The 72,089-nt window shown below is 37.9% G+C and overlaps 2 protein-coding genes across 2 annotated transcripts; one reads left to right on the forward strand and one right to left on the reverse strand.

Moving 5' to 3' along the window:
• The first annotated feature begins 34,998 nt into the window (after positions 1-34,998).
• LOC145952381 (uncharacterized) lies at positions 34,999-55,593 on the forward strand. Its single transcript, XM_083064733.1, has 8 exons — positions 34,999-35,378; positions 35,460-35,711; positions 35,811-35,935; positions 36,176-36,276; positions 51,077-51,456; positions 51,547-51,789; positions 51,889-51,988; positions 52,355-55,593. The coding sequence occupies exons 1-8, from the start codon at positions 34,999-35,001 to the stop codon at positions 54,059-54,061; spliced, it is 3,288 nt and encodes a 1,095-aa protein (XP_082920859.1). The 3' UTR covers positions 54,062-55,593.
• A 4,974-nt stretch (positions 55,594-60,567) lies between these two features.
• Positions 60,568-68,432, reverse strand: LOC145952382 (uncharacterized). The gene is made up of 7 exons (XM_083064734.1): positions 67,838-68,432; positions 64,945-66,638; positions 64,518-64,650; positions 64,226-64,370; positions 63,731-64,102; positions 62,207-62,290; positions 60,568-60,621 (listed from the first exon to the last, which is right to left on the reverse strand). The coding sequence occupies exons 2-7, from the start codon at positions 66,182-66,184 to the stop codon at positions 60,568-60,570; spliced, it is 2,028 nt and encodes a 675-aa protein (XP_082920860.1). The 5' UTR covers positions 66,185-66,638; positions 67,838-68,432.
• Between the last annotated feature and the right edge of the window lie 3,657 nt (positions 68,433-72,089).

The following is a 72,089-nucleotide window of genomic DNA, read 5'->3' on the forward strand; positions in this document are numbered from 1 at the left end:
TGCTGTTAAACAGGAAAGGTTTATTTCTAATAGACAGGTGGATGGGTTGTTGAAGGATGGAGCTCTAGGGTTTATGATCCTATCCTTTATTAGTGTAGAGAATGAAAAATTGTTGAATAGTATTGAGGTTGTTAGAGAGTTTCCAGAAGTTTTTCCAGATGATATTCCTGGATTACCACCAAAGCGAGAGTTGGAGTTTAGTATTGATCTTATACCAGGGGCGGGAGCAGTATCCATTTCTCCTTATAGAATGGCACCAGCAGAGTTGTCAGAATTGAAAAACTAGATTGAAGAACTTTTGGAGAAGCAGATGATCAGACCTAGTGTCTCTCCGTGGGGAGCACCCGTGTTATTAGTAAAGAAGAAGGATGGTAGTATGAGGTTATGTGTAGATTATAGGCAGTTAAATAAACTGACAATCAAGAATAAGTACCCATTGCCAAGGATCGATAATTTGATGGATCAGTTAAGAGGAGCTTCTGTTTTCTCCAAGATTGATTTGAGGTCTGGGTATCACCAGATACGGGTAAAGGAGGAGGACATACCAAAGACTGCTTTCAGGACTCGGTATGGTCATTATGAGTATATTGTCATGCCTTTTGGAGTGACGAATGCTCCAGCTGTTTTCATGGATTATATGAATAGGATTTTCAGACCTTTTTTGGATAAGTTTGTTGTAGTATTCATTGATGATATTCTAGTTTACTCTAGATCTGTAGAAGAACATAGAGAACATTTGAGGATAGTTTTGCAAGTATTGAAGGAGAAACAATTATTTGCAAAATTATCAAAATGTGAGTTTTGGCTATCTGAAGTTAAGTTCTTGGGCCATGTAATATCTGGACAAGGAATTGCAGTTGATCCTACTAAGGTGGAAGCAGTTTTGAGGTGGGAGCGCCCGAAATCAGTTACTGAAGTTAGAGGTTTTGTGGGATTGGCTGGCTATTATAGAAGATTCATAGAAGGATTTTCTAAAATAGTTATGCCTTTAACACAGCTAACCAGGAAGGATCATCCCTTTGTATGGACGGAGGAGTGTGAAATGAGTTTTCAAGAGTTAAAGGAAAAGTTGACGTCGTCTCCAGTGTTGATTTTGCCAGATCCTAATAAATCTTTTGAGGTTTATTGTGATGCATCTCATCAAGGTTTAGGATGTGTTCTTATGCAAGATAGGCAGGTTGTGGCCTATGCATCTAGGCAGTTAAAGACTCATGAACGGAATTATCCTACGCATGATCTAGAGTTGGCGGCGGTAGTTTTTGCTTTGAAGATTCGGAGGCATTATCTCTATGGGGCAAAGTTTGATGTGTTCAGTGATCATAAGAGTCTGAAATATTTGTTTGATCAGAAAGAGTTAAATATGAGGCAAAGGAGGTGGATTGAATTTTTGAAAGATTATGATTTTCAGTTAATGTACCATCCAGGTAAAGCAAATGTGGTGGCAGATGCTTTGAGTAGAAAATCTCTCCATATGTCTTACATGATGGTTAAAGAGATGGAGTTGGTAGATATGAATCTTAACGTGGTGGTTGCCCCAAATTTCATTAGTTGTGGTATGACTACCATTACTAGTGATTTCTTAGAGATGGTGAAACAAAAACAAGTTCAGGATGCGAGTTTGAACAAGGTTAAGGAGTTGATGTGTTCTGGGAAAGCTGAAGGATTTGAACAAGGTACAGATGGAATTTTGAGGTACAAGAGTAGAATTTGTATTCCACAGGATGAGGAGTTGAAGAAATTGATATTTGAGGAAGCTCATAAAAGCAAATTGAGTGTACATCCAGGTATGACAAAAATGTATCAAGATTTGAAGAAAATGTTTTGGTGGAATGGGATGAAAAGGGAGATAGCTGAGTATGTTGCATCTTGCATTGTGTGTCAAAAAGCTAAAGTGGAACATCAAAAACCAGGAGGTTTGTTACAAATGATGGAGATCCCTGAATGGAAATGGGATAGTATAACCATGGATTTTGTTGTTGGATTACCAAGGTCTGCTAAGAATTGTAATTCTATTTGGGTGATCGTGGATAGATTAACTAAGTGTGCTCATTTTCTTCCGGTGAATATAAAGTGGTCCTTAGAAAGGTTAACTCAATTGTATATTAAGGAGATTGTTAGATTACATGGTGTGCCCTCTAGTATCATCTCTGATAGGGATCCTCGTTTTACATCCCTATTTTGGCAGAGTTTGCATCAGGCGTTAGGAACTAAGTTGAGACTCAGTTCTGCTTATCACCCACAAACTGATGGGCAGTCTGAGAGGACTATTCAATCTTTGGAGGACTTGTTGAGGGCTTGTATTTTGGATCATCTAGGGAGTTGGGAAGAGATGTTGCCTTTGGTTGAGTTCACTTATAATAACAGTTTTCACGCAAGTATAGAAATGGCACCATTTGAGGCTCTGTATGGGAGGAAGTGTCGAACACCTTTGTGTTGGTTTAAAGAAGGAGAAGTGTAACGACCCGCCATGGTCTCTACACTTAGTGGAATCGCACTACTACTAGTGAACTAAGGAAAATATTAAATTGGATAACTCATACATACAGATATAGATAAGAATAAAATAACCAAATTCTTTAAATACAAAATAAAATGTCATATATGTACAGTCATCCCAAAAATAATATTCCCTAGTGTCGGTCAAAAAGACAAAAATCGCTACCCAAAATGGTAACCCTAACACGAGGATCAAACTCCCCGTCTCGCAGCGGTCACCTCGACTCCAAGCTAGCCCTGATCTGCTCCCATACCAAGTATGATCATCGCAGTTCCACCACATGGAAACAGAAGGGTAAGCTAGAATTCACAAATGAATCATAATAATCTATACTACACAATCGTATTCATAGAGTCACACCATACACTCTATCCAATACTACTCATGCATAAAATACAATCCACCAATCATGAAGTCAAACACCACACTTCATCATATTAATAATCATGCAATAAATGCATCTCATGACAGATATCAATGCATATCAATCATCTAATGCGTCGTCACGCATACACCTAGGAGATCTCCATAACAATAGAGCTGTATAAGTGACATTCCATCCTACCGAAACCACCCCAACCGTTTTCACGCCCAAAGCGCCCGCTCGGTCACAGCTAAACAGGATATAATCCTCCCTCGGGTTTACTCGGATGATGTCACTTACACACTTGGAAGTCCAGATCCATCGTCAGGTATAGCACAGCTGGGTACGGGCTTACCATGACCTTGGCATGCATTAACCAAGTCAATTGTGGAGTTCGCCCACCGACTATCCGCAAGGATCCACGCACCTTCCCGAGTACTTGGTTAAGGGAATAACCCTCGACCTCATACCCCGCTCCAACACTAGCTAAGGACTTAGAGGAGACTCACCCAACCCAGTGGCCTATCTGAGCACCACTCTCCCAAATCCAGTGGCCTCCCAGAGCACCACTCTCATATATCAGTGGTCTATCCAAGCACCACTCTCAAGAGACTCTATGTGAGCTCTTCCAGTTCGAAAATATTTTTCCTCTCCTTAAGTCCTAGGCTAGACTCATGCCATAGGCATCACATGCAATCATGCATCATACATCATAATGGTCTGCCCACCATCATGATCAACAATCATACACATGTCATAAGACATCACATGCAATAATGCATCATACATCATAATGGTCTGCCCACCATCATGATCAACAATCATACACATGTCATAAGACATCACATGCAATAATGCATCATACATCATAATGGTCTGCCCACCATTATGATCAACAATCATACTCATATGAACATATACGCATGTCATATCATATTCAAACATTCATACGTATCATCACAAAGCATACATATGAATCACACCTCACCATACATCATATATCATACATACATGATCTAAAACTTTAACTTTAAACATGCATAAGCATCAATTCATTCATAAACTTATTCACGCTCGGCGTAGCCTGAGCTCGCCCAGCCTAATCCCAGCCTGAGAGTCCCAAGACTCATCCACGCCTAGCGCATTCAACTTGCGCCCGGCCTAAATTCCAATAACAGAGTTCACAAACTCTCATCCACACCAACAAATCCAGCCACATGCAAACACAAAATACAATGCATAGACTCCATACAACTTAAATAAACCTAGAATCAACATGCACCCATCTGATGCATCAAATTCACCAGAACCCCCATTTTTCCAAGACTTTGAACAATTAGTGAATTCTCCGATCCAGCCATGGATCCTCAACTTTCATGCATCAATTGAGTTTCTAAACTCACATGCAACTTAAATAACAAACATTCTAGCTTCCCTTACCTGAAGATTGGCTCAGATAGCCAAAGACTGAACAAAAGTATAATTTCCCCTCGAGGCTCAACTCGGAACTTCAGTCCTCCCAAAACAAGCTTTCTAATCTGAATTTCAAGAAAAGTCAGAAGGAGTTAGTGATCTAGAGGAGAAAAGGAGTCAAACAGAGAAATTTGGGAGAGAAAGGAGCTCACTGACCCAGAGGCCTTCTCTCTAAAACTTCTCTCTAAAAACTCCAAAACTCCTGAAGGCCCCCAACCCCCTATTTATAGACTTTCGGATTGGCCCAGAACGGCCCGTACCGAGTTCGGAACGACCCGTTTCGAACTCCCAAATCACGCACAAAATTAACGCCCAGAACGGTCGGTTCTGAAATCAGAACGGCCCGTTCCGGAACTCATCCGGAACGGCCCGTTCTCCCTCCGGAACGGCCCGTTCTCCCTCCAGAACGACCCGTTCTCCCTCCAGAACGGCCCGTTCTCCCTCCAGAACGGCCCGTTCTCCTTCCCAGAATGGCCCGTTCTCAACTACAATATGTAGTTCAATTCAGTAGCTTGGAACGGCCCGTTCCAGTTTGGGAACGGCCCGTTCTGGGCTACTGAATCAGCCTCTTTTTTTTTTTTTTTTTTAACAATGTTACAATACTCCCCAACAAATAGGAATTTTCGTCCCCGAAAATAGGTCTACCTGAAGAGAGGAATGGATACTGTTCCTTGAATTGACTCTCCACCTCCCAGGTAATCTCACCAGTAGCTGCATCCCAAACAATTCTCACCAAGCTGATGGATTTGCCACAAAGCTTCTTCAACTTGTGATCAACCACAGCTACCGGTCTTTTCTTATAGGTCAAGTTCTCTCTAACTTGCACCTCATCCATCTCTACCACTTGACTCAGATCTGGGATTTACTTCCTCAACTATAAAATGTGAAACACATGCTCTCCCTCATCAAATTCTAGAGGTCTCCTCCTCTTATCGGCATAGGACTTTCATCAACTCTGGGTAGCCCTCAACCTTTGTTGAATTTATCTCACCATCTCAGTAGTCTGAAGAACTAACTCTGGACCAACCACTACTGGCTCACCCTCTTGATACCAACATAATGGAGTCCTACACCTCCTGCCATATAAAGCCTCAAAAAGTGTCATGCCAATAATTAAGTGATAACTGTTATTATAAATAAACTTTACCAATGGTAACACCTCTTCCCAGCTACCCAGATGATCCAACACATAAGCTCTCAAGAGATCCTCCATTGACTGAATTGTCCTCTCCGACTGACCATCTATCTGTGGATGATAAGCAGAGCTCAACCTCAACCTCGTCCCCAAAACTTGATGCAGAGTATGCCAACCTGAAAGTAAACCTTGGATCTCTGTTAGAGATAATACTGTAAGACACTCCATGCAACCGTACTATCTCTCTGATATACAACTGTGCAAGCCTCTCCAAGGACCACCTCTTGATAGGAAGAAAGTGATGGGTTCCTTCTCCATGAAATGATGTAGGGATGAAGGAGAGGAAGCCTTGCCCTTGATCTAGGTTCAACAAGGTGGACAAAAGGAGGATATATGGTGAAGGAAAGGAGGTTGGCGTGAAAAGGGAGGTGTTTGGGCGGAAGCTATTTAGGAGATGGTGTTTGGTGATTTAGGTTGGCTCACTCCAAGGTAGGTGGAGGCCACTCTAGGTTTCACTCTCCAAGGGTGGAGAATGAAGGAAGGCTAGCCGAAGCAACCTAGGGACTAAGGATAGGATTTGAGGCAAAGAAATGCTCTCTCAAATTCATATAATCCAAAGTGTTTACAAGTGGTGGGGTGTGGGGTTTTTATAGGAGGAGTTGCATTTAGGGTTGCATTTAGGGTTGCATGGCCGAAAATGCCAAGGCCAAATGCACTCCAAATGCAATGCCAAATTAACCCTAGATGCAACTTGGTGGCCAAGTTTGGAATCTATGGGTTTAGATTGGCTATAACAAGGTGCATGATAAGACCATGCAACCTTTGCCCTCCACTTGGGCCTAAGCCTTTCTAACACCAAAAATAGGTCCAAACTTTGCCAAAAATTGCGTCACCTCCTCTAAAACACCCTAGCCCAAAAAATTGAAAACCCTAATTATCTAAAGCACCCCATAATACAAGGGTAAAATAGGAAATACAAAGAAAATAAATCCTATGACTAAAATACCCCAAAATACAAGGGTAAAATTGGAATAAACCAAATAAATCCTACACTACTCAAAATTAGTCATAGCATTGGACCATGTGATGGGTTTCACATGAAGTACCATGGATGGTCCTCCATCATACCCTCCTTCTTGAGAAGGATTTGACCACAAATCTTCAAGTTCTTCCATTCCATTGATCCTTCAAAAGAAGTGAAACCACAATTAGGGGAGTAAAATATTAAAACTTAACTATGCAATCCTTAAGTACATAATTTGTTGAATGAAGGTGCTTAGGGCAAAAGGGAAGAGCCAAAGAGGCATCACCTTTTAAAATTTATTGACCCATGCAATTCATTCACCAAATCATCTAACTTAGGATTGGGTGCCTTTTATTCAATGATGGCTTTTAAAAAGGTGCTCATCCTCCATTGCCATCTTTCTTTGGCACCAAAGAAAAGAGGATGGCACAAGGGTTAAGGTTCACTTGAACCTAGCCCTTTTTCTTCAAAGGAAAGATTCTTTTTTTCTTTTCTTTTCTTTTTGTTTTTGTTTTTGCTTTTCTCTTCATCATCTTTCTTAGCCTTTAGTTTGAGTTGGTCCTCATTCACTTGAGAGGGTGATAGAGGACACCACACAAACTTCTTACCTAAGTGTTGGAAACTTATTTTATTGGTGAGGCCATCATGGATTATGTGCTTGTCAAATTGCCATGGCCTCCCAAGCAAGACATGACTAACCTCTAATGGCACTATGTCACACAAAACATTTTCTTTATAGTTGCCAATAGAGATTGGTATGCTTGCTTGTTGGTTAACTACAACACCTCTATCCTCATTGATCCATTGCATTTTGTAAGGTTTAGGATGAGGTTTTGTAGTCAAGGCTAACTTATCAACCAATCTAGTACTACAACAATTTGAAGTAGACCCACTATCTACAATGAGAGAACAAGTATTTTCTAGAATTTTGCATTTTGTTTGAAACAAGTTCTCTCTTTGAGATTGTGCAATGTCACTAGGTTGATTGTTAAGAAGCCTTCTAACCAATAGTAAGTCTCCTTCACAAGGTAAAATTTCTTCCTCGGAGTCTATGGCTTCTTCTTCACTAGAGGAAGATGAAGTAGCTTCATCAAGGCTACTATAGTGATCTTGGGCTTTCAAAACCATGGTTTTCTTTGTAGGACATTGAGAAGCAATATGTCCTCTTCCAAGACACTTAAAGCACTTGATTTCACTTGACTTAGACTCTTTGGAAGGTGCTTTAAAAGATGAATTTTCTTTTTCTTTTCCTTTTTCTTTTTCTTCTTTGGGATAAGGTAGGGAAGAGTGGCCCTCCTTCTTAAAACTCTTGGAATAAGAGGGAGTGGAGTCTTTTCGAAAAGGTTTTCTTGTAAGTTGATGCTCCACTCTTGAGCAAAGTTGAACAAGTTCATTCAAATCCCTATAAGGTAGAAGTTCAACTTTGTCTCTTATCTCAAGATTAAGACCACTTTGAAATCTAGAGATTGTGGTCCTCTCTTCCTCCCTAATCCCAGCCCTCATCATTAGTAACTCCATAGATTGCCTATATTCTTCCACACTAGAGGACCCTTGTTTTAATCTTTAAAGCTTATCCATAAGCTCTCGGTCATAGTATGGAGGAATATGCCTCCTTCTTAAGGCACTACGGAGCTCATTCCAATATTGAATTGGAGGCTCATGGTTTATTCTTTTTTCTTTTTCTAAGGAGGTCCACCAATACATAGCATGCCCTTGGAAGCTAAGGGTTGCTAAAGAAACCTTTCTATCCTCACTTATTCCATGGCAAGAGAAAAGTTGCTCCACTTTCATTTCCCAATCTAGATAAGTTTCAACATTATCTTTGCCATGAAATGAGGGAAGATTGATGTTGGGTTCCCTATTGGAAGACTCCCTATTTCTATGATGCCTTGGGGGTCTTTGATAGTAACCATCATTGTGATGGCTACTAATGAAGGTATCACTTAGAGGTTGGGTGTGATGCCCTTCCTCCTCATGATTACTTTCATACATGTGCCCCTTTCCTCTTGAGGGTTGAGGAGAAGTGACTTTTGGTCTTGAACCACTAGCCTCTCCTCCCACAACTAATCTTTCAAGTAATCTTTTTATTTCCTCATTGTTTCTTTCAAATTCTTTTTCTTTTCTTCTTAATTCTTCCTCTCTTTTTATATTTTCCTCTTCTTTTTTTCTTAGGTACTCTTTCAATTCCCTAAGTTCATCCCTAACACTAGACCTAGTGCTACGAGAATTATGACCATGGACACTAGAATGATCACTCATCTTTGATCAAAAAAAAGGTTTTCACAAATTGTTTTCAAAAAGGGATTGAAAAAGGTTTTCACAAAGAGTGAGTGATAAAAGGTTTTCACAAAAAGGTTTTTAAGGTGCAAGATAGGTAGGAAAGGCCTAAGTGCACAAAGTGAACTTTCAAGGGGAGGTGGACTACAATGAATCACTTAATAACCAAGCCCTATCAAGTAAAAATCACTAAGCCTTTTGCTACTTTTCTTACAAAAACGAATTGGCACAATTAAAGGTGAGTGTGTGCACGTTACCCCTAGTAGGCAAAACAAGCCTTCTAAACGTAATTGCACAAAGATAAAGTCCTAAGCAATTAGACTACTAAAAGCTTTAAAACATGCAAAAGGAAAGCACTTAAAACATGTTCTAGTCGAGGTCCTAGGTGAAGGTTTTCAAATCACCTTCAACTACACGAACTAAAACCAAGTTGAAGAGGTTTAATAATGGCCAAATTACAAACCAAAATAAAGAAGCTAAGGCCAAAAACACAAAGAGGCCGAGAGAGAAAAAATAAGCAAAAATCAAGTAAAACAAAGATTCAAGTCTTCAAACTCCTCCAAATGGGTTCCTTCACAATGAACAAACGTGTTAGACCTCTCCAAGTGTTTGTTCACTCCTTTATGTGTGGTGTAAGTCCCTCCAAAGGCTAGGCTTGGATTCGGTTCACCCCTCCACTCAAATCCACCAAAGGTGTGAAAAATGACTAGAGTGGGTTTTGACCTATAATGAAATTAAAACCAACCCAAAGCAAGAGTCCAAGAAATAAAAACTGAAAAGCACAATTAAGAAAGGCTAAACTCAAAGAGAATTTAAGATGACAAAACAAAAGAGGCCAAGAAAGACAAGCAAAAAAATTAAGACTCAATCAAAGAAAGGAAGCACACAAAGAGTAATCCTAGAAAGGCACTAGAATTAGGTTAGTGTTTAGTCCACTTGATTAAGTTCTTTTTGTTTTTCAGTCCAGCCAAAGTAAAGTCCCAAAAATAAGGTCAAATTGTCATAAGTCCAACTCCCAAATGCATAGGTATTTGTCCAAGTCCACAAGTCTAGCAACAAGTCCTTTTTGGTCCAAGAATTTTTTTTGTTCTAGTCTTTTTCTTTCTTTTCACGGCAATTTTTCTTTTATATGTCTTGGGTCCGAAATTTTTTTGTTAAATTAAGCCCAAATGTTGCTTAGGTTTTGCACTTGTGGATGGTCAAAAATTAGGTTAAACTTTAGGAGAGAAAGAGTAGGACAAGTGGCGTGAATTTAGAGGTCCTTAGGGAATATTTTTGAGTGGAATTGGTTTTGTTCTTTTTAGCACAAGTTGTTATACACCAAATTTCATCACACCTCTTAGATTCTTTTAGGGTTTCTTTTGGCATAGAAAGACAACCAAATCAAGTGAGAATGCAAGGGAGAGTGGGCGGTTATGCATGTGCAAGGAAATGTTTACACATGGAAATCACAAAATCACTTAGAACATGCTAGGACTAAATAGCATGCATGAATGACTCCTAGATGGTTCATATATGTCACGCCCACTATGTAATGCAAGATGGCATATTTTGTTGATGTGTTTCATGCAAAGTGTTTGGCACATACATAGAATTTATATGGACAAAATATAGGAAACATACAAAGACAAAACTTTAGGTGGATTCAAAAATCAAAAAGCATGTTCATGGCATTTTCATATGAGACTCAAGAAAAATGAAAAAAACATGGCAACCCTAAAAACATGGAAACCTAAAATTGCAAGGAAGGCTCACAAAGAACAAGGTGTGAACCCCAAAGCTATTCGGCCACACAAAGAAAACAAGAAGAAGGAAAGTGACCGAAAGCAAAAAGACTCAAAGGAGACACAAAAAGATTAGATGTTACCCTTGTAGAACCTTGGCTCTTGATACCACTTGATGGGTTCCTTCTCCATGAAATGATGTAGGGATGAAGGAGAGGAAGCCTTGCCCTTGATCTAGGTTCAACAAGGTGGACAAAAGGAGGATATATGGTGAAGGAAAGGAGGTTGGCGTGAAAAGGGAGGTGTTTGGGCGGAAGCTATTTAGGAGATGGTGTTTGGTGATTTAGGTTGGCTCACTCCAAGGTAGGTGGAGGCCACTCTAGGTTTCACTCTCCAAGGGTGGAGAATGAAGGAAGGCTAGCCGAAGCAACCTAGGGACTAAGGATAGGATTTGAGGCAAAGAAATGCTCTCTCAAATTCATATAATCCAAAGTGTTTACAAGTGGTGGGGTGTGGGGTTTTTATAGGAGGAGTTGCATTTAGGGTTGCATTTAGGGTTGCATGGCCGAAAATGCCAAGGCCAAATGCACTCCAAATGCAATGCCAAATTAACCCTAGATGCAATTTGGTGGCCAAGTTTGGAATCTATGGGTTTAGATTGGCTATAACAAGGTGCATGATAAGACCATGCAACCTTTGCCCTCCACTTGGGCCTAAGCCTTTCTAACACCAAAAATAGGTCCAAACTTTGCCAAAAATTGCGTCACCTCCTCTAAAACACCCTAGCCCAAAAAATTGAAAACCCTAATTATCTAAAGCACCCCATAATACAAGGGTAAAATAGGAAATACAAAGAAAATAAATCCTATGACTAAAATACCCCAAAATACAAGGGTAAAATTGGAATAAACCAAATAAATCCTACACTACTCAAAATTAGTCATAGCATTGGACCATGTGATGGGTTTCACATGAAGTACCATGGATGGTCCTCCATCAGAAAGTGCACACACTTGTCAACCTATCAACAATCACCCAGATAGAGTCACTGTTCCTAGCTATCCTAGGCAACTCAACCACAAAGTCCTTAGTGACACTATCACACTTCCACTTATAATCTCCATCAGCACTAAGCTCAAAGCACTAAGCTCAAAAACAGCTGCCCTCTTAATACCAAGCAATCCCAAAATCCTCAACAATTCTAGATCATGTAATTGCTTAGTTCCCACCTGTCTTAAGAAATCATTAGTTATGGTGATCATACCACAACTAATGTGATCTTGGACAACTTCCACTTCTAGTCTCAAATCTCTAAACTACTCAATCAGCTCCAAGTCCTTAATCAACATAACCGACACATGAATGAATTTCCTACTCAATACATTTGCTACCACACTCGCCTTTCCAGGATATACATCAACTTTGAAATCAAAATCCTTTAGGAATTCCATCCGCCTCCTCTGCCTCATATTCAAACTCCTTTTTATCCTTAAATACATTGAATCTCGCATCATACAGATAGTGCCTCCTGTCGCCACCGGCCCGAAACGGGCTTTCGGCATTCGCGAAGGATGGTTCGACTCTTTTATTTGTTTAAAAATATGGATTGCTAGAATGACTTATTCTCAAACTGAGACCTCGTCAAACGAGCAATTTTATTAAAAGGCTCACCAATCCATGTTAATCCCAAGCGGGACCCTCCATGGATTAGCGGTTTTCGTAAAAAGGAAGGGTTCATGGAGTCGCCACCAATGTTTTACTCAAAACATTGGAAAAAGAGGTTTAAGGCAATCGATTCAAAAATCGACTTCGGCCATTACAACCAGAGTCGGGTAAGGGAGTCGGTTACGCGTGGGGAAGGTGTTAGCACCCCACAGCGCCCCTTTCGGGTTCCCTATAACAGATTATTTAACAATAATAGTGCGAAATTACTAAATTACCCCTATTTATTCTAAGCAATTATAAATTAACTATCTACATGATGACAGTTTAAATATGTACAATCAGAAAGCAGTAAAAGAAGGGATTTTTAGAAAAGAAACCTCTTGAAGCGTGCTTTTTATATATCAAGTAAAACTGGGAAGCTTTTTGGCGTTCCCTCGCTCTACAAGCCTGCTCACTCCTTCCTAAAAAATTTTAACTATGGAAATCCGGAGGATTTCCCTTCGACTAAGTTCGAATCTCCAAGCTAAATGCTCGGAATTCCAGAACTTCGTCGGATCGACTCCCAGAGAGATTTCTAGGGCAGAACACTGCTCAAAAACCCCAGAATACTCAAGGAGGGAGTCAAAACTCAGTGGAAAAGTGTGAAATGACGTCCCATTGACGTCATATTTATAGGGAAGAGGCTCAATACGGTTTCTGGGGGTCAATACGGTCCGTATTGAAGTTTTGAACTACAATACGGCCGTATTGAATTCAATACGGCCGTATTGAAGTTCAAAAACCTCAATACGGCCGTATTGAAGTTCAGTGCAGCCGTATTGAGTTCAATGCAGCCGTATTGAACTTCAATACGGCCGTATTGTGTTCAGTGCGGCCGTATTGTAGTTTAAAATGTTCAATACGGCCGTACTGAACTCTTGGGAGGCCGTATTGGGCTTCATTCCCTCCACTTTCTTATTTTTTGCTACTCTAAGACCTCTAAACCTACAGATAATCATCTTAGGGTCTTCCAGGGTCTTCCAGGAGTCCTTCCGGCTGACTTTCCTTTAGTCTTCGAGAGTCTTCAAGCTTTATTTCCGACCCGGACAATTTTAGGGGTCTACAGCTGCCCCCCTTTACTTAGTCGGACGACCTTTTGGTGTACCGGCTGACAAGTAAAGGAGTTGACCCAATTGTCCGGGTGATGTGCCAACCTTCTGACTTGTAGCGTCTTCCGGTGGAAAATTGTTGAGTAGCCTCTCCAGGTTGTTGCATACCTCGGCGCTTCTGACAACCTCGGTAGCTAAGTTTACCCTCTCCAGGGTCAACTTCACTTGACGCCCGAGCCGGAAGTTGAACACCAACGTGCCTCTGACGACGCTGATGGTTGAGTACTGTCTCTCCAGACCTTGAGTACTGTCTCTCCAGACTTTGAGTATCGTCTCTCCAGACTTTGAGTACCGTCTCTCCAGACTTTGATTGAGTACCGTCTCTCCAGACTTTCTTTGAGTACCGTCTCTCCAGACTTTGTTTGAGTACCGTCTCTCCAGACCTTGTTTGAGTATCGTCTCTCCAGACCTTGTTTGAGTACCGTCTCTCCAGACCTTGTTTGAGTACCGTCTCTCCAGACTTTGTTTGAGTACCGTCTCTCCAGACCTTGTTTGAGTACCGTCTCTCCAGACCTTGTTTGAGTACTGTCTCTCCAGATCTTGTTTGAGTACCGTCTCTCCAGACCTGTGCATACCTCGGTGCTCTCGACAACTGGGTAGCTGAGTATTGCCTCTCCAGGCTTTTGAGATGATTTTGTCTCCACAGTCCACGATGCTGCTTCGACGTTTTTTCTGATTTTGTGCCACTGAGGGCTGGATAACGCAGGGATCCGTCTAGGGGATGTGCAGTCATTCATAGGTTCCTGTGCCCCAACTTGCATTGCATTGTTGGTACCCATGGGGAATTTCTGACTCCTTGGGGTGTAGACACAGATGCTCTCTCTGAGTTGAGCGATGCCTTATGTTTGGCTGACGTCCTTTTGACGTAAGTGGAGTATCCCGGTTGTCTTTATTCGGGTGTCTCTTTTGATTTTCTGATTTTTGTAGCCTCTGTGTAGGCTATTATCCGCTGGGGGATTTTGTCGTGATGATTTTGTCTCCACAGTCCACGATGCTGCTTTGACGATTGTTTTTGATTTTTGTGCCACTGAGGGCTGGATAACGCAGGGATCCGTCTAGGGGATGTGCAGTTACTCATAGGTTCTTGTGTCCCAACTTTCTTTTGCATAGTTGGTGCCCATTGAGGAATTTCTGTTTCCCTGGGGTGTTGACACGAAGATGCTCTTTCTGAGATGAGCGGTGCCTTATGATTGGCTGACGTCCTTTCGACGTTGGTGGAGTATCCCGGTTATCCTTATTCGGGTGACTCTTTTTGATTTTTGGATTTTGTTGCCTCTGTGTAGGCTGTTATCCGCTAGGGGATTTTGTCATTGGTTGTAATTGGCCTCTTCTGTTAGGCGTATCAGCTTGACATTCAATGATTGGCTGAGAGCCGGATTCCACTTGGGGAATGATTATTTTGGATTTTTGATTTTCCTTTTTTTTTGAAGGAGTGCCTCTTGTGTAGGCGACTGGGGATTTGAAGTTCTTATGTATCCCAGAGTATTATTTAGAAAGCCTCTTCAGGCTTAGCTTCACTCTTCGTTTGGAAAGCTACCTTCCACTGAGGAAGTTTAAGTCCTTTCGACTTGGATATTCTGTTTAGATGATCAAGCCTCCCTTGGGGAATTTTGCTGATCTTGGTTTGATAGCTTTCACTGGGGAATTTGGCCCGTGAGTGGAAGCTGAGATATCTCTGGGGAGTATTATTTCTGCGAGCCTCTCCAGGCTCAATTATTCTGAGAGAGTATTATTTCGGCAAGCCTCTCCAGGCTCAGTTATTCTGTGGGAGTATTGTTTCGGCAAGCCTCTCCAGGCTCAGTATTGTTTTTTTGTTCAGCCCGAGAATGCGAGCTGAGACGTCTTTTGGAGAGTATTATTTCGGCAAGCCTCTCCAGGCTTAATTATTTTGTGGGAGTATTTTTTCAGCAAGCCTCTCCAGGCTCAATTATTCTGTACAAACTGAGGAGTATTGTTTGTATCCTTGCCTTTTTTCGTTTTCGGCTTTTGTTGACTGCTGTCATACACAAGCAATTGTCTATTTTTTCTATTTTATGCAATTGCCTCATGATAAGGTCTTTGAATGTGCAACTAATGTGTGTGATGCACAAATGCAAGTTTTATTATTTAATGTTTTTAGAAAAATGAATGGCTCTCCCTATCCTCCTTTTCTTGGAGGAATTTCTGTCATCGACGTGAGGGAATATTTTTGTGAGCCTTTTATGCAGGAGATTATGGATTTTATAGGAACCCCTCCAATTTTCTTTATTGACCGATTATTAAGGAATTTCATACAATTTTTTTTTAGAAATACCAATTTAGAGGCATAATCACATGGTCAAGAGAGAAAAGAAATGAATAGATATTTTATTAATATTCACAAGTGTTTTTACAGAAAGATATACAGAAGGAATTTCTGAAGAATGGCTGGCCAGGGTAGGCTATATACATTTTTGGCTTAAACAATTATATCTGTAATTGTTGCTCTTCCCGTTCCCCTAATCGCTTCGGGTGAGATGCATGGGCCAGGAGTGTAGATGCTGCAAGACGCTCGCTTCTAGAAGATAATCACTTGAACCGCCTTTCGGTTTTCGATTCAAGTGACCGTTGCTTGTTTTGCTTTTACATCTTATTCTTTTGCCCCTAACTTTTTCCTAGGACGTATCCTAGCGGGGATTATTTTGCCTTTGTTTTGCCTAGTACCCTTGTACTGGCGGGCTTTTTGTTTTGCCCTAACTTTTGCCTAGGATGCCCTTTTTCGGGTTTTCATCCTAGCGGGCTTATGCAAGCAACGTCTTCAAGCATAGTACTTCTTTACCACGTCAGTGTTGACTGGGTATCGAAGTTCTTCTCCATCCATGTCCGTGAGGATCAATACTCCTCCTGAGAAGGTTCGTTTTACCACGTATGGTCCTCCGTGATTTGGGGCCCACTTTCCGATTTTGTCCTTTCGAGTTGGTAGCAATTTCTTCATTACCAACTCTCCCTCATGGTAGACTCGAGGGTGGACTTTCTTGTCAAAAGCCTTTTTGGTCTTCCTCTGATAGGCTTGACCATGGCATATGGCGTTCAGCCATTTTTCTTCAATGAGGTTCAACTGGTCATACCGGCTTTGAACTCATTCTTCCTCGGAAAGTTTTGCTTCCATAATTACCCTTAGAGAAGGTATCTTGACTTCGACGGGTAGAACTGCCTCCATCCCATAGACGAGGGAGAATGGAGTAGCTCCTGTAGATGTGCGTACTGAAGTCCTATAACCATGAAGAGCGAAGGGTAACATTTCGTGCCAGTCTTTAAATGAGGCAACCATCATTTGCCCTATTTTCTTGATGTTCTTATTGGTTGCCTCGACTGCCCCATTCATCTTTGGCCGATATGGGGAAGAGTTGCGGTGTTGGATCTTGAATTCTTGGCACAGTTCTTCCACCATTTTGTTGTTCAGATTAGGTTCATTATCAGTGATGATTTATTTCTCCGTGCTTCCACTAGATTATCCTAAAATCTTTTGGGACAAGAGAGAAAAGAAAAGAAAGATATTTTTGTTCTGAAGTTTGTGTTTTAGAGGGGATTTATTTTTCAAAAATGGTTTTTGTAAGAATGGATGGCCAAGGTAGGCTTATGTGTTTAGGCTTGTTTGATTAAACACTTATGAAGTTAAAAAGTCGTGTTGTGATTGACAACTTGGATAGCTTCCTTTGAACCTTTCTTTTTGAATTCGGTTCATGGTACCATCATGGATTTCTTCTTTGTTTTTTGATTGTCCTTATTTTTGCCTAAAACACCCTTTTGTGGCGTTTTAGCGGACCTTTGTTTTTGTTTATTTTTGTAACCCTAACTTTTGCCTAGGTCACCCTTTTGTGGGATTCCTAGCGGGTCTTTTGCTCTTATTTTTGCGCAGTCCCCTTTTTGAGTTTCCTGCCGAGCTTCTTTTATTTTGAAAGATTTCTTTTTACCCATGATGGCACTTGTCAAGGCCAAGGGAAGGTGCTCCAAGTCGTCACACACACCTCCATATGAAAATGATGTGGGTTTATTATTATTAAGATGATTTTAACCTCATTCATGTTTATTCAAACAGGGTTAAAAATGATGTAGTTTAGAATTTTATTATAAGCAAGAAAAGAAGCAATGAAGAATGATTTTATTATAATCATAGTGGAAACATGTGTCCTTATTTCATCACTGATATGGGTCCCAATATTGACCTCTTTTATCTCTCGGCCCTGGCCCAAATTCACGGTCTCCAATTTCTCTTGACACGGTTGGAGTAGGCGAGTTTCTTGATCTAGCAGTCTTTGCAGATCCGGAGAGATGGTCTCCTCATCACTGTCCAACTCAACCCATTCGTCCTCAACTTTGGATCTCGGTCAGAGCGAACAATTACAGACATAATTATTTTATTGGTTCTGTTTAGGTTTAGAATTATTAATGTTAATGAGGAAAGAGAGAAAAGAACAAAAAAGAGAGTAATGTGCGAAAAATGCTTCTTTATTGATATGTATTAAAACTGTACAAAAACCCTTATTTACATGAAAAGGTTCTCATGATCTCGGGTACTGATCATGAGTCCCTAAAAGAGAAAAATGAAGGGGCCCTATCGTGGCTTGTTCTTCTCTCTACTCCTGCTTTGGCAGAGGATTCTTGCTCACGTCGGGCGCTGTCAAATCGAAGGTGACCCACCCGGCATCAATAAGGTTTTGGACCTTGTATTTGAGAGCTAGGCATTTCTCTGTTGAATGCCCTGGTGCCCCCGAATGGTATAAACATTTGTCTTGTGGCTTGTACCAATCGGGGTAAGGTGGGTCGATCTTCCTTGGTGGAACATGAGCTAGAAGTTTGGCTTCTACTAGCTTCGGCAGGAGATCGTTATAAGTGGTCGGAAGTTTATCAAACTTCTTCACAGGGGTGAATTGCGATCTTCCCGACTTCGAAGTGAAAGTAGCCGAAAGTATGGTTATAGCATTGACTCCTCCCTCTTTCTTCTTCCCGAAGGTCTTCTTAGCTTCATATGATTGGGAAGGCTTAGCCAGCTTCCCACTTTTGAGTCCTTGTTCCACTCTCTCCCCAATGGTGATGATGTCCGAGAAGAGTGTCGTTGTGTTCCCTATCATTTTATCGTAATAGGGACCAGTCAACGAGTTGATGAATAAGGACACCGTCTCCTTATCCGACAGCGGGGGCTCTATCTGTGCCGCCAACTCCCTCCATCGTTGGGCGTACGCCTTGAAAGATTCGTCACTTTTCTTACTCAAGGCTTGAAGATCTGACCTATCGGGTGTTAGGTCGATGTTGTATTTGTAGTGCTTGAGAAAGGCGTCGGCCAACTGCCTCCATGTGTGTACTAGATTTCCATCTAGCTGCATATACCAATTGAGTGCGGTTTCAGCCAAGCTCTCTTGAAAACAATGAATTAAGAGCTTTTCATTGGTAGCATATGCAGCCATTTTGCGACAATACATGGTGAGATGACTTTTGGGGCAAGTCGATCCCACATATTTTGGGAAATCTGGCACTTTAAATTTGGGAGGGAATTGGATGTCCCTCACCAAGCACATATCGGCGGCATCTTTGATGTCAAAATCATGCCCCTCCATAGCCCTTAGCCGATCCTCAAGAGCATGGAATTGTTCCTTTGAAACCTCGGGCTCTTTAATCATGATCCCCGCCCCAAGGGGTACAGCTCGTGGAGGTTCTTCCTCATGTTCCTCCTCCTCATGATGATGGGACTCATGGTCACTGTGGTGAGACCCATGTACATTATGGTGACGCATGAGTTCCATCATTTGCGCCATTTGTTCTTTGAGCTGTGAGAGCTCAGTTGTGAGCTTCTTATTTTGGTCCTCCAGCGCTTCCATCTTCTTGATTTTCTGCGCGCGCGTGAGGACAGAGAGATGACCAGCCACTTTCTAAAATGAATGTTTTATTCTAATTAGTTTATTCATGGTATGAATACACTCTCGATGTGAGCTTGATAAGACTCCATCTTTAAGGCGCTGCCTTTTTAAGATGAAGGTTTATCACCCTCCCTAGCCTATGATCTCTCCCCAACGGAGAATCTCAATAGTCATGGGTCCCTTTTACTCACATCGAGAGGGTATTGGTGATCCTAAAATGAATAATTGATGAGGATGCATGAGGTCTTATTGGCAATGATGTACATGCTCCTCGCTTTTATTATATTTTCACACATGGTCTTTCCTCTCATGTCATGGCATTTTCATGCATGGGGATTTATTCTTAGACCTTATCACGAGGTTATTTATTAATGCACAAACAATTGCACATAAGCATTTACACAAACAATTCACTCATCCACGAACAGTCACGAGCGAATCACGAGGTAGGGGTATCCTGCAGAAAAGTGCATATTCAAGGTGGTTCTAACTGTTCTCACTGGTCTGAGGCCCCCAAGGTGCCCCCATTATAGGGACCCAATTCCTCTCGTTGTAAGTCGATGGAAAGTTCCAACGCACTGTCGGACTTGAGTTCATGGTTATCACCTTGAGTGATGCTTTCCGACAACGGTCTACGGGCACCTATAGACCCATTCGACAACTGGCCGTACTAACATCCACTCCCTATGGCTTTCCACTCATGCCCCCTGGTATAGAGGGAACTGTTGTGTGCAAAGGTTTGTGTGCAATTTATATTTCAAACAATTGCGGAAAATTAAACAAACAACAATTATTAAAGCCAAATAAATAAAGCATGTTATCATACAAGCAAGGGGTAATAAAGAAATTTTAACTATTATTTGTTAAAAATAATCTGTCACTAAATGGGACTGACTCTCGAGGCTTCCCCAGTGGAGTCGCCATCTGTCGCCACCGGCCCGAAACGGGCTTTCGGCACTCGCGAAGGATGGTTGGACTCTTTTATTTGTTTAAAAATATGGATTGCTAGAATGACTTATTCTCAAACTGAGACCTCGTCAAACGAGCAATTTTATTAAAAGGCTCACCAATCCATGTTAATCCCAAGCGGGACCCTCCATGGATTAGCGGTTTTCGTAAAAAGGAAGGGTTCATGGAGTCGCCACCAATGTTTTACTCAAAACATTGGAAAAAGAGGTTTAAGGCAATCGATTCAAAAATTGACTTCGGCCATTACAACCAGAGTCGGGTAAGGGAGTCGGTTACGCGTGGGGAAGGTGTTAGCACCCCACAGCGCCCCTTTCGGGTTCCCTATGACACATTATTTAACAATAATAGTGCGAAATTACTAAATTACCCCTATTTATTCTAAGCAATTATAAATTAACTATCTACATGATGACAATTTAAATATGTACAATCAGAAAGCAGTAAAAGAAGGGATTTTTAGAAAAGAAACCTCTTGAAGCGTGCTTTTTATATATCAAGTAAAACTGGGAAGCTTTTTGGCGTTCCCTCGCTCTACAAGCCTGCTCACTCCTTCCTAAAAAATTTTAACTATGGAAATCCAGAGGATTTCCCTTCGACTAAGTTCGAATCTCCAAGCTAAATGCTCGGAATTCCAGAACTTCGTCGGATCGACTCCCAGAGAGATTTCTAGGGCAGAACACTGCTCAAAAACCCCAGAATACTCAAGGAGGGAGTCAAAACTCAGTGGAAAAGTGTGAAATGACGTCCCATTGACGTCATATTTATAGGGAAGAGGCTCAATACGGTTTCTGGGGGTCAATACGGTCCGTATTGAAGTTTTGAACTACAATACGGCCGTATTGAATTCAATACGGCCGTATTGAAGTTCAAAAACCTCAATACGGCCGTATTGAAGTTCAGTGCAGCCGTATTGAGTTCAATGCAGCCGTATTGAACTTCAATACGGCCGTATTGTGTTCAGTGCGGCCGTATTGTAGTTTAAAATGTTCAATACGGCCGTACTGAACTCTTGGGAGGCCGTATTGGGATTCATTCCCTCCACTTTCTTATTTTTTGCTACTCTAAGACCTCTAAACCTACAGATAATCATCCTAGGGTCTTCCAGGGTCTTCCAGGAGTCCTTCCGGCTGACTTTCCTTTAGTCTTCGAGAGTCTTCAAGCTTTATTTCCGACCCGGACAATTTTAGGGGTCTACACCTCCACGACTTCAAGGCAACCACCATAGCTGCAAGCTCCAAATCATGAGTAGGATAATTCCTCTCATGAGTCTTATGTTGCCTCGAAGCATACACTACTATTCTTCCTTCCTGTATCAACACACAGTCCAACCCCTGGTGAAAAGCATCACATCACACATCAAAATACTCACCATTATTATGTAACACCAAAACTGGAGAAGTATTCAATCACTCCTTCAATTCCTGAAAACTCTGCTCACAAGCGTCCATCCAAACTAAAAGCTGATCTTTCCAAGTCAGTTAAGTCAAAGGCATTACTATTCGAGAGAAACTCTTCATGAATCTCTGATAGTTACCCATTAACCCAACAAAACTCCTAATCCCCGTAACAGTCCTCTGACGCTCCCACTGGATCACAGCCCCCACCTTGGCTGGATCTCCTGTAATCCCCTCTATCGATATCACATGCCCCAAATCTCACCTCAGACAGTCAAAACTCACCCTTGGACAGCTTGACATACAACTACCTCTCTCTCAGTACCTGTAAAACCAACCTCAAATGCTCATAGTGATCCTCCAAAGATTTAGAATACACCAATATATCATCAAAACATCGAAGCTCCCCTCAGTGGATCCATCAATTCATCAATTCTCAAAAGCGGATACCTATTCCTTATCGTCAATTTGTTCAGTTATCGATTGCCGATAATCACACAAACGGGCCCCACCATCTTTCTCTACTAACAGTACCAAGGCACCCCAAGGAGAAACATTGGACCTCACTACTATTTCTCCAACAAATCCTCGATCTGTTTCTTCAGCTTTACCAACTTAGCTTGAACCATCCTATAAGAAGCCACTGATACCGATCTTGCACCCAATACCAGGTCAATGCTAAATACAACATCACGCATAGGTAACAATCCCGACACATCATCTGGGAACACCTCAGGAAACTCACTGACAATCTCAATCCCAGTGATGGCCCTCTCCATCTCAATCATTCAAAACGACAAACAACATGAAGCACTCAGCTCCATCTTTCATCAACTACTCAGCCTGACCCGCTGACAACAACACCTCATCCTCCAACTGAGGAAATACCAATCTTCTCCGAGCACAATCTATAAGGATGTGATGGACAGATAACCAATCCATCCCTAAGATTATGTTAATATCTATCATGAGCAACCCAATCAGGTTCACTCAGAACCTCCTACCAAAACACCTCTATTAGGAATCTCACACACATCTCCAATGTCATCAAAGAAATTGAAGCCAGAGTAGATACATACAAAACAACGTGCCCTGCAAACACCAACAACCCAATCTCCCCACACAATCAACAAAAAAAATAAATGAATGTGTGGCACCAGAATCGAACAAAAATAAAACATCCTCACCTGCTGCCTTCCTTTTCCCCTTCACCAAGTCTGATGAAGTGGAAGCCTCTGCACCTGATAATGTAAACACTCTCCCCGCAGTTGTAGGTCTGGGTGGCCTCGGGGCACTCCTAGATGAAGTCGGCGGTGTCTGACAATCTCTAGAGATGTGGCCTGGCCTACCACATCTGAAGCAAACATTCCCCGGATGAGAACAATCTCTAACCATATGTGCTCTTCCACATCTGTAGTACCGCACCGACTGTGCTCCGCCCTGAGCAGTAACAGGTCGAGGTCCTCTACTAACAGATCCTCTCTGAGACTATACAGGTCTGTCATAGGGTCCCCTCTACTGGCCTCCCCTCCTAAACTCTAGCAGCCTTACCACTGCTACTACCACCCTCCAAACTCTCAACAGTCTTTGCCTTCTCAACCAAGGCAGGAAACTCCACTATGGACATAGGGACTATGACCCTCTTCAGCTCGTGCCTCAATCCCTCTGCAAACTTTCTACATCTCCAAGCCTCAGATATGGCCTGAGAGTAGAAACGAGTTAAATGCTCAAACCTCATAGCATAATCTAGAACAGACAGGCTCTCTTAATGCAATCCCTATCAACAGGTACACTCCTGTTCTCTAACATTTGTTTGGTGTCTCTCCACCAGTACTCAGCCTCGCCTGCCAGTATACATATTGCATAGGCCAACTTCCTTTCCTCAGAAGATCTCAAAACACTGAAGATCTTCTCCATCTCACACAACCACTAATATGCCACATCAAGATTTGAATCCCCCTTGAACTGAAGAAGCTAACATCTCCTGAACTCTGCCTGAGAGACCACCGGTCTAGCTGCCTCAACCGCAGCTCTACCCTCCTCCATCTAAGCAAAGTAAGCACTTTACTATTGCATCACTATGGCCATCATCTCCATAGTTCTAGCGATATGATCAAACTGAGACCTCACCATACTAAAAGAATTCAAACATTCTTTTACTAACACTTTACCACTACAACTCACCAAAATTAACACATATCAAAGATATGACACAACAGAAACATAGAAGGATCACTCCCCACAGAGCATCCTAACAGACTCGACCGGCTCTGATACCATAAAAGTGTAACGACCCGCCATGGTCTCTACACTTAGTGGAATCGCACTACTACTAGTGAACTAAGGAAAATATTAAATTGGATAACTCATACATACAGATATAGATAAGAATAAAATAACCAAATTCTTTAAATACAAAATAAAATGTCATATATGTACAGTCATCCCAAAAATAATATTCCCTAGTGCCGGTCAAACAGACAAAAATCGCTACCCAAAATGGTAACCCTAACACGAGGATCAAACTCCCCGTCTCGCAGCGGTCACCTCGACTCCAAGCTAGCCCTGATCTGCTCCCATACCAAGTATGATCATCGCAGTTCCACCACATGGAAACAGAAGGGTAAGCTAGAATTCACAAATGAATCATAATAATCTATACTACACAATCGTATTCATAGAGTCACACCATACACTCTATCCAATACTACTCATGCATAAAATACAATCCACCAATCATGAAGTCAAACACCACACTTCATCATATTAATAATCATGCAATAAATGCATCTCATGACAGATATCAATGCATATCAATCATCTAATGGGTCGTCACGCATACACCTAGGAGATCTCCATAACAATAGAGCTGTATAAGTGACATTCCATCCTACCGAAACTACCCCAACCGTTTTCACGCCCAAAGCGCCCGCTCGGTCATAGCTAAACAGGATATAATCCTCCCTCGGGTTTACTCGGATGATGTCACTTACACACTTGGAAGTCCAGATCCACCGTCAGGTATAGCACAGCTGGGTACGGGCTTACCACGACCTTGGCATGCATTAACCAAGTCAATTGTGGAGTTCGCCCACCGACTATCCGCAAGGATCCACGCACCTTCCCGAGTACTTGGTTAAGGGAATAACCCTCGACCTCATACCCCGCTCCAACACTAGCTAAGGACTTAGAGGAGACTCACCCAACCCAGTGGCCTATCTGAGCACCACTCTCCCAAATCCAGTGGCCTCCCAGAGCACCACTCTCATATATCAGTGGTCTATCCAAGCACCACTCTCAAGAGACTCTATGTGAGCTCTTCCAGTTCGAAAATATTTTTCCTCTCCTCAAGTCCTAGGCTAGACTCATGCCATAGGCATCACATGCAATCATGCATCATACATCATAATGGTCTGCCCACCATCATGATCAACAATCATACACATGTCATAAGACATCACATGCAATAATGCATCATACATCATAATGGTCTGCCCACCATCATGATCAACAATCATACACATGTCATAAGACATCACATGCAATAATGCATCATACATCATAATGGTCTGCCCACCATTATGATCAACAATCATACTCATATGAACATATACGCATGTCATATCATATTCAAACATTCATACGTATCATCACAAAGCATACATATGAATCACACCTCACCATACATCATATATCATACATACATGATCTAAAACTTTAACTTTAAACATGCATAAGCATCAATTCATTCATAAACTTATTCACGCTCGGCGTAGCCTGAGCTCGCCCAGCCTAATCCCAGCCTGAGAGTCCCAAGACTCATCCACGCCTAGCGCATTCAACCTGCGCCCGGCCTAAATTCCAATAACAGAGTTCACAAACTCTCATCCACACCAACAAATCCAGCCACATGCAAACACAAAATACAATGCATAGACTCCATACAACTTAAATAAACCTAGAATCAACATGCACCCATCTGATGCATCAAATTCACCAGAACCCCCATTTTTCCAAGACTTTGAACAATTAGCGAATTCTCCGATCCAGCCATGGATCCTCAACTTTCATGCATCAATTGAGTTTCTAAACTCACATGCAACTTAAATAACAAACATTCTAGCTTCCCTTACCCGAAGATTGGCTCAGATAGCCAAAGACTGAACAAAAGTATAATTTTCCCTCGAGGCTCAACTCGGAACTTCAGTCCTCCCAAAACAAGCTTTCTAATCTGAATTTCAAGAAAAGTCAGAAGGAGTTAGTGATCTAGAGGAGAAAAGGAGTCAAACAGAGAAATTTGGGAGAGAAAGGAGCTCACTGACCCAGAGACCTTCTCTCTAAAACTTCTCTCTAAAAACTCCAAAACTCCTGAAGGCCCCCAACCCCCTATTTATAGACTTTCGGATTGGCCCAGAACGGCCCGTACCGAGTTCGGAACGGCCCGTTCCGAACTCCCAAATCACGCACAAAATTAACGCCCAGAACGGTCGGTTCTGAAATCAGAACGGCCCGTTCCGGAACTCATCTGGAATGGCCCGTTCTCCCTCCGGAACGGCCCGTTCTCCCTCCAGAATGGCCCGTTCTCCTTCCCAGAACGGCCCGTTCTCAACTACAATATGTAGTTCAATTCAGTAGCTTGGAACGGCCCGTTCCAGTTTGGGAACGGCCCGTTCTGGGCTACTGAATCAGCCTCTTTTTTTTTTTTTTTTTTTTTTTAACGACCCACCTTAGGTCATCACATCAATAACCAACCAAAATAAAAGAGCATTTATAATAAAAAAAATAGAGCAAAAGCCAGCTACGCTAGAGTGTAAAAATTGTTTTCATAATAGCAAACATAAGTATATTAGTCATTCTCAGTAAAATCATACAGTCATCCAAAATATATTAACATTAACCATTAACAGAAACACCCTAGGTGCTGGTCAAGCTCTAAGCCTAGCCACTTCTCAAAGCAGCTACCCAGAAGACTCCTTGCTATCCTATGGCTTCACACCTGATCTGCTCCCCCACATAGTGAGATCATCACAGTTCCACCACATGGAAACATAAGGGTTAGCACGTATAAAACCAACCATAGTATAAATATCATTTTAACAATTATTTATTCAAACCAACCAATATAATGTATACACATCCATGCCAATGCATACATATTAATTAAAGAAATCCATAACCAAAGTATACAATTCATACCATATATATATACATAATCCACATCCAAAGCAAAGTCACACCACAGTATAATCCATGATGTAACCAACACATCCAAACCAAATGTTGGCCTCAACACCTATCCAAACCAAGTGTTGATACGGTGAAACATGTCAGCAACCCATGTCCCACGCCTAACCTCTCATGGAAAATATACAGTTGGATTACGTCGTCACGTAACCCTGGTGGGGCCACCTCATCCATCGGTATGACTCGGCCTAGACCCATACCGGTAGCAAATAGATACTTAGAGGAGTACTTCAGAATCCATCTAACATCTGAAGTGGTTTATTTTATAATCCTTGGAAACGTTCCATATTGGAATCCTCACCATGGGACTCCTAATTCCACATTTTCCAAAGATTATATCTTGATCTCACCAAGAGATCTAATCCATACCATAACCTTACTCCTCTAGGTTCTATTAACTTTCCAAACCACACACATATAGCATATTCCATAATTACATACAAACGTTTCCATAACCATGTCAAATCATTCAATATAATAACATAAATAATTAAACACCTAAAATAACCCTTAACTTAAATAAATGACAATTTTCACATAAACAAAATAGCATATTAAAGTTATACTACTCCTATCATACTCATAAGTACTACCCTTACTTTGCATACTACCCTTACTTTGCATACTAGATTAATTTTATAAATGTCACCCTTACTTGGATAATCCTGAACTGAAACTCGGGCAGAAACTGAGACTATAGCACAGCTGCCTCCCCAAGGCTCCTTCCGTCTAAAACAGGGACCGGAGCTAAAATTAGGACAGAACCTCTTCCTCTGGATTTCTCTTGGTCTTCAAAGAGAAGAAGAGGGAAAGAAGAGAGTATAAGAGAAGAGAGAATGAGAATTGAGGGATGAGAAGTATTTCTTGGGATGGTTTGCAATGGAGAAGTGAAGGCCTATTTATAGCCTCCAAAACACATTAAAATAATGGAGAAAAAGATAGACAAAACTAAGTGGAATGAATTAGTGGAATGAATTATAGAAGTTGGTGGGATGAATTAATGGAGTTGGTGTGAATTAATGGAGTTGGTGCCATGTTCTTTTCCTCACCGACTTTGGCTACTGATTTGGACCTTATAGACAGCCGAATCTGAAAATATTTCCTTCATGAAAGTTGTAGGATTTTCTCTTATCTTTCCATATCCACCAAGTTTGTATCATTTGAACAACCACCGACCAAGTTATACCCCAAAAACCGAGGCTTGCCAATCATCCCAGCGAGAAACAATTGTATCAATAAAAGTCCAATTTTGACCCCCTAAACGACCGATTTTGCGAATGTCTATTTCTGCAAAAGTTGTGCGTTTTTCTCTTAGATTTCCATTGACACCAATTTTGCATCATTTGGACCATCACAGCCCAAGTTATGTCTCGGACACTGAGACTAGTCAGTCAGCCCAGCGAGAAATGATTCTTAAAAAAAATTTCACAACTATCTAATTAGATCTAACAACACACATATCTTTCTAAGCATAAATGGAGTGTGAATTATCTATAATTGAAGTAAAATATAACCACCAAATTATGACCAAATACCACATAGTAATAATGGCAATAATAATAATAATAGTAATAATCATGTTGAAAACTGAGATGTTACAATTCTCCCCAACAACAAAAATTTTCGTCCTCGAAAATTCACTTACTCAAAAGAGATATGGGTATTGATCCTTCATATTGTCTTCCAACTCCCAAGTGGCTTCATTAGTGTCTGCATCCCAAATAACCTTCACCAAATTGATAGATTTACCTCGCAACTTCTTAACTCTCTTGTCTGCCACTAAAACTGGTTGTTTCTCAAAAGTTAAATTCTCCTTCACTTGCACTGCCTCTGATTCCAAGACATGACTCGGCACATAAATAATGGTCTTGTTGCATTTCCGTTGTGTGGAAATGAAAGGAACTTCATGAGTTTCTTGATCTTGATTAGGAATTTCTTATGAGTTTTAGTGTAAACTCATAAAATTCCTTGATTTTTTTTTAAAGGATGGTTGGTAGGGGAAATCATTCTAATTCTTCTTCAAGCATGGATGAGCGGCAAATTGCTCAAGCTATGGAGTTAATTGCTGCTGCTATTGGACAACAGAATACTTTGTTGGCTCAGATGGAGGCCAATCGGGCTGCAGCTGAGACAGCTAGGACTAACGTACCTGATGAGTATAGGGGCTTGTCAGAGTTTAGAAAAGGGAATCCTCCTCAATTCACAGGTGTTGATGGACCAGAAGTTGCTGACCAATGGATTGAAGAAATAGAGAAAATTTTCATGGTGATGCAATGCCCCGAGGAGAGGAAGCTTGTTTATGCTACTTATATGTTGGTGGGTGAGGCTAGCTGCTGGTGGAAAGGTGCTCAGGTTATGATGAAGGCCAGAGGGGAGGCGGTGAATTGGGAGAATTTTAAAAAGGTATTTTTGGAGAAATATTTTCCAGATAGCGCCAGATATGCTAAGGAAGCCGAGTTTTTGAGACTGCAACAAGGGAACATGTCAGTACAGGAGTACGTGGTCAAGTTTGAACACTTGGCTAGATACTATTCTCAAGCTATCACTGAAGCATGGAGATGCAGGAAGTTCAGTGAAGGTCTAAGATTTGAGCTGAAGAAAACCATTGTTCCTATGGGAATTATGGAATTCCCAATGCTGGTTGAAAAGGCAAAAACGGTTGAAAGATTTGAGGGAGGGAATAAAATGGTGAAAGGACCAGAAGGATCATCTGGAAGGGGGAAACAATCTCAAAAGAGACCATCCCAATTTCAGATTGGGAATGCTAATAAGAAACCAATGGGGACTACTACTACAGGAGCTGTTAGATGCTATACGTGTGGAGGCCCACATATGATGAGGGACTGTCCTACAAAGAATTATGCGTGTTTTAAATGTGGCAAGGTGGGTCACATGGCTAAAGATTGCAATATCAGAAATGCTCCAGCTAGAGAGAACCAAAAGGTGGATCGACCTACTGCAGCAGGACGTGTTTTTGCCTTAACAAGTGTTGAAGCTGAAACATCATCTGAGCTAGTAAAGGGGAAGGGCAAAATTGATGGTAATGATATTTCTATTCTATTTGATTCTGGTGCATCACATTCTTTTATTTCTTACGAATGTGTGAGGAGATCAAAATTAGTTGTGAATTCCTTGAGTGTGGATCTAGTTGTTTCTACCCCAGCTTCAGGGTCTGTTTTGACTTCTGAGGTTTGTTTAGGATGTACAATAGAAGTAGAAGGGCGTTGTTATAAGGTGAACTTGTTTTGTTTACCTTTATCGGATTTGGATGTGATTTTAGGGATGGACTGGCTTTCTATCAATAAGATTTTGATAGATTGTTCAGAGAAGAGATTAATCTTTCCTGCTGTTAAACAGGAAAGGTTTATTTCTAATAGAAAGGTGGATGGGTTGTTGAAGGATGGAGCTCTAGGGTTTATGATCCTATCCTTTATTAGTGTAGAGAATGAAAAATTGTTGAATAGTATTGAGGTTGTTAGAGAGTTTCCAGAAGTTTTTCCAGATGATATTCCTGGATTACCACCAAAGCGAGAGTTGGAGTTTAGTATTGATCTTATACCAGGGGCGGGAGCAGTATCCATTTCTCCTTATAGAATGGCACCAGCAGAGTTGTCAGAATTGAAAAAGCAGATTGAAGAACTTTTGGAGAAGCAGATGATCAGACCTAGTGTCTCTCCGTGGGGAGCACCCGTGTTATTAGTAAAGAAGAAGGATGGTAGTATGAGGTTATGTGTAGATTATAGGCAGTTAAATAAACTGACAATCAAGAATAAGTACCCATTGCCAAGGATTGATGATTTGATGGATCAGTTAAGAGGAGCTTCTGTTTTCTCCAAGATTGATTTGAGGTCTGGGTATCACCAGATACGGGTAAAGGAGGAGGACATACCAAAGACTGCTTTCAGGACTCGGTATGGTCATTATGAGTATATTGTCATGCCTTTTGGAGTGACGAATGCTCCAGCTGTTTTCATGGATTATATGAATAGGATTTTCAGACCTTTTTTGGATAAGTTTGTTGTAGTATTCATTGATGATATTCTAGTTTACTCTAGATCTGTAGAAGAACATAGAGAACATTTGAGGATAGTTTTGCAAGTATTGAAGGAGAAACAATTATTTGCAAAATTATCAAAATGTGAGTTTTGGCTATCTGAAGTTAAGTTCTTGGGCCATGTAATATCTGGACAAGGAATTGCAGTTGATCCTACTAAGGTGGAAGCAGTTTTGAGGTGGGAGCGTCCGAAATCAGTTACTGAAGTTAGAGGTTTTGTGGGATTGGCTGGCTATTATAGAAGATTCATAGAAGGATTTTCTAAAATAGTTATGCCTTTAACACAGCTAACCAGGAAGGATCATCCCTTTGTATGGACGGAGGAGTGTGAAATGAGTTTTCAAGATATAAAGGAAAAGTTGACGTCGTCTCTAGTGTTGATTTTGCCAGATCCTAATAAATATTTTGAGGTTTATTGTGATGCATCTCATCAAGGTTTAGGATGTATTCTTATGCAAGATAGGCAGGTTGTGGCCTATGCATCTAGGCAGTTAAAGACTCATGAACGAAATTATCCTACGCATGATCTAGAGTTGGCGGCGGTAGTTTTTGCTTTGAAGATTTGGAGGCATTATCTCTATGGGGCAAAGTTTGATGTGTTCAGTGATCATAAGAGTCTGAAATATTTGTTTGATCAGAAAGAGTTAAATATGAGGCAAAGGAGGTGGATTGAATTTTTGAAAGATTATGATTTTCAGTTAATGTACCATCCAGGTAAAGCAAATGTGGTGGCAGATGCTTTGAGTAGAAAATCTCTCCATATGTCTTACATGATGGTTAAAGAGATGGAGTTGGTAGAGAAATTCAGGGATATGAATCTTAACGTGGTGGTTGCCCCAAATTTCATTAGTTGTGGTATGACTACCATTACTAGTGATTTCTTAGAGATGGTGAAACAAAAACAAGTTCAGGATGCGAGTTTGAACAAGGTTAAGGAGTTGATGAGTTCTGGGAAAGCTGAAGGATTTGAACAAGGTACAGATGGAATTTTGAGGTACAAGAGTAGAATTTGTATTCCACAGGATGAGGAGTTGAAGAAATTGATATTTGAGGAAGCTCATAAAAGCAAATTGAGTGTACATCCAGGTATGACAAAAATGTATCAAGATTTGAAGAAAATGTTTTGGTGGAATGGGATGAAAAGGGAGATAGCTGAGTATGTTGCATCTTGCATTGTGTGTCAAAAAGCTAAAGTGGAACATCAAAAACCAGGAGGTTTGTTACAAATGATGGAGATCCCTGAATGGAAATGGGATAGTATAACCATGGATTTTGTTGTTGGATTACCAAGGTCTGCTAAGAATTGTAATTCTATTTGGGTGATCGTGGATAGATTAACTAAGTGTGCTCATTTTCTTCCGGTGAATATAAAGTGGTCCTTAGAAAGGTTAACTCAATTGTATATTAAGGAGATTGTTAGATTACATGGTGTGCCCTCTAGTATCATCTCTGATAGGGATCCTCGTTTTACATCCCGATTTTGGCAGAGTTTGCATCAGGCGTTAGGAACTAAGTTGAGACTCAGTTCTGCTTATCACCCACAAACTGATGGGCAGTCTGAGAGGACTATTCAATCTTTGGAGGACTTGTTGAGGGCTTGTATTTTGGATCATCTAGGGAGTTGGGAAGAGATGTTGCCTTTGGTTGAGTTCACTTATAATAATAGTTTTCACGCAAGTATAGAAATGGCACCATTTGAGGCTCTGTATGGGAGGAAGTGTCGAACACCTTTGTGTTGGTTTAAAGAAGGAGAATCAATGATGGTGGGACCAGAGATTATCTTGCAAACTACTGAAAAAGTGAAACAAATTCAGGGAAGAATGAGAGCTACTCAGAGTCGACAAAAGTCTTATGCAGACAAGAGGAGGAAACCTTTGGAATTTTCAGAGGGAGAACATGTATTTTTGAAGGTAACTCCTACCACAGGTGTGGGAAGAGCTATCAAAGCGAAGAAGTTGAATCCTAAGTTTATTGGACCGTATCAAATTCTCAAGAGGATTGGACCAGTGGCATATCAGATTGCATTACCTCCATTTCTATCTAATCTGCATGATGTATTCCATGTGTCACAACTGAGGAAGTATATTCATGATCCGAGTCATGTCTTGGAATCAGAGGCAGTGCAAGTGAAGGAGAATTTAACTTTTGAGAAACAACCAGTTTCAGTGGCAGACAAGAGACTTAAGAAGTTGCGAGGTAAATCTATCAATTTAGTGAAGGTTATTTGGGATGCAGACACTAATGAAGCCACTTGGGAGTTGGAAGACAATATGAAGGATCAATACCCATATCTCTTTTGAGTAAGTGAATTTTCGAGGACGAAAATTTTTGTTGTTGGGGAGAATTGTAACATCTCAGTTTTCAACATGATTATTACTATTATTATTATTATTGTCATTATTACTATGTGGTATTTGGTCATAATTTGGTGGTTATATTTTACTTCAATTATAGATAATTCACACTCCATTTATGCTTAGAAAGATATGTGTGTTGTTAGATCTAATTAGATAGTTGTGAATTTTTTTTTTTAAGAATCATTTCTCGCTGGGCTGACTGACTAGTCTCAGTGTCCGAGACATAACTTGGGCTGTGATGGTCCAAATGATGCAAACTTGGTGTCAATGGAAATCTAAGAGAACAACGCACAACTTTTGCAGAAATAGCCATTTGCAAAATCGGTCGTTTAGGAGGTCAAAATTGGACTTTTATTGATACAATTGTTTCTCGCTGGGCTGATTGGCAAGCCTCGGTTTTTGGGGTATAACTTGGTCGGTGGTTGTTCAAATGATACAAACTTGGTGGATATGGAAAGATAAGAGAAAATCCTACAACTTTCATGAAGGATATATTTTCAGATTCGGCTGTCTATAAGGTCCAAATCAGTAGCCAAAGTCGGTGAGGAAAAGAACATGGCACCAACTCCATTAATTCACACCAACTCCATTAATTCATCCCACCAACTTCTATAATTCATTCCACTTAGTTTTGTCTATCTTTTTCTCCATTATTTTAATGTGTTTTGGAGGCTATAAATAGGCCTTCACTTCTCCATTGCAAACCATCCCAAGAAATACTTCTCATCCCTCAATTCTCATTCTCTCTTCTCTTATACTCTCTTCTTTCCCTCTTCTTCTCTTTGAAGACCAAGAGAAATCCAGAGGAAGAGGTTCTGTCCTAATTTTAGCTCCGGTCCCTGTTTTAGACGGAAGGAGCCTTGGGGAGGCAGCTGTGCTATAGTCTCAGTTTCTGCCCGAGTTTCAGTTCAGGATTATCCAAGTAAGGGTGGCATTTATAAAATTAATCTAGTATGCAAAGTAAGGGTAGTATGCAAAGTAAGGGTAGTATGCAAAGTAAGGGTAGTACTTTAATATGCTATTTTGTTTATGTGAAAATTGTCATTTATTTAAGTTAAGGGTTATTTTAGGTGTTTAATTATTTATGTTATTATATTGAATGATTTGACATGGTTATGGAAAAGTTTGTATGTAATTATGGAATATGCTATATGTGTGTGGTTTGGAAAGTTAATAGAACCTAGAGGAGTAAGGTTATGGTATGGATTAGATCTCTTGGTGAGATCAAGATATAATCTTTGGAAAATGTGGAATTAGGAGTCCCATGGTGAGGATTCCAATATGGAACGTTTCCAAGGATTATAAAGTAAACCACTTCAGATGTTAGGTGGATTCTGAAGTACTCCTCTAAGTATCTATTTGCTACCGGTATGGGTCTGGGTCGAGTCATACCGATGGATGAGGTGACCCCACCAGGGTTACGTGACGACGTAATCCAACTGTATACTTTCCATGAGAGGTTAGGCGTGAGACATGGGTTGCTGACATGTTTCACCGTATCAACACTTGGTTTGGATAGGTGTTGAGGCCAACATTTGGTTTGGATGTGTTGGTTACATCATGTATATTAGATCTGTAGAATTGAGGAAATGAAAGGAACTTCATGAGTTTCTTGATCTTGATTAGGAATTTCTTATGAGTTTTAGTGTAAACTCATAAAATTCCTTGATTTTTTTTTAAAGGATGGTTGGTAGGGGAAATCATTCTAATTCTTCTTCAAGCATGGATGAGCGGCAAATTGCTCAAGCTATGGAGTTAATTGCTGCTGCTATTGGACAACAGAATACTTTGTTGGCTCAGATGGAGGCCAATCGGGCTGCAGCTGAGACAGCTAGGACTAACGTACCTGATGAGTATAGGGGCTTGTCAGAGTTTAGAAAAGGGAATCCTCCTCAATTCACAGGTGTTGATGGACCAGAAGTTGCTGACCAATGGATTGAAGAAATAGAGAAAATTTTCATGGTGATGCAATGCCCCGAGGAGAGGAAGCTTGTTTATGCTACTTATATGTTGGTGGGTGAGGCTAGCTGCTGGTGGAAAGGTGCTCAGGTTATGATGAAGGCCAGAGGGGAGGCGGTGAATTGGGAGAATTTTAAAAAGGTATTTTTGGAGAAATATTTTCCAGATAGCGCCAGATATGCTAAGGAAGCCGAGTTTTTGAGACTGCAACAAGGGAACATGTCAGTACAGGAGTACGTGGTCAAGTTTGAACACTTGGCTAGATACTATTCTCAAGCTATCACTGAAGCATGGAGATGTAGGAAGTTCAGTGAAGGTCTAAGATTTGAGCTGAAGAAAACCATTGTTCCTATGGGAATTATGGAATTCCCAATGCTGGTTGAAAAGGCAAAAACGGTTGAAAGATTTGAGGGAGGGAATAAAATGATGAAAGGACCAGAAGGATCATCTGGAAGGGGGAAACAATCTCAAAAGAGACCATCCCAATTTCAGATTGGGAATGCTAATAAGAAACCAATGGGGACTACTACTACAGGAGCTGTTAGATGCTATACGTGTGGAGGCCCACATATGATGAGGGACTGTCCTACAAAGAATTATGCGTGTTTTAAATGTGGCAAGGTGGGTCACATGGCTAAAGATTGCAATATCAGAAATGCTCCAGCTAGAGAGAACCAAAAGGTGGATCGACCTACTGCAGCAGGACGTGTTTTTGCCTTAACAAGTGTTGAAGCTGAAACATCATCTGAGCTAGTAAAGGGGAAGGGCAAAATTGATGGTAATGATATTTCTATTCTATTTGATTCTGGTGCATCACATTCTTTTATTTCTTACGAATGTGTGAGGAGATCAAAATTAGTTGTGAATTCCTTGAGTGTGGATCTAGTTGTTTCTACCCCAGCTTCAGGGTCTGTTTTGACTTCTGAGGTTTGTTTAGGATGTACAATAGAAGTAGAAGGGCGTTGTTATAAGGTGAACTTGTTTTGTTTACCTTTATCGGATTTGGATGTGATTTTAGGGATGGACTGGCTTTCTATCAATAAGATTTTGATAGATTGTTCAGAGAAGAGATTAATCTTTCCTGCTGTTAAACAGGAAAGGTTTATTTCTAATAGACAGGTGGATGGGTTGTTGAAGGATGGAGCTCTAGGGTTTATGATCCTATCCTTTATTAGTGTAGAGAATGAAAAATTGTTGAATAGTATTGAGGTTGTTAGAGAGTTTCCAGAAGTTTTTCCAGATGATATTCCTGGATTACCACCAAAGCGAGAGTTGGAGTTTAGTATTGATCTTATACCAGGGGCGGGAGCAGTATCCATTTCTCCTTATAGAATGGCACCAGCAGAGTTGTTAGAATTGAAAAAGCAGATTGAAGAACTTTTGGAGAAGCAGATGATCAGACCTAGTGTCTCTCCGTGGGGAGCACCCGTGTTATTAGTAAAGAAGAATGATGGTAGTATGAGGTTATGTGTAGATTATAGGCAGTTAAATAAACTGACAATCAAGAATAAGTACCCATTGCCAAGGATTGATGATTTGATGGATCAGTTAAGAGGAGCTTCTGTTTTCTCCAAGATTGATTTGAGGTCTGGGTATCACCAGATACGGGTAAAGGAGGAGGACATACCAAAGACTACTTTCAGGACTCGGTATGGTCATTATGAGTATATTGTCATGCCTTTTGGAGTGACGAATGCTCCAGCTGTTTTCATGGATTATATGAATAGGATTTTCAGACCTTTTTTGGATAAGTTTGTTGTAGTATTCATTGATGATATTCTAGTTTACTCTGTTGGTCCCTACGGTTAGAATCTAGAAGGGGGGGGTTGAATAGATTCTATGTTAGTTTTCCTTTTCTTGTTTGCTTTCTAAATCTTTACCAAACAAATCTTGATTTAAAACAAACCTTTAAACATAAAAAGTAATTCAGAGTTATATATGCACAGCTTATCCAACAAGATTTGAATAACACAATTAATACAAGATATGTAAAGATTGAATTTATCAATTACCAAGAATCTTTAAAGTTCAGTTTCTGCAGATAATGTTTTTCTTCATACAACATTAATCAAGAAACTTATACAGAATGTAAAGAGTGTAAGAGTTAAGAAAATCATGCACCAAGATATATACTGGTTCAGCCATCCAAAGGCCTACATCCAGTTTCAGATTTAGATACACCTCTAAATCCAGTCAAATCCACTATTGATATTCTTTACATGCACCCTGCACAAGCAATATCCAATCAATGAATTTAACAAGCAAATCTTGACACCCACAAGATTAACAAACCATTTCTTGACTCCACAAGAAACATATAACCCAAGAATATTGATCCCACAATATCCTACTTGAGAAAAACCTATCTCAAGATTTCTCTTTACACAACTCTTCCAGAGATTCTCTAATCTCAAGAGTTAAAACCATTCAAACAATAACAAAAGATCAGAAACGAGTACACCTGTTCGTGTAGATATGATCTTCAACAACGTAAACCAGTTTAGAATGAATTTTCTATATGAACTTCATCTTCTTGAATTGATCTTGCACACTTCTTTTTCCAAAAGTTGATTTTCAGCAGATATGTTCTTTCTTTCTTTTTCAGAAAATATTTTTCTCTTTTGCAGTAATGTGTATTCTAAAAAAAAGTCTCTCTTGTTCGTGTAAGTATTTCTCTTTTTTCCGTGTGTGAAAATTCTCTCTTTTTTTAAAAGCTTCAGTTTTAATCTTATTTAAAGACAATTTTCATGTGCAAGGAAACAGTTATTTCAGTTATATTCATAACGGAGATAATCTATTACCTGTGATGGTAATCTATTACCACGAGTTAGAATAACTGAACTAATTATTTCAGCTCCTGTTTTAATCTATTACCTAACATGGTAACCGATTAACACGATGCCAAAATAACACAAAACTCACATTTGGAACAGAGGTAATCGATTACTTTAAAGAGATAATCGATTAACACGATCCTTTTTCCTCTTGAAATCATCAGAATCAGTTTGGTAATCTATTCCTTAACTCAGAAAATTTCTGATGTTTTCAAGTTTTCATTTAAAGTCTCAAACACTCAGTAAATTAATACTTCATGTTCTCAACAATGAATGAAATAAGAAAAATGAGTATTATGATATTTTCACCTTCATGTTAATTACTAATTTTTAACACATAACAAACAAACACATACAAGCCTAATCTTTTAAACAATCAATACATTATCCTTTTGACATAGGCTTAAAATAAAAAGCAACATGAGCAAAACATCAAAACTAAAACTTCTAGGGAACATCTTCCAGATGTAGATTCTTCAATCTTCAACAATCTCCCCCTTTTTGGTTTTGATGAGCCAAACTCTTCATGTTGACTTTCACGATCATCATGTTGTTTTGTTTCACTTGTTTGTTTGAAATTTGAACTTGAATTTGAACCTGCATATGTCTAGAACAAAAACTTCCATACAAAGCATTATGCAGTTCTATTTCCATTTCTTTCTTATACAATACATAAACAACCATATAAACATTTAATCAGTTTCTCATGAATTTCTCCCCCTGTTTGGCTTAACCAAACCAAAAAAAAAAAAAAAACAGAGTAAACAGAGAAATAACATGATACTTATGCAACAAAAACAACAAGCACTTAATAAGACTTTCATCATATAAGCATTAAAAATGTTCAGAAGCATACAAATACTACAACTATTACAAACTTTAAGTCTGAAATATAAATCAAAGTATTTATGCAGAACAAATTAAAATGCAGTGCCTAAAATGTAATGCATAACTAAATTTCTTCAGGGTAGGGTATGTTCATCGCATCCAGTCGTTCAGATATAGATTCAAGACAAGCCTTCAGCTCTTGATAATCTCTTCTCTGAGTTTCTCTGATGTCATCTAGCTTTGCCAGAACAGATAGCTCAAAAGTAGAAAGAGGCTTGGGCTCTTCAGCTCCTTCCTCTTCTTCAGTTTGAACTTCAGGTTGAGACGGCTCTGTAGTCTCAGCAGTAGGAACATCTTCCTTTGCTATCCAACCAGCATCTGTTTTCACTAGCTTCATCATTTTCAGAGCTCTATCCTTGATATCATGAACATCTCTGGTGACCTCTCTTGCTTCACCAGTTAAGGGAACTTTATAGAACACCAATACCTTGCTTATGAACACAGCATATGGACACTTGCAGTCCATTAACCTCCTTGTCTTTAGCATTATGTCTTCTACCACATATACCCAATCAACTTGAATGTTGTTCTTAAAAGCTGCTAGCAGTGCCATATCTTCTTCACTGATTTGTGCGTGATTGCTCCCCCTTGCTGCCAGAATCCAAACAATTACATAATGTAGGAGTCTATCTTCCACTCGTAGACCTCCAGCATTATATGTAATTTTCCTCTTTTCTTTTCTTTTGTATTCTTTATTAGCCTCCCAGGCTGAAACATCCCTCAGCATACTCATAAAAAACGTATCTTTACCTATTGAGAAATTTTTCATCTTTAATTCATTGAAGGTAGGTTTAATACCATTTCTGGTTAATCCACCAATCTTCAAAAATACATCAGCAGATAGAGTAACTTTTATTCCTTTAACTTCTGAAACCAAAGCACCATTTTCATCTCTTCCCAAATTTGAGTAAAAGACCCTAACAAGATCAGGGTAGTACAGTCCACTTAACCCAACAAATTTGCTAACTCCTTGACAAGATAACAGAGTAGGAAATGTAAAACCTTGCTCTATAAGCCAAGACGAGTAGAGTACCTTTGGAGCCACAATGTCTTTGCAAGCAAAAGACTCATTGAAAGTTTCCTCTTGAGACTTCCTTGTGAACCACGAATGAGAATATTCTTCTTCAGGTTCTGGACGAGAGGACTCTTGTTTCTTCTTTTTAGATGTACCTTGACCTTGAGTAGTAGGACGAGGGTAATCTCTGTTGGCTTTGTGCTTTACACGCTTTCCTTTGCCAAGACTTTCCATGAATGGGGCTTAGGGTTAGGTTTTGAAAGAGATTTTGAGATAGAAAAGGGAACCAGGGGTTTCGTTCGTTTTAGTTTGAAGCAAAAATGGAGAGAGTTTTGAATTAATTTGAATTCGAAACAGATTTAAAGAGGGTTTTTGAGTACTTAAAAAAAAACACAGGGGTTCGCGTCAGGTAATCGATTAACCCAGTTGGTAATCGATTATCTCGCAACTGAAACAGGGTAATTATGCAAGTGAGTGAGTGGTAATCGATTAACCCGCATGGTAATCGATTATCACAGTGGGTATGCATCAGAAATTGCATCAAAGTAGCAGAGGTAGTCGATTACTGAAAATTGATAATCGATTACTGCTGTTGATTTTTCAGCAATTTCTTCATTTCTTCCAATGGTAATCGATTAACCCGATAGGTAATCGATTATCACAGAGAAATGTGTGCAGATACAGGGCATACTGTGTTTTGTGTGATTTCCTATTATGAGTGCACATACATCAAGTTTAAACCTATAAGTGCTTAGCAATTTCATGCATATTCACACAATCATACTTTAATTATGAGATTTAGGATAGATTGGACTCACTAATGATACCAAGATTGGTTCTTAGCTTGAAAAATCTTTCCTTTGGTAGAGGCTTTGTAAAGATGTCAGCAAGTTGATCTTCTGACATTATGAATTTGATGTCACAGTCTCCTTTCTCTACATGATCTCTGATAAAGTGATGTCTAACTTCAATGTGCTTAGTTCTTGAGTGTAGAATAGGATTCCTTGAAATGTTAATTGCACTTGTGTTGTCACACTTCAGTGGTATGTGATCAATCTTCAATCCAAAGTCTTGAAGTTGATGTTTAAACCAAATTGACTGAGCACAGCAGCTTCCAGCAGCTATATACTCAGCTTCAGCAGTTGAGAGTGCTACACAAGCTTGTTTCTTGCTCTGCCACGATATGAGACATTCTCCAAACGTATGGCACGTTCCACTTGTACTTTTCCTATCCAATTTACAACCAGCAAAATCGGAGTCAGAGTAACCAGTTAAAGATGGAGAAGTACCTTTAGGATACCACAATCCAACATTGATTGTGCCTTTCAAATACTTCAGTATTTTCTTTACAGCCTTCAGATGTGATTCCTTTGGTTTTGATTGGAATCTAGCACATACACATACACTGTACATGATGTCAGGTCTGCTAGCTGTTAGATACAGAAGAGATCCAATGATCCCTCTATACATTGATTCTTCAACATCTTTTCCTGCAATATCACTATCTAGATAACAATTAGTAGACATAGGAGTATTTGATATCTTACAATTCTCCATATCAAATTTCTTTAACAGTTCTTTGCTATATTTAGTTTGATGTAGAAAAATTCCATTTTCCATTTGTTTGACTTGTAGTCCTAGGAAGAAGCTTAATTCTCCCATCATAGACATATCAAACTCCTTCTGCATATTGGAAACAAATTCTCCACAAAGAGATTGGTTAGTTGATCCAAATATTATATCATCAACATAAATCTGAATCAGCAGAATATCTTTTGATTTTCTCTTTATGAAAAGAGTTTTATCAACATTACCTCTTTGAAAGTCATGAGTTAGTAGAAACTTACTCAGCCTTTCATACCATTTCCTTGGAGCTTGTTTCAGTCCATACAAAGCTTTCTTGAGCTTGTAAACATGCTTAGGTAATTTGCAGTCAACAAAACCAGGTGGTTGAGCTACATAAACTTCTTCATCAATTAAACCATTTAAAAATGCACTTTTCACATCCATTTGATATAGTTTGAAATCAAACACACAAGCAAATGCAAGTAAAAGCCTAACAGCTTCTAATCTAGCAACTGGAGCATATGTTTCACCAAAGTCTATACCTTCCTGTTGATTGTATCCTTTGGCTACTAATCTAGCTTTATTTTTAACTATAACACCTTCTTCATTTAGTTTGTTTCTGAAAACCCATTTTGTACCAATGATATTCATATTCTTATTGAAAGGAACTAAAATCCAAACATCATTTCTTTTGAATTGATTCAGTTCATCATGCATGGCCATTATCCAGAATTCATCTTTTAATGCATGTTCCACACATAATGGTTCAATTTGAGAAACAAATGCCATATCATCACTTAGAAGATTAAAAGAGTGTCTAGTAGAAACTCCCTTATTTATATCTCCAAGAATGTTATCCAGAGATAGATCTTTGGGTTTCCTCCATTCTTTGGGTAGTGATGTGTCTTCAGATGGTGTTTTCTGCTGTAGTTCCAGTTTTTCTTCTTCTTGTGTAATACTGTCACCTATCTCATCTTCATCATTAAGAGATTTTCCTTTTTCAAGGATGTTAGTTTCATCAAAAGTAACATGTATAGATTCTTCAACAGATAAGGTACTTTTGTTAAAGACTCTATATGCTTTGCTAATTGCAGAATATCCAATAAAAACTCCTTCATCAGCCTTAGCATCAAATTTTCCAAGAGTGTCTTTTCCATTATTCAGAACAAAACACTTACAGCCAAACACTTTAAAATGTGAAATGTCAGGCTTTCTTCCTTTGTAAAGCTCATATGGTGTTTTCTTTAAAATAGGTCTAATCAAGATTCTATTTAGAACATAGCATGCAGTGCTTACTGCATCAGCCCAAAAGTATTTTGGTAAACCATTTTCATTTAACATGGCTCTTGCTAGCTCTATTAGAGATCTATTTTTCCTCTCTACAACTCCATTTTGTTGAGGAGTTCTAGGGACAGAAAAATTGTGATTAATACCATTTTCTTCACAAAAAGTTTGAAAAGATTCATTTTGAAATTCACCACCATGATCACTTCGCAAAGATTTAATTTTCAAGTCCTTTTCATTCTGAATTCTTTTTGAAATGATTCTAAAGGCTTTAAAAGCATTGTCTTTATGGGATATAAATGCAACCCATGTGAATCTGGAGTAGTCATCAATGAGAACTAAAGCATAAGTGTTTCCACCTAGACTTTTGGTTCTTGATGGTCCAAAGAGATCCATGTGCAAAAGTTCCAGCGGTCTAGAGGTTGACATAACTTTCTTTGATTTAAAAGAAGCTCTAGTCTGCTTTCCCTTTTGACATGCATCACAAAGTCCTTGTTTAGAGAACTTGATCTTTGGAAGACCACTAACAAGATCTTTAGATGCAAGTCTATTTAACTGATCTGCATTTATATGTGCAATGCGTCTATGCCATAACCATGTTATATTATCATGTGATGTGAGACAAGAATTGGATGATGAATGCTCTAAGTCTAAGATGTATATGTTATTGACTCTTTTTCCTATAAGCAGGACTTCATTTGATTCCTTATCACAAACCATACAGCATTGATTATTAAAAGAGATATTGTAATTTTTGTCACAAAGCTGGCTAATACTAAGCAGGTTATATTTGAGACCTTCTACATACAGGACATTTTCAATGAGAGTATTGGAATTGTTACCAACACTGCCTGAGCCTAGTATTCTGCCTTTGTTGTTATCTCCATATGTTACAGATCCTCCTTCTTTTTCCTGTAATGAGATAAATTTGCTTTTATCTCCTGTCATGTGTCTTGAGCAGCCGCTATCTAAGTACCACATTGATTGCTTTGCTCTCAAGCACACCTGCAACACAAGTTATTCAATTTGATTTTGGTACCCAATGGATCTTGGGTCCTGGAGAATCAGTGAGTACATAATCTAATTTCTTAATCCATTTATATTTTCCACTAGGAATGCCAAATTTCCTTATCATGCATCTGTAGTAGTTATGACCAGATTTCATACAATAGTTACATGAGTGGGAATTAATGGATTTCATAACATTAACATTCTGTTTTTCTTTATCCTTTGCTTTTAATGCAGCATACAATGTTTCACAGTTCTCACATGGTGACTTTAGTTTAGAGATATCTGAAAGTAGTTTCCTGTTATCATTCTCTAAATCAGAAATTTTATCTCTCATGTGTGTCATTTTCTTTTTGTAAACATTATTTGATTTTTCTAATTTCTTTGCTTCAGCATACAGTTCAGCAAATGCATTTTGCAATTCATCATACGAGTCAATAGTTGAGTCAGAATCATATACCTCATAATCTGAATTATGTTTGGTCATGAGACAGAGATTTGCTTCCTGATCCTCATCACTATCACTTGAAGTTGTTGAGGCATTCTCTTCCCATGCTATGTATGCTTTCTTTTTCTTTGATCTGAACTTTTGTTTCGTCTCCTCATTCTTTTTCAGGCTTGGACAGTCAGCTCTCATGTGTCCAGCTTTTCCACATTCAAAACATTTGAACTTTGGAGATGAGTTTTCATTCTTCTTGAAGGATTTCTTCTGACTGGAGAATCTCTTATTGTTGTTCTTCCTTCTCATGAATTTTCTGAAATTCTTCACCATTAGATTTAATTCTTCTTGTTCAGAACTTTCATTGCTGCTATCCTCTTCATCACTTGAGGATTCTTTTACCTTTAAGGCCAGACCTTTTGCCTTTTTATCTTTTTGTTCTTCATCAGCAATCCTTGACAGATCCATCTCATATTCTCTTAGCTTTCCAAATAACTCAGCACTTGTCATCTGAGCTAAGTTCTTTGACTCTGTAATTGCTGTGACAGTTGGTTGCCATCTTCTGTTTAGTGACTTCAGGATTTTGACATTTACTTCTTCTTCCACGAAGTCTTTCCCTAATCCTTTTAGGTGATTTATTATGTGAATGAACCTCTTTTGCATATCCATGACAGTTTCACCTTGATTCATTCTGAAGGTTTCATATTCCTGAATGAGTGTGTTCTTTCTAGCTCTTCTCACTTCTGGAGTTCCTTCATGTGTTACTTGGATTAAATCCCAAGCTTCCTTTGCTGTAGAACAAGCTGAAATTCTAAAAAATTCATCAGAATTTAGTGCAGAATGTATGATATTTAAAGCTTTTGCATCATTCTCTGCTCTTCTAATTTCACTTTGATCCCAGCTATCATATGGTTTCTCAATTTCTTTTCCTCCCTCTATCTTAGTGGGTATTTTGTAATCTGTGATTACAGCCTGCCAAATATTTCTATGAACAGATTCCATGAAAATTTTCATTCTAACTTTCCAAAAGGGATAGTTATCTCCACAAAACAATGGGGGTCTGTTTATAGAAGCACCTTCAGCAAACGGTAATTGATTACCAGCCATCTAACCTTTCTAAAGATCTAGTCTTGAATGTTTTACAAGATACAGCTCTGGTACCAATTGTTGGTCCCTACGGTTAGAATCTAGAAGGGGGGGGTTGAATAGATTCTATGTTAGTTTTCCTTTTCTTGTTTGCTTTCTAAATCTTTACCAAACAAATCTTGATTTAAAACAAACCTTTAAACATAAAAAGTAATTCAGAGTTATATATGCACAGCTTATCCAACAAGATTTGAATAACACAATTAATACAAGATATGTAAAGATTGAATTTATCAATTACCAAGAATCTTTAAAGTTCAGTTTCTGCAGATAATGTTTTTCTTCATACAACATTAATCAAGAAACTTATACAGAATGTAAAGAGTGTAAGAGTTAAGAAAATCATGCACCAAGATATATACTGGTTCAGCCATCCAAAGGCCTACATCCAGTTTCAGATTTAGATACACCTCTAAATCCAGTCAAATCCACTATTGATATTCTTTACATGCACCCTGCACAAGCAATATCCAATCAATGAATTTAACAAGCAAATCTTGACACCCACAAGATTAACAAACCATTTCTTGACTCCACAAGAAACATATAACCCAAGAATATTGATCTCACAATATCCTACTTGAGAAAAACCTATCTCAAGATTTCTCTTTACACAACTCTTCCAGAGATTCTCTAATCTCAAGAGTTAAAACCATTCAAACAATAACAAAAGATCAGAAACGAGTACACCTGTTCGTGTAGATATGATCTTCAACAACGTAAACCAGTTTAGAATGAATTTTCTATATGAACTTCATCTTCTTGAATTGATCTTGCACACTTCTTTTTCCAAAAGTTGATTTTCAGCAGATATGTTCTTTCTTTCTTTTTCAGAAAATCTTTTTCTCTTTTGCAGTAATGTGTATTCTAAAAAAAAGTCTCTCTTGTTCGTGTAAGTATTTCTCTTTTTTCCGTGTGTGAAAATTCTCTCTTTTTTTAAAAGCTTCAGTTTTAATCTTATTTAAAGACAATTTTCATGTGCAAGGAAACAGTTATTTCAGTTATATTCATAACGGAGATAATCTATTACCTGTGATGGTAATCTATTACCACGAGTTAGAATAACTGAACTAATTATTTCAGCTCCTGTTTTAATCTATTACCTAACATGGTAACCGATTAACACGATGCCAAAATAACACAAAACTCACATTTGGAACAGAGGTAATCGATTACTTTAAAGAGATAATCGATTAACACGATCCTTTTTCCTCTTGAAATCATCAGAATCAGTTTGGTAATCTATTCCTTAACTCAGAAAATTTCTGATGTTTTCAAGTTTTCATTTAAAGTCTCAAACACTCAGTAAATTAATACTTCATGTTCTCAACAATGAATGAAATAAGAAAAATGAGTATTATGATATTTTCACCTTCATGTTAATTACTAATTTTTAACACATAACAAACAAACACATACAAGCCTAATCTTTTAAACAATCAATACATTATCCTTTTGACATAGGCTTAAAATAAAAAGCAACATGAGCAAAACATCAAAACTAAAACTTCTAGGGAACATCTTCCAGATGTAGATTCTTCAATCTTCAACATACTCTAGATCTGTAGAAGAACATAGAGAACATTTGAGGATAGTTTTGCAAGTATTGAAGGAGAAACAATTATTTGCAAAATTATCAAAATGTGAGTTTTGGCTATCTGAAGTTAAGTTCTTGGGCCATGTAACATCTGGACAAGGAATTGCAGTTGATCCTACTAAGGTGGAAGCAGTTTTGAGGTGGGAGCGTCCGAAATCAGTTACTGAAGTTAGAGGTTTTGTGGGATTGGCTGGCTATTATAGAAGATTCATAGAAGGATTTTCTAAAATAGTTATGCCTTTAACACAGCTAACCAGGAAGGATCATCCCTTTGTATGGACGGAGGAGTGTGAAATGAGTTTTCAAGAGTTAAAGGAAAAGCTGACGTCGTCTCTAGTGTTGATTTTGCCAGATCCTAATAAATCTTTTGAGGTTTATTGTGATGCATCTCATCAAGGTTTAGGATGTGTTCTTATGCAAGATAGGCAGGTTGTGGCCTATGCATCTAGGCAGTTAAAGACTCATGAACGGAATTATCCTACGCATGATCTAGAGTTGGCGGCGGTAGTTTTTGCTTTGAAGATTTGGAGGCATTATCTCTATGGGGCAAAGTTTGATGTGTTCAGTGATCATAAGAGTCTGAAATATTTGTTTGATCAAAAAGAGTTAAATATGAGGCAAAGGAGGTGGATTGAATTTTTGAAAGATTATGATTTTCAGTTAATGTACCATCCAGGTAAAGCAAATGTGGTGGCAGATGCTTTGAGTTGAAAATCTCTCCATATGTCTTACATGATGGTTAAAGAGATGGAGTTGGTAGAGAAATTCAGGGATATGAATCTTAACGTGGTGGTTGCCCCAAATTTCATTAGTTGTGGTATGACTACCATTACTAGTGATTTCTTAGAGATGGTGAAACAAAAACAAGTTCAGGATGCGAGTTTGAACAAGGTTAAGGAGTTGATGAGTTCTGGGAAAGCTGAAGGATTTGAACAAGGTACAGATGGAATTTTGAGGTACAAGAGTAGAATTTGTATTCCACAGGATGAGGAGTTGAAGAAATTGATATTTGAGGAAGCTCATAAAAGCAAATTGAGTGTACATCCAGGTATGACAAAAATGTATCAAGATTTGAAGAAAATGTTTTGGTGGAATGGGATGAAAAGGGAGATAGCTGAGTATGTTGCATCTTGCATTGTGTGTCAAAAAGCTAAAGTGGAACATCAAAAACCAGGAGGTTTGTTACAAATGATGGAGATCCCTGAATGGAAATGGGATAGTATAACCATGGATTTTGTTGTTGGATTACCAAGGTCTGCTAAGAATTGTAATTCTATTTGGGTGATCGTGGATAGATTAACTAAGTGTGCTCATTTTCTTCCGGTGAATATAAAGTGGTCCTTAGAAAGGTTAACTCAATTGTATATTAAGGAGATTGTTAGATTACATGGTGTGCCCTCTAGTATCATCTCTGATAGGGATCCTCGTTTTACATCCCGATTTTGGCAGAGTTTGCATCAAGCGTTAGGAACTAAGTTGAGACTCAGTTCTGCTTATCACCCACAAACTGATGGGCAGTCTGAGAGGACTATTCAATCTTTGGAGGACTTGTTGAGGGCTTGTATTTTGGATCATCTAGGGAGAGATGTTGCCTTTGGTTGAGTTCACTTATAATAACAGTTTTCACGCAAGTATAGAAATGGCACCATTTGAGGCTCTGTATGGGAGGAAGTGTCGAACACCTTTGTGTTGGTTTAAAGAAGGAGAATCAATGATGGTGGGACCAGAGATTATCTTGCAAACTACTGAAAAAGTGAAACAAATTCAGGGAAGAATGAGAGCTACTCAGAGTCGACAAAAGTCTTATGCAGACAAGAGGAGGAAACCTTTGGAATTTTCAGAGGGAGAACATGTATTTTTGAAGGTAACTCCTACCACAGGTGTGGGAAGAGCTATCAAAGCGAAGAAGTTGAATCCTAAGTTTATTGGACCGTATCAAATTCTCAAGAGGATTGGACCAGTGGCATATCAGATTGCATTACCTCCATTTCTATCTAATCTGCATGATGTATTCCATGTGTCACAACTGAGGAAGTATATTCACGATCCGAGTCATGTCTTGGAATCAGAGGCAGTGCAAGTGAAGGAGAATTTAACTTTTGAGAAACAACCAGTTTCAGTGGCAGACAAGAGAGTTAAGAAGTTGCGAGGTAAATCTATCAATTTAGTGAAGGTTATTTGGGATGCAGACACTAATGAAGCCACTTGGGAGTTGGAAGACAATATGAAGGATCAATACCCATATCTCTTTTGAGTAAGTGAATTTTCGAGGACGAAAATTTTTGTTGTTGGGGAGAATTGTAACATCTCAGTTTTCAACATGATTATTACTATTATTATTATTATTGTCATTATTACTATGTGGTATTTGGTCATAATTTGGTGGTTATATTTTACTTCAATTATAGATAATTCACACTCCATTTATGCTTAGAAAGATATGTGTGTTGTTAGATCTAATTAGATAGTTGTGAAATTTTTTTTTTAAGAATCATTTCTCGCTGGGCTGACTGACTAGTCTCAGTGTCCGAGGCATAACTTGGGTTGTGATGGTCCAAATGATGCAAAAATTGGTGTCAATGGAAATCTAAGAGAAAAACGCACAACTTTTGCAGAAATAGCCATTTGCAAAATCGGTCGTTTAGGAGGTCAAAATTGGACTTTTATTGATACAATTGTTTCTCGCTGGGCTGATTGGCAAGCCTCGGTTTTTGGGGTATAACTTGGTCGGTGGTTGTTCAAATGATACAAACTTGGTGGATATGGAAAGATAAGAGAAAATCCTACAACTTTCATGAAGGAAATATTTTCAGATTCGGCTGTCTATAAGGTCCAAATCAGTAGCCAAAGTCGGTGAGGAAAAGAACATGGCACCAACTCCATTAATTCACACCAACTCCATTAATTCATCCCACCAACTTCTATAATTCATTCCACTAATTCATTCCACTTAGTTTTGTCTATCTTTTTCTCCATTATTTTAATGTGTTTTGGAGGCTATAAATAGGCCTTCACTTCTCCATTGCAAACCATCCCAAGAAATACTTCTCATCCCTCAATTCTCATTCTCTCTTCTCTTATACTCTCTTCTTTCCCTCTTCTTCTCTTTGAAGACCAAGAGAAATCCAGAGGAAGAGGTTCTGTCCTAATTTTAGCTCCGGTCCCTATTTTAGACGGAAGGAGCCTTGGGGAGGCAGCTGTGCTATAGTCTCAGTTTCTGCCCGAGTTTCAGTTCAGGATTATCCAAGTAAGTGTGGCATTTATAAAATTAATCTAGTATGCAAAGTAAGGGTAGTATGCAAAGTAAGGGTAGTATGCAAAGTAAGGGTAGTATGCAAAGTAAGGGTAGTACTTTAATATGCTATTTTGTTTATGTGAAAATTGTCATTTATTTAAGTTAAGGGTTATTTTAGGTGTTTAATTATTTATGTTATTATATTGAATGATTTGACATGGTTATGGAAAAGTTTGTATGTAATTATGGAATATGCTATATGTGTGTGGTTTGGAAAGTTAATAGAACCTAGAGGAGTAAGGTTATGGTATGGATTAGATCTCTTGGTGAGATCAAGATATAATCTTTGGAAAATGTGGAATTAGGAGTCCCATGGTGAGGATTCCAATATGGAACGTTTCCAAGGATTATAAAGTAAACCACTTCAGATGTTAGGTGGATTCTGAAGTACTCCTCTAAGTATCTATTTGCTACCGGTATGGGTCTGGGTCGAGTCATACCGATGGATGAGGTGACCCCACCAGGGTTACGTGACGACGTAATCCAACTGTATACTTTCCATGAGAGGTTAGGCGTGAGACATGGGTTGCTGACATGTTTCACCGTATCAACACTTGGTTTGGATAGGTGTTGAGGCCAACATTTGGTTTGGATGTGTTGGTTACATCATGTATATTAGATCTGTAGAATTGAGGAAATGAAAGGAACTTCATGAGTTTCTTGATCTTGATTAGGAATTTCTTATGAGTTTTAGTGTAAACTCATAAAATTCCTTGATTTTTTTTAAAGGATGGTTGGTAGGGGAAATCATTCTAATTCTTCTTCAAGCATGGATGAGCGGCAAATTGCTCAAGCTATGGAGTTAATTGCTGCTGCTATTGGACAACAGAATACTTTGTTGGCTCAGATGGAGGCCAATCGGGCTGCAGCTGAGACAGCTAGGACTAACGTACCTGATGAGTATAGGGGCTTGTCAGAGTTTAGAAAAGGGAATCCTCCTCAATTCACAGGTGTTGATGGACCAGAAGTTGCTGACCAATGGATTGAAGAAATAGAGAAAATTTTCATGGTGATGCAATGCCCCGAGGAGAGGAAGTTTGTTTATGCTACTTATATGTTGGTGGGTGAGGCTAGCTGCTGGTGGAAAGGTGCTCAGGTTATGATGAAGGCCAGAGGGGAGGCGGTGAATTGGGAGAATTTTAAAAAGGTATTTTTGGAGAAATATTTTCCAGATAGCGCCAGATATGCTAAGGAAGCCGAGTTTTTGAGACTGCAACAAGGGAACATGTCAGTACAGGAGTACGTGGTCAAGTTTGAACACTTGGCTAGATACTATTCTCAAGCTATCACTGAAGCATGGAGATGCAGGAAGTTCAGTGAAGGTCTAAGATTTGAGCTGAAGAAAACCATTGTTCCTATGGGAATTATGGAATTCCCAATGCTGGTTGAAAAGGCAAAAACGGTTGAAAGATTTGAGGGAGGGAATAAAATGGTGAAAGGACCAGAAGGATCATCTGGAAGGGGGAAACAATCTCAAAAGAGACCATCCCAATTTCAGATTGGGAATGCTAATAAGAAACCAATGGGGACTACTACTACAGGAGCTGTTAGATGCTATACGTGTGGAGGCCCACATATGATGAGGGACTGTCCTACAAAGAATTATGCGTGTTTTAAATGTGGCAAGGTGGGTCACATGGCTAAAGATTGCAATATCAGAAATGCTCCAGCTAGAGAGAACCAAAAGGTGGATCGACCTACTGCAGCAGGACGTGTTTTTGCCTTAACAAGTGTTGAAGCTGAAACATCATCTGAGCTAGTAAAGGGGAAGGGCAAAATTGATGGTAATGATATTTCTATTCTATTTGATTCTGGTGCATCACATTCTTTTATTTCTTACGAATGTGTGAGGAGATCAAAATTAGTTGTGAATTCCTTGAGTGTGGATCTAGTTGTTTCTACCCCAGCTTCAGGGTCTGTTTTGACTTCTGAGGTTTGTTTAGGATGTACAATAGAAGTAGAAGGGCGTTGTTATAAGGTGAACTTGTTTTGTTTACCTTTATCGGATTTGGATGTGATTTTAGGGATGGACTGGCTTTCTATCAATAAGATTTTGATAGATTGTTCAGAGAAGAGATTAATCTTTCCTGCTGTTAAACAGGAAAGGTTTATTTCTAATAGATAGGTGGATGGGTTGTTGAAGGATGGAGCTCTAGGGTTTATGATCCTATCCTTTATTAGTGTAGAGAATGAAAAATTGTTGAATAGTATTGAGGTTGTTAGAGAGTTTCCAGAAGTTTTTCCAGATGATATTCCTGGATTACCACCAAAGCGAGAGTTGGAGTTTAGTATTGATCTTATACCAGGGGCGGGAGCAGTATCCATTTCTCCTTATAGAATGGCACCAGCAGAGTTGTTAGAATTGAAAAAGCAGATTGAAGAACTTTTGGAGAAGCAGATGATCAGACCTAGTGTCTCTCCGTGGGGAGCACCCGTGTTATTAGTAAAGAAGAAGGATGGTAGTATGAGGTTATGTGTAGATTATAGGCAGTTAAATAAACTGACAATCAAGAATAAGTACCCATTGCCAAGGATTGATGATTTGATGGATCAGTTAAGAGGAGCTTCTGTTTTCTCCAAGATTGATTTGAGGTCTGGGTATCACCAGATACGGGTAAAGGAGGAGGACATACCAAAGACTGCTTTCAGGACTCGGTATGGTCATTATGAGTATATTGTCATGCCTTTTGGAGTGACGAATGCTCCAGCTGTTTTCATGGATTATATGAATAGGATTTTCAGACCTTTTTTGGATAAGTTTGTTGTAGTATTCATTGATGATATTCTAGTTTACTCTAGATCTGTAGAAGAACATAGAGAACATTTGAGGATAGTTTTGCAAGTATTGAAGGAGAAACAATTATTTGCAAAATTATCAAAATGTGAGTTTTGGCTATCTGAAGTTAAGTTCTTGGGCCATGTAATATCTGGACAAGGAATTGCAGTTGATCCTACTAAGGTGGAAGCAGTTTTGAGGTGGGAGCGTCCGAAATCAGTTACTGAAGTTAGAGGTTTTGTGGGATTGGCTGGCTATTATAGAAGATTCATAGAAGGATTTTCTAAAATAGTTATGCCTTTAACACAACTAACCAGGAAGGATCATCCCTTTGTATGGACGGAGGAGTGTGAAATGAGTTTTCAAGAGTTAAAGGAAAAGTTGACGTCGTCTCTAGTGTTGATTTTGCCAGATCCTAATAAATCTTTTGAGGTTTATTGTGATGCATCTCATCAAGGTTTAGGATGTGTTCTTATGCAAGATAGGCAGGTTGTGGCCTATGCATCTAGGCAGTTAAAGACTCATGAACGGAATTATCCTACGCATGATCTAGAGTTGGCGGCGGTAGTTTTTGCTTTGAAGATTTGGAGGCATTATCTCTATGGGGCAAAGTTTGATGTGTTCAGTGATCATAAGAGTCTGAAATATTTGTTTGATCAGAAAGAGTTAAATATGAGGCAAAGGAGGTGGATTGAATTTTTGAAAGATTATGATTTTCAGTTAATGTACCATCCAGGTAAAGCAAATGTGGTGGCAGATGCTTTGAGTAGAAAATCTTTCCATATGTCTTACATGATGGTTAAAGAGATGGAGTTGGTAGAGAAATTCAGGGATATGAATCTTAACGTGGTGGTTGCCCCAAATTTCATTAGTTGTGGTATGACTACCATTACTAGTGATTTCTTAGAGATGGTGAAACAAAAACAAGTTCAGGATGCGAGTTTGAACAAGGTTAAGGAGTTGATGAGTTCTGGGAAAGCTGAAGGATTTGAACAAGGTACAGATGGAATTTTGAGGTACAAGAGAGAATTTGTATTCCACAGGATGAGGAGTTGAAGAAATTGATATTTGAGGAAGCTCATAAAAGCAAATTGAGTGTACATCCAGGTATGACAAAAATGTATCAAGATTTGAAGAAAATGTTTTGGTGGAATGGGATGAAAAGGGAGATAGCTGAGTATGTTGCATCTTGCATTGTGTGTCAAAAAGCTAAAGTGGAACATCAAAAACCAGGAGGTTTGTTACAAATGATGGAGATCCCTGAATGGAAATGGGATAGTATAACCATGGATTTTGTTGTTGGATTACCAAGGTCTGCTAAGAATTGTAATTCTATTTGGGTGATCGTGGATAGATTAACTAAGTGTGCTCATTTTCTTCCGGTGAATATAAAGTGGTCCTTAGAAAGGTTAACTCAATTGTATATTAAGGAGATTGTTAGATTACATGGTGTGCCCTCTAGTATCATCTCTGATAGGGATCCTCGTTTTACATCCCGATTTTGGCAGAGTTTGCATCAGGCGTTAGGAACTAAGTTGAGACTCAGTTCTGCTTATCACCCACAAACTGATGGGCAGTCTGAGAGGACTATTCAATCTTTGGAGGACTTGTTGAGGGCTTGTATTTTGGATCATCTAGGGAGAGATGTTGCCTTTGGTTGAGTTCACTTATAATAACAGTTTTCACGCAAGTATAGAAATGGCACCATTTGAGGCTCTGTATGGGAGGAAGTGTCGAACACCTTTGTGTTGGTTTAAAGAAGGAGAATCAATGATGGTGGGACCAGAGATTATCTTGCAAACTACTGAAAAAGTGAAACAAATTCAGGGAAGAATGAGAGCTACTCAGAGTCGACAAAAGTCTTATGCAGACAAGAGGAGGAAACCTTTGGAATTTTCAGAGGGAGAACATGTATTTTTGAAGGTAACTCCTACCACAGGTGTGGGAAGAGCTATCAAAGCGAAGAAGTTGAATCCTAAGTTTATTGGACCGTATCAAATTCTCAAGAGGATTGGACCAGTGGCATATCAGATTGCATTACCTCCATTTCTATCTAATCTGCATGATGTATTCCATGTGTCACAACTGAGGAAGTATATTCACGATCCGAGTCATGTCTTGGAATCAGAGGCAGTGCAAGTGAAGGAGAATTTAACTTTTGAGAAACAACCAGTTTCAGTGGCAGACAAGAGAGTTAAGAAGTTGCGAGGTAAATCTATCAATTTAGTGAAGGTTATTTGGGATGCAGACACTAATGAAGCCACTTGGGAGTTGGAAGACAATATGAAGGATCAATACCCATATCTCTTTTGAGTAAGTGAATTTTCGAGGACGAAAATTTTTGTTGTTGGGGAGAATTGTAACATCTCAGTTTTCAACATGATTATTACTATTATTATTATTATTGTCATTATTACTGTGGTATTTGGTCATAATTTGGTGGTTATATTTTACTTCAATTATAGATAATTCACACTCCATTTATGCTTAGAAAGATATGTGTGTTGTTAGATCTAATTAGATAGTTGTGAAATTTTTTTTTTAAGAATCATTTCTCGCTGGGCTGACTGACTAGTCTCAGTGTCCGAGACATAACTTGGGCTGTGATGGTCCAAATGATGCAAACTTGGTGTCAATGGAAATCTAAGAGAACAACGCACAACTTTTGCAGAAATAGCCATTTGCAAAATCGGTCGTTTAGGAGGTCAAAATTGGACTTTTATTGATACAATTGTTTCTCGCTGGGCTGATTGGCAAGCCTCGGTTTTCGGGGTATACCTTGGTCGGTGGTTGTTCCAATGATACAAACTTGGTGGATATGGAAAGATAAGAGAAAATCCTACAACTTTCATGAAGGATATATTTTCAGATTCGGCTGTCTATAAGGTCCAAATCAGTAGCCAATGTCGGTGAGGAAAAGAACATGGCACCAACTCCATTAATTCACACCAACTCCATTAATTCATCCCACCAACTTCTATAATTCATTCCACTAATTCATTCCACTTAGTTTTGTCTATCTTTTTCTCCATTATTTTAATGTGTTTTGGAGGCTATAAATAGGCCTTCACTTCTCCATTGCAAACCATCCCAAGAAATACTTCTCATCCCTCAATTCTCATTCTCTCTTCTCTTATACTCTCTTCTTTCCCTCTTCTTCTCTTTGAAGACCAAGAGAAATCCAGAGGAAGAGGTTCTGTCCTAATTTTAGCTCCGGTCCCTGTTTTAGACGGAAGGAGCCTTGGGGAGGCAGCTGTGCTATAGTCTCAGTTTCTGCCCGAGTTTCAGTTCAGGATTATCCAAGTAAGGGTGGTATTTATAAAATTAATCTAGTATGCTAAGTAAGGGTAGTACTTATAAGACTTAATCTAGTATACATGAGCATGATAGGAGTAGTATAACTTTTAATATGCTATTTTGTTTGTATGAAGGTTGTTATTTATTTAAGTTGATGGTTGTTATTTATTCAAGTTGGTGGTTGTTTTGGATATTTAATTTGGCATGGTTATGATTATGTTTATATATATAATTATGAAGTATGCTATGTGTATGTGGTTTGGAGAAGTAAATAGGACTGAGAGGAGTAAGGTTATGGATGGGAGATCTCTTGGTGAGATCAGGGATATAATCTTTGGAGAAAATATGGAATTTCGGAATCCCATTGTGAGGATTTCCAATTTGGAATTTTTCCAAGGATTATATAGTAAACCACTTCAGATGTTAGGTGGATTCTGAAGTAGTCCTCTAAGTATCTATTTGCTACCGGTATGGGTCTGGGTCGAGTCATACCGATGGATGAGGTGACCCCACCAGGGTTACGTGACGACGTAATCCAACTGTATACTTTCCATGAGAGGTTAGGCGTGAGACATGGGTTGCTGACATGTTTCACCGTATCAACACTTGGTTTGGATAGGTGTTGAGGCCAACATTTGGTTTGGATGTGTTGGTTACATCATGGATTATACGGTGGTGTGACTTTGCTTTGGATGTGGATTATGTATATATATATGGTATGAATTGTATACTTTGGTTATGGATTTCTTTAATTAATATGTATGCATTGGCATGGATGTGTATACATTATATTGGTTGGTTTGAATAAATAATTGTTAAAATGATATTTATACTATGGTTGGTTTTATACGTGCTAACCCTTATGTTTCCATGTGGTGGAACTGTGATGATCTCACTATGTGGGGGAGCAGATCAGGTGTGAAGCAATAGGATAGCAAGGAGTCTTCTGGGTAGCTGCTTTGAGAAGTGGCTAGGCTTAGAGTATGATGAGGACAACCGAGCTAGGGTAACTCATTATAAAAGTGGAGGACCAATGAGAAATAATAAATTTGCTTCATCCAATAAGAATAAACCTTATACCAAGTTTACAGGAGACTCAAGTTCTAAGGTGAATAATCAGGGTTCTACGCAACAAAGAAGCCAAGATCCAATGGTCAGCCAAACGTCTGGAAGACGAAGTGTGAGTTTTGTTTCACGCAATAACTGTTTCAAATGTGGAAAGCTAGGTCATAGAGCAGCTGAGTGTCGGATGCAAAAGGTAATGACATGCTTCAAATGCAAAGCGGAAGGACACAAGGCTAGTGAATGTCCCCAGAATAGGAAAGAGACAACAGAGAATGGAGGCAACACTAGCAAACCTCGAACCACAGGAAGAGTATTTGCCTTGAGTGGTGTCGAAGCTACTCAATCCGAAGACTTAATTCAGGGTATGTGTTTCATTAATGGAACTCCTTTAACCGTTTTATATGATTCTGGTGCGACTCACTCTTTTATATCACATGCATGTGTGTCTAAGTTAAAATTACCTGTCTCTTCCTTATCTTTTGAGTTAATTGTCGAAACACCCACTAATGGTTCTGTAATTACTTCTAATGTCTGTCCAAAATGTCCTCTGATTATTGAAGGTAGAGATTTCCTGGTTGACTTAATTTGTTTACCTCTAAGTCAACTAGATGTTATTCTGGGTATGGACTGGTTATCTTCCAATCATGTCCTTTTGAACTGTGCTTGTAAATCTATTGTTTTTGGTGAACCTGTTGAAAAAGTGAGTAAGGATTATTTGACTGCCAACCAAGTTAAGGTATCTATGCAAGAGGATGCCCAAGTATACATGTTGTTAGCTTCTTTAAATTCTGAGAAAAATGTTCTGATAAATGAACTGCCTGTTGTGTGTGACTTTTCGGATGTCTTTTCTGAAGTGTTTAGTTTACCACCTAGAAGAGAGGTAGAATTTTCCATAGATTTAGTTCCAGGAGCAGGACCTATTTCTATTGCACCTTATAGGATGTCACCCATAGAATTAGTGGAACTGAAAAAGCAAATAGAAGACTTGTTGGAGAAGGGGTTTGTGAGACCTAGTGTATCACCTTGGGGAGCACCCGTACTCTTAGTCAAAAAGAAGGATGGTAGCATGAGATTGTGTGTGGATTATCGCCAGTTGAACAAAGTGACCATTAAAAACAAATATCCATTGCCTAGGATAGATGATCTTATGGATCAGTTGGTAGGTGCTTGTGTGTTTAGCAAAATTGATCTTAGATCAGGGTACCACCAGATTAGAGTTAAGAAAGATGATGTACCTAAGACAGCCTTTAGAACTCGCTATGGACACTATGAGTATCTAGTAATGCCTTTTGGTGTGACAAATGCTCCTGCAATTTTTATGGACTACATGAATCGGATTCTTCATCCGTACTTGGATAAATTTGTAGTTGTCTTTATAGATGACATACTAGTTTATTCCAAGACTAAAGAGGAACATGAGGAACACTTAAGGGTAGTACTACAAACTCTCAGGGAGAATCAACTTTATGCTAAATTGCCCAAGTGTGACTTTTGGCTGGAGGAAGTGAGTTTCTTAGGACATGTAATTTCGAGTAGGGGTATAGCAGTAGATCCATCTAAGGTTGAGGCTGTGTTGAATTGGGAGACACCTAAGTCAGTTAGTGAGATTAGGAGTTTCCTTGGATTAGCTGGATACTATAGGAGATTCATAGAGGGATTCTCTAAGCTAGTATTACCTTTGACAAATTTGACTAGGAAAGGGGTTGTGTTTGTTTGGGATAGTAAATGTGAAGATAGTTTCCAAACCCTTAAGGAAAAATTGACCAGTGCACCTGTTTTAGTATTGCCTGATCTTAGTAAGACTTTTGTGGTTTACTGTGACGCTTCTAAGATGGGTTTGGGTGGAGTGTTAATGCAAGAAGGAAGGGTCGTATCTTATGCATCCAGACAATTGAAGGTACATGAGAGGAATTACCCCACCCATGATCTTGAATTAACAGCTGTAGTATTCACACTTAAGATTTGGAGACATTATTTGTATGGTTCTAAATTTGAGGTGTTTAGTGATCATAAGAGTCTTAGGTATTTATTTGATCAAAAAGAATTAAATATGAGACAAAGGAGATGGTTGGAGTTCCTTAAGGACTATGATTTTGATCTTAATTATCATCCAGGATAAGCTAATGTGGTAGCTGATGCCTTGAGTAGAAAATCTTTGCATTTGTCTTCTCTTATGATTAGAGAGATGGATCTTTTGACATAATTTAGAGACTTAAGTTTGACTTGTGAGGTGACTCATAGTAGTGTAAGACTAGGTATGACTCGAGTGACTAGCGAGTTGTTAAAGGAAATTGGAGAAGCACAGTTAATAGACCCATTTCTAGAGACTAGACGAAAGGATATAGGACAAGGGATTGGAGAAGAATTTACCTTGGGTGCAGATGGAGTGGTAAGATTTAAAGATCGGGTATGTGTGCCTAGTAACCCTACACTTAAACGACTGATACTAGAGGAAGGTCATAAGAGCAAGCTTAGTTTTCATCCAGGAGCAACGAAGATGTATCAGGACCTAAGAAAGATATTCTGGTGGCCTAGGATGAAGAAAGACATAGCTGAATTTGTGAGTGCCTGTTTAGTATGTCAGAAGGCTAAGATAGAACATCAAAAACCTTCAGGACTGCTTCAGCCTTTGAGTATACCCGAGTGGAAGTGGGATAGCATTTCCATGGATTTTGTAGTTGCTTTGCCTAGGACTAGGCGAGGACATGACTCCATTTGGGTTATAGTTGATAGGTTGACCAAGAGTGCACATTTCTTACCTATTAACATTAGGTATTCTCTGGAGAGATTAGCTAGACTGTATATTGATGAAATTGTGAGATTACATGGTATACCATCTAGTATAATTTCAGACAGAGACCCTAGATTCACCTCTAGATTTTGGGAGAGCCTACAACAAGCTTTGGGAACCCAACTGAGACTTAGTTCAGCATACCACCCTCAAACTGATGGTCAGACTGAGAGGACTATTCAGTCTTTAGAGGATTTGCTTAGAGCCTGTGTTTTGGACCAAGGAGGAAGTTGGGATAGCCTTTTACCTTTGATAGAGTTTACCTATAATAATAGTTACCACTCTAGCATAGGTATGGCACCCTATGAATCCTTGTATGGTAGGAGGTGTAGAACTCCTTTGTGTTGGAGTGAGCCTGGAGACAATGTCATCTTAGGACCTGAAATTGTGCAGCAAACCACTGAAAAAGTTAAATTGATACAGGATAGGATGAGGACAGCTCAGAGTAGACAGAAAAGTTATGCTGACAGGAGAAGAAAAGATTTAGAATTTCAAGAAGGTGATCATGTATTCTTGAAAGTCACTCCGTGGACTGGGGTTGGTAGGGCATTAAAATCCAGAAAACTTACTCCTCGATTTATTGGTCCTTTTCAAATTCTTAAAAGAGTCGGCAATGTTGCCTACAAAATTGCTTTGCCTCCTAATCTGTCAAATCTTCATGATGTTTTTCATATTTCACAACTTCGAAAATACATCCATGATCCTTCGCATGTGATTGAATCGGATCATATTGAGGTTAAGGAGAACTTGACGGTGGAAGCTACCCCGGTGAGAGTCGAGGATCGAATGGTAAAGCAACTTAGGGGTAAAGAAATTCCTTTGGTAAAGGTTATTTGGGGAGGAGTTATACCAGAAAGTGCTACTTGGGAATTAGAGGAGAAGATGAAAGCTTCATATCCATTTTTATTTGCATCAGGTAATTTCGGGGACGAAATTTCTAAAAGGAGGGAAGTAGTGTAACATTCCAAAATTTTATTTTTTTATGTATTGGAATTATTAGAAGAGTTACCGTATTTTTATATACGTATTTTACTATTTACATATACGTATTTTACTATTTACATATATGTATTTTACTATTCATATATACGTATTTATGAATAGTATTTTACGATTCATATGCATAATTGAAGGCTGCGGAACCGAAGGGGGGCTGCGGAATTAAGTTTCAAAATTTAATTAATTCTAATATTTTAATGAATAGTGCATAATAACTTTAATATTATAATAATGAAATAATATTATTTTAATGAATAGTACATAGTGCATAGTAATTTTGAAATTATTATGCACTATGTACTATTCATTAAAATAATATTATTTCATTATTATAATATTAAAGTTATTATGCACTATTCATTAAAATATTAGAATTAATTAAATTTTGAAACTTAATTCCGCAGCCCCCCTCGGTTCCGCAGCCTTCAATTATGCATATGAATAGTAAAATACTATTCATAAATACGTATATATGAATAGTAAAATACATATACGTAAATAGTAAAATACGTATATGTAAATAGTAAAATACGTATATAAAAATACGGTAACTCTTCTAATAATTCCAATACATAAAAAAATAAAATTTTGGAATGTTACACTACTTCCCTCCTTTTAGAAATTTCGTCCCCGAAATTACCTGATGCAAATAAAAATGGATATGAAGCTTTCATCTTCTCCTCTAATTCCCAAGTAGCACTTTCTGGTATAGCTCCTCCCCAAATAACCTTTACCAAAGGAATTTCTTTACCCCTAAATTGCTTTACCATTCGATCCTCGACTCTCACCGGGGTAGCTTCCACCGTCAAGTTCTCCTTAACCTCAATATGATCCGATTCAATCACATGCGAAGGATCATGGATGTATTTTCGAAGTTGTGAAATATGAAAAACATCATGAAGATTTGACAGATTAGGAGGCAAAGCAATTTTGTAGGCAACATTGCCGACTCTTTTAAGAATTTGAAAAGGACCAATAAATCGAGGAGTAAGTTTTCTGGATTTTAATGCCCTACCAACCCCAGTCCATGGAGTGACTTTCAAGAATACATGATCACCTTCTTGAAATTCTAAATCTTTTCTTCTCCTGTCAGCATAACTTTTCTGTCTACTCTGAGCTGTCCTCATCCTATCCTGTATCAATTTAACTTTTTCAGTGGTTTGCTGCACAATTTCAGGTCCTAAGATGACATTGTCTCCAGGCTCACTCCAACACAAAGGAGTTCTACAGCTCCTACCATACAAGGCTTCATAGGGTGCCATACCTATGCTAGAGTGGTAACTATTATTATAGGTAAACTCTATCAAAGGTAAAAGGCTATCCCAACTTCCTCCTTGGTCCAAAACACAGGCTCTAAGCAAATCCTCTAAAGACTGAATAGTCCTCTCAGTCTGACCATCAGTTTGAGGGTGGTATGCTGAACTAAGTCTCAGTTGGGTTCCCAAAGCTTGTTGTAGGCTCTCCCAAAATCTAGAGGTGAATCTAGGGTCTCTGTCTGAAATTATACTAGATGGTATACCATGTAATCTCACAATTTCATCAATATACAGTCTAGCTAATCTCTCCAGAGAATACCTAATGTTAATAGGTAAGAAATGTGCACTCTTGGTCAACCTATCAACTATAACCCAAATGGAGTCATGTCCTCGCCTAGTCCTAGGCAAAGCAACTACAAAATCCATGGAAATGCTATCCCACTTCCACTCGGGTATACTCAAAGGCTGAAGCAGTCCTGAAGGTTTTTGATGTTCTATCTTAGCCTTCTGACATACTAAACAGGCACTCACAAATTCAGCTATGTCTTTCTTCATCCTAGGCCACCAGAATATCTTTCTTAGGTCCTGATACATCTTCGTTGCTCCTGGATGAAAACTAAGCTTGCTCTTATGACCTTCCTCTAGTATCAGTCGTTTAAGTGTAGGGTTACTAGGCACACATACCCGATCTTTAAATCTTACCACTCCATCTGCACCCAAGGTAAATTCTTCTCCAATCCCTTGTCCTATATCCTTTCGTCTAGTCTCTAGAAATGGGTCTATTAACTGTGCTTCTCCAATTTCCTTTAACAACTCGCTAGTCACTCGAGTCATACCTAGTCTTACACTACTATGAGTCACCTCACAAGTCAAACTTAAGTCTCTAAATTGTGTCAAAAGATCCATCTCTCTAATCATAAGAGAAGACAAATGCAAAGATTTTCTACTCAAGGCATCAGCTACCACATTAGCTTTTCCTGGATGATAATTAAGATCAAAATCATAGTCCTTAAGGAACTCCAACCATCTCCTTTGTCTCATATTTAATTCTTTTTGATCAAATAAATACCTAAGACTCTTATGATCACTAAACACCTCAAATTTAGAACCATACAAATAATGTCTCCAAATCTTAAGTGTGAATACTACAGCTGTTAATTCAAGATCATGGGTGGGGTAATTCCTCTCATGTACCTTCAATTGTCTGGATGCATAAGATACGACCCTTCCTTCTTGCATTAACACTCCACCCAAACCCATCTTAGAAGCGTCACAGTAAACCACAAAAGTCTTACTAAGATCAGGCAATACTAAAACAGGTGCACTGGTCAATTTTTCCTTAAGGGTTTGGAAACTATCTTCACATTTACTATCCCAAACAAACACAACCCCTTTCCTAGTCAAATTTGTCAAAGGTAATACTAGCTTAGAGAATCCCTCTATGAATCTCCTATAGTATCCAGCTAATCCAAGGAAACTCCTAATCTCACTAACTGACTTAGGTGTCTCCCAATTCAACACAGCCTCAACCTTAGATGGATCTACTGCTATACCCCTACTCGAAATTACATGTCCTAAGAAACTCACTTCCTCCAGCCAAAAGTCACACTTGGGCAATTTAGCATAAAGTTGATTCTCCCTGAGAGTTTGTAGTACTACCCTTAAGTGTTCCTCATGTTCCTCTTTAGTCTTGGAATAAACTAGTATGTCATCTATAAAGACAACTACAAATTTATCCAAGTACGGATGAAGAATCCGATTCATGTAGTCCATAAAAATTGCAGGAGCATTTGTCACACCAAAAGGCATTACTAGATACTCATAGTGTCCATAGCGAGTTCTAAAGGCTGTCTTAGGTACATCATCTTTCTTAACTCTAATCTGGTGGTACCCTGATCTAAGATCAATTTTGCTAAACACACAAGCACCTACCAACTGATCCATAAGATCATCTATCCTAGGCAATGGATATTTGTTTTTAATGGTCACTTTGTTCAACTGGCGATAATCCACACACAATCTTATGCTACCATCCTTCTTTTTGACTAAGAGTACGGGTGCTCCCCAAGGTGATACACTAGGTCTCACAAACCCCTTCTCCAACAAGTCTTCTATTTGCTTTTTCAGTTCCACTAATTCTATGGGTGACATCCTATAAGGTGCAATAGAAATAGGTCCTGCTCCTGGAACTAAATCTATGGAAAATTCTACCTCTCTTCTAGGTGGTAAACTAAACACTTCAGAAAAGACATCCGAAAAGTCACACACAACAGGCAGTTCATTTATTAGAACATTTTTCTCAGAATTTAAAGAAGCTAACAACATGTATACTTGGGCATCCTCTTGCATAGATACCTTAACTTGGTTGGCAGTCAAATAATCCTTACTCACTTTTTCAACAGGTTCACCAAAAACAATAGATTTACAAGCACAGTTCAAAAGGATATGATTGGAAGATAACCAGTCCATACCCAGAATAACATCTAGTTGACTTAGAGGTAAACAAATTAAGTCAACCAGGAAATCTCTACCTTCAATAATCAGAGGAGATTTTGGACAGACATTAGAAGTAATTATAGAACCATTAGTGGGTGTTTCGACAATTATCTCAAAAGATAAGGAAGAGACAGGTAATTTTAACTTAGACACACATGCATGTGATATAAAAGAGTGAGTTGCACCAGAATCATATAAAACGGTTAAAGGAGTTCCATTAATGAAACACATACCCTGAATTAAGTTTTCGGATTGAGTAGCTTCGACACCACTCAAGGCAAATACTCTTCCTGTGGTTCGAGGTTTGCTAGCGTTGCCTCCATTCTCTGTTGTCTCTTTCCTATTCTGGGGACATTCACTAGCCTTGTGTCCTTCCGCTTTGCATTTGAAGCATGTCATTACCTTTTGCATCCGACACTCAGCTGCTCTATGACCTAGCTTTCCACATTTGAAACAGTTATTGCGTGAAACAAAACTCACACTTCGTCTTCCAGACGTTTGGCTGACCATTGGATCTTGGCTTCTTTGTTGCGTAGAACCCTGATTATTCACCTTAGAACTTGAGTCTCCTGTAAACTTGGTATAAGGTTTATTCTTATTGGATGAAGCAAATTTATTATTTCTCATTGGTCCTCCACTTTTATAATGAGTTACCCTAGCTCGGTTGTCCTCATCATATACTCTGCACTTGTTTACCAATTCATGGTAGTGCATGATCCCTTGATAATTAAACACTTGTTTGATCTCAGGGCGAAGACCGCTCACAAATTTCACGCATTTGTCCTCCTCATTGTCCACACCATCATACATGGGACAGAATCTAACCAAATCTTCAAACTTAGTCACGTACTCAGCCACCGAATCCTCTCCTTGTTTCAATTCAAGAAATTCCACCTGTTTCTTATGTCTCACGTCTCTGGGAAAATATTTCTCCAAGAACAGTCGTTTGAAATTTTCCCAGTTTACCTGAGTTCCCGCAACCATCATTCTTTGCAATGTACCTTGCCACCAGATGCCAGCCTCTCCAGAAAGCATAAAAACAGCCAAAGTCACCTTCTGTATCATAGGACATCCCATAGCTTGGAATATCTTTTCAACTTCAAATATCCAGTCAGCAGCTCCGTCAGGATTATAACCTCCACGGAAACTTGGTGGATTATTTCGCTGGAATCTCTCTAGCCAATCAATTTCTGGTCGTTGGTTCAAATTACGAAGAGCCTGAGTCATTGCTTGTAGAGCATCGGCGATTGCACGATCATTTCTACCTCCTGCCATTGTTTTTCTGTTTTTCTCCCCCCAAAAAGTTAATAATCATACTCTAAAACAATTAACTCAATCAATCGTCATATTATCAATAAGTTCAATAATCAATTTTACCATATCATTCATCTACCAAACAAGCACATTAGACTCATAACTCACGGTCGATTGAATCGACCTGCTCTGATACCACTAAATGTGACACCCTTACTACCCCAACTTATATTGTAATAAAAATTTCAATTATGGTAACAGGGTTCACATAAGAAACTTCAATAATCACAATAATATAAATATAAAACATAAAAACATAAGAGTTTTACAAATTGTTTTCAAAATAATATTACAATACCAAATGCATATAAATATTTCGTCCTAAAATCCTCTGCCCCGATGTCACAATATCAGAACATTTCCCAAAATAAAATGCTAGCATCTTATATGCCACTTGCAGCTGGATCCTCTCCACCTAAAATATCCACAATTTATACGGTGAGAAAAGAAAATATCTATATGCAAAGTACATTCAAACATATTACAAGATAATCTCATCATAACTCGTTATATAGTGTATACAAACGTGTATATAAACATATTTCAATCCATCATTTAAGTCAATATCATAATTATTTAACATTTATAACTCATGTCAATCTCACAATCATTTCCACATACGTAATTCATGTCAATCCAACAATTAACACTATGCCAAGACCTCGCCACGTTTGACACAAGTGATACAGGTTAATTGCCTCACTCAACCCACACCAGACCAGGGGTCACGCCCTCCCTGTAGCATCACTTACCCAGGGGCCGTGCCGTCCCTCACCATTTTGGTGTGAGGAAACACAATCACATTACAATCAATACAATCTCTTGCAATTAACCCTATGCCAGGGCAGCCATGAACGACATAAGTGGTGGTGTTAACTGTCTTTCTCATCCCACACCATGCTAGGGTCACGCCTTCCCTGTAACACCACTTATACAGGGCCGTGCCATCCTAGTCATTGATGTGAGACATCACAATCACATCCATATCACAACCATACAACATTTCAACTCATAATTCAACTTCTATCACTTACGCAATTTCATATGCATAACAAATAAGACAACAAAATAGAGTTTACATACTCCTCAATCATTCTTAATAATTCCAACAAAATAAAGCAAGTTCATTAATATATAAATACGATACATGTCATATATTTATTGATTCAACACTCGACTTATTACATACTTAATACATCATATTATATTCCTTTAATTATAATTTATCTAAATTGTCCATTAATGCAGTTCATTAATCCAATAATCCAAAAGTTCAATATTCCAAGGGTCAATAATTCAATGTTTAATAGTTCAATGGTCCAACCGTTCATGAGTCGCTTAGTTATAATATATATACAGATGATAATAAAGAAAATATAAATTAACTCCAGTAAAGGTGGCAGTGCCTCCTAGTTAGGAATTCATTTATATTTTCCAAATCATGTAATAAAAATATAACAAAGATGTACATTTTAGTCTTTTATCAAAAACGTTTAAATTACAAATTAATAGGAGGCTCAGCCTTCCATTCAGATAAATTAAACATGCTTCTGAGAAATTCTACCTAATACCCTCATGTACTCTACATATAAATAACCCTCTTTTCTCCCGTACCTGGATAAATAGTAACTTGGGCAGAACCTCCTCCTCTTTTTCTTAAATCGGAACCGGAACTAGGGCAGAATCTCCTCTCTTTCTTTCTCCCTTTCTATCTCTCTAGAATTTCCTTCTCTCTAGAATTATGAATTTTCAAAACCCTAGGCCCCTATTTATAGAAATTTTGAAATTACTATGCACTATGTACTATTCATTAAAATAATATTATTTCATTATTATAATATTAAAGTTACTATGCACTATTCATTAAAATATTAGAATTAATTAAATTTTGAAACTTAATTCCGCAGCCCCCCTTCGGTTCCGCAGCCTTCAATTATGCATATGAATAGTAAAATACTATTCATAAATACGTATATATGAATAGTAAAATACATATATGTAAATAGTAAAATACATATATGTAAATAGTAAAATACGTATATAAAAATACGGTAACTCTTCTAATAATTCCAATACATAAAAAAATAAAATTTTGGAATGTTACATTTAAGAGAAAAAGATAGAAAAGAAAATGAAATAATTATTTTTATAAGATAAAATTAGATTGTGTATAACTTAATTTGTATGATTTTTTTATTGATTTATTTAAAAATAATAATAATTTGTGCATAAACTAGCTTTAAATTATGAAAAAGTTTTTTTTTATTTATAATTTTTTTCTTATTTTCTTTCTATATTTTTAAAGAAATTTATCCGAATAAATCATATATCCAGCGCAATACAGGATAAATTGTGAGGAGAGTAATTTTTCTATATAAAAATATATTGAAAAAATTATTTTCTTTTTGTTGTTAAAAAATAATGTACAGTTAATTAAAATTTATATAATAAGAAAAATGAATCGAAGTCTAGCAAAGTTATTGTAATTTCAATGGATAAAAAAAAATTATCGATACTTATGAAAAATAAATAATTCACATTGAAATCCTTATTTAACTTATTTAAAGAAAATTTATTGACACAAGTTTATGAGTAATTCATTGATACTTCTATAAATACTTTTGTGTTAATATTTCTCAATTAAGACCTACTATTTTTTTTTCTTAACAGACCATTCAAGTTATTGCGTAAAACGTTATGAATTATATTAAAAATCACAATTGAAGTATATCAACAAAGCTTAGACAACAATGAAATTGTCACAGATGCTGGTGAGATGCAAAAGTAAATATAGTTTATAATATGAATTGTATAAATATATTGACAACATTTTTAATTTCTAATATTGCTGAAAACGATATAAAATAAATTAAATTTTTGCATGAAGGAACTTAATTTAGGCTATTTCTTTGATCCATGTTTTATGTAACATGTTTCGCTACCCTCTCTCTATTATTGTGCAACAGTATATAGACATGTATATTTAATTGACCGACAATTTAACTAATATATCATTGAATGTCATTTATAGGTTAATATTGTAAATAAATCTTTATGAGTTATGATTTATTAGTAACTATTTTAATTTTATTTTTTATTTTTTTTATTCAAATTTTTTTTCTTTCTTTTGAATCCAAAATTTTTTTTCATAGAAGATTTTTTTTAAAATAACTATTTATTTTTTAATTTTAAAATATTAGTTAAGAAGAAATCACTAAAGTTATTTCAATTTCTTAAATTTTAATTAAAAAAATATAGAATAAATATATAAATATATATTAATAACTATACTTAGTACTTGTACATTTGAGTTAAAACATTTTTTTTATAATATTACTTTCCACTATTTTTTACAGCTCATTTTACATTATTTTAAATTATTAATATATTGTCATTGTAGTATTTTTTTTTTGGTATTTTTTCAATTTATAGTATTGATCTACTAATAATTTTTTTATTTGAATTATATATATATATATATATATATATATATATATATATAAATAAAAGTAGACTTGGTATTGTATCTGAATATGTATAAATATTTTTACTTTTAGTATTTTTTAATTTTTATAAAACTTTTTAATTATCTTTATTATTATAATAACAACTTATTAATATATATGACTTTTATTATTTTTATTTTATAATATAATATTATACAATTTATATTATAAATATATTATCTCGATCTATTAGATAAAAAATGATATTGGATTCATGAGAACATAAGTTTTAATGTTAATAAATTTAAACGTTTTTGTTAAAAAAATGTTTTTCAGATCGTATAGTAAGATGAATTTAAATACACAATTAATTATGATGATGTGTAGTTTCTTAGACGATTCTCATCTGGATATAAAATGAATGCATTAAATTGATTCCTTTTTGTAAAAACTCTTCATTCTTAAAATTGGTTGTATCACATCTTGAAAGTAAGATGAAACAAATAATTTTTAACTTTAACTTTGTGTTATTGTTTGAAACATGAAGAAACTTTGTTGTAAATAATATTTTTTTGTTGAAATCTAGAGAGGTTTCGTTGTTCAAAAATTACTTAAATAATTGCTTGAAAAGACAAGTCAAAAAGTACTTAAGTTGAGTTAGAAGTGACTCATGAAATAATATTTGTATCTTTATGAAAAATAATGAAACTTAATCAATTCATCAAGAACTAAATTGAGTTTCAATAGTTGAGATAATCCAATATAAAAATACTTTGTGTTCTTTGTGTCTTATTTTTTGTTTGCGCTCTTAAAGTCTTGTAACTAGTTCACAATATTAAAAAGTTAAAGTGTTGAATTTTTATTTGATACTATTCAACTCTCTTCTAGTTTCTTTATTTTCTTCATATTATCATTATAATAATATTTTTTATTTCTTATAATTGTAGTACGTATCAGACTACTTGTAGTTTATTTATTTTAAACTAATAAAGTTTATATTTATCATTAATGTTATCTTTTTTACTTTAATTAAGTTCAAAATTATAATATATTATTATTATTTTATTTAAAACATTAATCAACATTTTACTATATTTAAAGATATATATTTAGGTTATTTTAAATATTTATTATAATAATAATTTACTGTTATTAAGAAATATTAACAATTTTTTATCACAAATAATTTGAGTTTTAAGATTCTAACTTTGATTTTAAATTAATTTTTAAAAATTTAATTTTGACACAATGTATAATAAGTTTAACGCATTCTAATTTAAATAATTTATTTTATTCTTATCAATTTAAAATACTTGATATACTTGAAGTCTTAATTTAAATAAGTTTTTGTTTTTTATATTCTACTTATCAATTTAAAATATATAACATATTTTAGTAATATTTAAAAAATTTATTTTATAGTATTAATATATTATTCTTGTAACGATCCCCATGATCGCTACACTTCGTGAAATTACCAACTAGTAATGAAACTACTCACATTCTTAAGATTTTATACTCACTGTACATGGATATTCACATTGTGACATGTATATAAGTATAAGTGCAACTAAGAACAACTCTATAAATATATACAATATATGTACAATCATCCACTATAAAACAATATATAATTCTAAGTTTCGGTCAAACACTATTATACAGATTATCAAAAACAATCCAAGATAAGACTACATTGCCAAAATGGCCCTACAACATCTCCATGAAGCTCGCTTCGACTAATCTTGTCGTACTCATGAAAAATCATGATTATTGTAGTCCAAACCATATGAAAAACATGCAAAGGGAACTTGATGATATGATTTGTGGTCCCTGTGGATTCCCGTGGGAAATCTTAAGGGAACTTGATGTGATTTTGAAAAAATTTATTGGTTGTATGTGCAAATTAGGTGATATAGAATATTTGCATGATGATATAAAACTCTTTTACCATTAAATTGTGTTTTTAGAGATTTGGGGTGTGACTCAAAATTCTGTGTTTTGCTGCTGTGTTTTTTTTATATGTCATCGGGCACTACTTGGGGCGTGTTGAGTGTTGTCAAGGCCGAGAGCAAAGTTTGCTCTCAGGGTCTCTCACATTAAGCATGAGATGACCCTCGTTGGGCATAGAATCTCCAAGGGTTTCCTATGACACTTCTATCGAGTGTGAGCTAACTCTTGTTGGGCATGGACACTCTAGAAAGCTCTTGGTGGCGTTCTCACTAGGCATGGACTCGATCACATTGTGTGACACCCTCTACCCCAACATATATATATATATATATATATATATATATATATATATAATAATAATAATAAAAAGAAATATCTTATTAGATAAAAAAATATTTAAAAAAGAAAAGACAATTCCAATAATCATGTGAGTAGAGAATTCACATTCATGTCCTTAATCCAAATAG

Source organism: Cajanus cajan, chromosome 10, assembly GCF_000230855.2.
Source record: "Cajanus cajan strain Asha chromosome 10, NIPB_CcT2T_4, whole genome shotgun sequence".
NCBI lineage: Eukaryota > Viridiplantae > Streptophyta > Magnoliopsida > Fabales > Fabaceae > Cajanus > Cajanus cajan.

Excerpts from the sequence above, each read along its gene's own strand:
- LOC145952381 (XM_083064733.1), top strand. The coding sequence starts at position 34,999 with ATGGAGGCCAATCGGGCTGCAGCTGAGACAGCTAGGACTAACGTACCT. Across the intron at positions 35,712-35,810 it reads GGAGCTGTTAGATGCTATAC|AAATGCTCCAGCTAGAGAGA; the intron begins GTGTGGAGGCCC and ends TTGCAATATCAG. Across the intron at positions 51,457-51,546 it reads AGACTGCAACAAGGGAACAT|TGAAGGTCTAAGATTTGAGC; the intron begins GTCAGTACAGGA and ends CAGGAAGTTCAG.
- LOC145952382 (XM_083064734.1), bottom strand. The coding sequence starts at position 66,184 with ATGGCAGGAGGTAGAAATGATCGTGCAATCGCCGATGCTCTACAAGCA. Across the intron at positions 64,103-64,225 it reads ATGGACACTATGAGTATCTA|ACTAAAGAGGAACATGAGGA; the intron begins GTAATGCCTTTT and ends GTTTATTCCAAG. Across the intron at positions 60,622-62,206 it reads AATTTCAAGAAGGTGATCAT|CATAACTTTTCTGTCTACTC; the intron begins GTATTCTTGAAA and ends TTCTCCTGTCAG.